The sequence below is a fragment of the Rhopalosiphum padi genome, chromosome 2 (genome assembly GCF_020882245.1).
Source record: "Rhopalosiphum padi isolate XX-2018 chromosome 2, ASM2088224v1, whole genome shotgun sequence".
NCBI lineage: Eukaryota > Metazoa > Arthropoda > Insecta > Hemiptera > Aphididae > Rhopalosiphum > Rhopalosiphum padi.
In genome coordinates this window covers 27706718-27767665 of record NC_083598.1, presented here as the reverse complement: position 1 = coordinate 27767665, position 60948 = coordinate 27706718, and the positions used below count along the sequence as shown (strand labels likewise).

General features: G+C 25.8%; 1 protein-coding gene across 2 annotated transcripts; it reads right to left on the bottom strand.

Annotated features, from left to right (window-relative positions):
• Nucleotides 1-295: 295 nt before the first annotated feature.
• On the bottom strand, nt 296-17175 carry LOC132922112 (ABC transporter G family member 23-like). Of its 2 annotated transcripts, XM_060985452.1 has the most exons (15): nt 16845-17175; nt 12565-12697; nt 12351-12505; nt 9730-9837; nt 9576-9669; nt 6788-6922; nt 5911-6038; nt 5607-5832; nt 5214-5379; nt 5010-5122; nt 3746-3816; nt 2118-2206; nt 1875-2057; nt 872-958; nt 296-799 (listed from the first exon to the last, which is right to left on the bottom strand). In XM_060985452.1, exons 1-15 carry the CDS (start codon nt 16952-16954, stop codon nt 567-569), a joined length of 2031 nt encoding a protein of 676 aa, XP_060841435.1. In that variant the 5' UTR covers nt 16955-17175; the 3' UTR covers nt 296-566. The 2 variants fall into 2 exon arrangements, with proteins under 2 accessions (XP_060841435.1, XP_060841436.1); XM_060985453.1 differs by lacking the exon at nt 16845-17175 and having other exon boundaries at nt 12351-12489.
• Between the last annotated feature and the right edge of the window lie 43773 nt (nt 17176-60948).

Here is a 60948-nt window from a genome sequence, read left to right as displayed (position 1 = left end):
AATTAAGTAAATAATCGTAATGTGTGTGTTAAATTTGAATTAACTTATTAATAAATATAATTATATTACTACTACTATAGTAATTTATTTTACAATTAGTAATACAATTAAGTTGATTTTATTACTAGAAAGAAAATAACATAGGTAGGTATGATTTATGTATAGATATTATCAGGGATATTTGGTTTTTTTATAGTTGGAATCGAGAAAGACGATGATATCTATACATGTCAAGGCAGTAGCATTTTTAATAAAAATACCTTTAAATGCTGTTGGGAAAAAATAACTAAACATGTTGGCGTACATGATACGTGTATTATCAATACAAATAATAAAAAAAAAAAATATTTTAACAGCTGATTAAAACACACACACCGAATATTGTCTTGTTTTCTAACACAATCGTCTCGGCTATCTCATGGAAACTTAACGAATTAATATAACACGTATCGTTCTATTCATTTTTGAAATAATTTGTTATTATCTAACAACTTAATGAAAAAAGTAACTTAATGATAAATACCTTAAGAATAAATATAATACATATTTTCCGAAGTCTGAAGCTCTTATTTGTGAATAACCCACATGTTTTTTTTAACTTTACTTAAACCAATTAAAACTAATAATAATAATATGGCATGAACAAATGTCGCTGAGGTACCCTTTATGACCGATGGATGATCTAACGTCCAACCTTTCAATGTTATGTCGTTCATCGTTTTCCCGGCTAATCGCATAGGCAGTAACTCAGATACTGTTCTCAATAAGCGTGACTGTCCATCAATTGGCCACACTCCGCCTATGTACACAGTAGAAATAATATTATTTACATTTTTATTATTTCAAAACGGCAACGAGATTGATTTTTTACCCGATAATAGCATCTGGGATAGAGCCCATCCATTCATAATGTGAACACCACCAGCTTTAGTTGGTGTTATTCCAGCGGCAAGTAAACCTATATATATGTGACCACAAAAATAAATAAATAAAAATTACTTGTTTGTATCATTTTTTTTTTATGAAATTATCACGATATCAATATAAGAGTATAATTTAAAACTATAAGGTACGCTTTATGATATACATAGTGCATTATACATTAAAATATAAATTGTATTTGAAAGAGATAAGTAACATGTCGGTTTTAGTTGTTCAGCTACCTTATTTCAGTAATCAAGTAAAAGTATTCTAAAATAAAAACGTAGATCGCTACTTGATATTTTCTCTAATGTAAGGAAAATATATTAAATAATAGATTTTTTTGAAATTATGATTAAATAAAAATGGTCGGTCAGGTCAATGAGGTGACAATGGTAAGGTAATTATATTATGCACCAGTTACTACTTAAAAACACATACGTATATGTTAATATGATTTTAAACACATTTAAAAAATAGTTTTAATAAATTAGAATAATATATGTTGTTTAGATAAGAACGAATTGTTATCACAAGGGCATTTATTTTATCTGCCACTTGTATTTTTTGATTTTTAATACTTTACCAAATTATGCCTACTGTAAATATTTTTTCAAAAATTTAATATTATAATTTAAATATTCGTAATAAATGCATACAAAAAAAAAAAATATGTTTAATTAAAATTAAATTATTTTGATTTAATTTTATGTTAATAGGTTTTTAAAAATATTTTTATTTAGTTATAAATAGTTTAACGTTGTTGATATGATTAGTACTTGAAAGAAAAATGTAAAATGCTAATATGTCGTTTTAGTAATTGCGATTGGAATATAGTATTACAGTATTGTCATGTGACATATTATATATATTTCATTGACGTGAATAATAATTAAAAGTGTTTAAAACAAAATATCATAAATAAATACATATTTATTTTACATCATACGCACCAAATAAAAATCCTATCCATGACATAATTATTATCAACGCAGCATACATGAAAAGACCACTGGTTAATTGAATGGGATTCGAAAAAATTACGTATGCGATAATAACAGCGGTAACTGAATGAGCCAAAATTAAAAAATTCGAAATACAAAACATTGAAATAAGCAATTCCAATATTGTAACGCCTGAAACAAAATTCATTTGAAAACAAAACTATTTTTGATGTTCAAATGTTATTAAATTACCTGCAAACATCGATCGACTTAGGATTCCATCCATTCTTTCTGAAAGCATAATGCTCACTGAATAAATACTACTGAAATAAAATGCTCCCCTAAAAGGAAAAAAAAAATAAATTGGTATGTATACATATTATTATAACATAAATTGTGCATAAATCTATTTATATCTTTAACTATTTTTGGAATTTAAAAATGGAACTTATATTAAGTAGTTGTATTATTGTAATCTTAAGTTAATTTAAAATCAGAAATTTGCATTCATCTAATACATCAGTATACTATAGATAGTGTAAATAATTTAATTTTAAAAGCTTGATATTGTTTATTTAAACTAAGTATTTGTCTATTAAATATGAACCAAAATTATTAAAAATACATATAACTATTGAGCCCGATTATTCTTAGCTATCCATTTAAATATGCTTTCAGTTCACATAAAAATTGTGGATTTTCTGTTGTTTTTTTCAATTTTCTTAAAAAGTATGGGGTAATTTAAAAACACCACCTTTTAAAGAGGTGCGTGTCACTTTTTTGTAAAATCTAAACGTGTTTTTTATTTCAACTTTTAAAATTAAAGAAATAATTATGGATTATATATATTATATTATGTTGATTAACTCGTAATTTATTTGAATGTTGATAAATCATAAGTTTCATGTAACATACATGTACATAATATGAATACATCTTATTATAAGAATGTCATGTTTGACAGTTATGTCGATGCACTACAAAATTACTCAATCGATTTAAATGAAATTATGATCAATATGTGTGATTTGGTCTATATCATAAGATAAGATAATTTTTTTCTCTATTAATAACCTCAATTTTTTCTTATTATAAATTAAATGTTTATTACTGTGTGATTGTTTTTATTAATCGATTATTTTTAATGAATGATACATAATCAATTAATCGAATAATCGAATAAATCTATTATCCGAATAATCGAAGTATTCAAATATAATCTATATTATCCGAAATCTGAATAATCGAATTTCTAAGTTTTTTTAATCGGTTATTAATTATTACTAAAACAAAAAATAAACTATCTTAAATATAAAAATAGTTGTTTAATTTCGGTATAGACTTAACAACTAATGGATCAATTTCAATAAAATTTAGGTCCTACATTTATTGAGAGTTGAAATTTTGAGATACAGACGCCCAGGGCTTAGGGGGTGTTAAAACTTAAAAAACAAATACTAATCTTAACAATGTTGGATATATATTAGCATTTAAGCATTTTTTGAATAAATCCAAAGTTTCTTGCGTCTACATAAAAAATATGCCAGCATTCCAGCAAATTAAGAAGTGGAAAATCATAAATTATTGTGTTTGTATTATTTATTGAAATTTGCTACTAAGACTTCGTGCAACGAAGTGAACGGGCTATAGCTAATATATGTATATATTATGATTTAATCAAAGAAATATTTTAACATTTAAACAATTTTATATTGTCAAAAAATATTCATACTATAACAAATAAATACTGACTTTTAATGTATATTTTGAGTGGTTAAAAATGTATGTGAATATTATAAATATAAATTTATAATTTTTTATACTTAAATTCAGTTGTATTAAAAGTTATAAATTGAATTAATAATAATAGTTATAGTCACATTGCTAGAAAAATTGCTGCTGTACTGTGACCGTGAACTTTCACTTCTTTTCCGTATAATGGATTGAATTCCTAAAAAAAAAATTATAATCAATTATATACACATTTTGGCAAATACGTATAAAAACGAAATAGTAATAAAACCATAAATTCGTAATGATTCTTCGACATAAAACTAAGATAATATTATCATTATTTTTTATGAAATAAAATAATTATGGGTTATTATGATGCACGCAGCATACTCACTCAAAATATATATTTGAATTTATAATTTTAGATTCTTAATCTTACTAAAATTAACTTTATAAACAAAATTGCCCGTAATTATAACATTAATATATATTTTATATTTTTGTTAAAAGGTGTGCTCCAAAAGTTGCATAATTATTTTTTGAAATTATTAATCATAGTATTTACGAAATTGACTCAAAACCATTCTTTGTTTACAATTATTAATTACGAGTATCATGATACATTGACAACTTAAATGATCATGTATATTAAAAAAAAAAAATCTAATGAGTATCCAGACTGCATGTAAGTATATATTATTTTGTCTAATGGTTACTGACTAATTTACAACGGCAGTAAGTTATTAATATAATAATGAGAAGTTATGAACTAAAATTACAAATATCAATAATTTTCATCTGCTGACATCGTCGAATAACAATAAAACATTAATACAATAATATCAACCGATATTGGTATGATTTATATAATGTATTAGGTACTATAATTAGACGATTTAACCGCTTGGATCGCGTCGGTCACACACCACTTTTCGTGTCCCCGACTATAAATGATACGACGAATAAGAAAATGATGGTTTTTGTTTTTGTTTATTTTTTTTTTTGGTCGGAATGGAGAGTAGAGCCGGTTTTGTTCATGTCGATACGATAACGTTACCGTGTCACAAAAATCAAAATGACCCCATGACACCCATATAAGTACATAATACTTCATATAAATATGTTGATATGAATAATTTTATTTTCATATTATTGTCTTTTATTATATTAATACAATAATAAATTAAATATAAATGATCTTTTTTCATTGTATTTTAAAACGATTTTTTTTTTCTTTTTAACTGAGTAAAACATATTGTTATTAATATTACTTTAGAATATCAATGTTTGTACATTGAGTTTTAATAATTATCAATAAACAATGTGGCTATTGTGGCCGCAAATTAAGCATCATACATCATGTTTAATTGTATAAATATATTTTAAATTCTAAATTAATGGTGGACTTACCATGGGTAATCCAGCGGTTTTTGGATTATTAGAGCAACTAATTAAAGTATCATGTATTAGAGAACGCATTGCATTTGTTACATCCAATATTATTTGATTTTTAAATAATATATCTAAAATTACAAATTATACATACTAACAACAATAAAATAAACTATAATCCAAAATAAATGTATTAAAATTGTATATATTATAAGTACATACTATGTTTGGCAAAATGCATATACGACAGCGATTGCTCATGATATTCATTAGGAGTGTCAATAAATGTGGTTAAGTCTTGTGTAAAGTTCTTAGGAAAATGTATAAATGCTAAAAAATGTTTATCGTTCACAAAAATTTCACCAGCATGACGGTCTTTCACTTCAACCTAAATAATTGTATAATAAATATTAAGATTTGACACCTTAAAATGCCTGCCCAGCTATTTAGTGAAATAGTGAGGCTAAATATGTTTCAAATGAAACACAGTTATGAGTTATGCCCATAACCTTAAGTCTAAAAAATAACCTGTTGATTTAAACGCTGGGAAATCATTGGCTTATTTTAAAAGTTACAGCAAATATCTAACACTTAAATGTTTTGTTTTTTACTTACTAATACATAATCGAGTGAAGTAAGATATTGTATAGCAACGCAACTCATTAATTGAGTTGTACTGTTATTAAAAATGCATTCATTGAAATTGGACATTTTTTTGCAATCATTTAAACCAATTTCATCATTTTGAATTGCTATTTCCATTCTTTTAAAAATTACTCCAACGCTCGAACAAAAAATGCATGTTTGTATGATGGGAAGAATCATTATGGTAAACAATAACCTAGAAAATAATAATATTAAATATACATATGTACTGTAGTATGCATTTCAAATTAAATTATACTTAAATTATGTTTACCAGTAATCACGACATAATACATGAACATTCTTTTTCAGCAAAGCTTTAATTCTTATGAAATCTATTGTTTTACTATTTTTAATTAAATTTTTTGATTGATGCGGGTTTTTAACAGCTTTAGGAAGAATCTAAACAATACAAAGTAACACAGCTATTTTTGAAACAATTTGATTTTTATTAAATGTTAAAAAAAAAAAAATTAAATTCCATACAAGTAGAAAAATAGGAACTTTAATATTTATTAGATTATTGTTAAACTAATAGGTAAGTAGAGTCTTCAAATATTATAATATATAAACGACAATAAATAATATTGTATTCACTTAACAATATATTTTATATTATATATTCTGCTATTCGATTTAGGCAATTTTGATTTGTACATACTGCTCGTAGAAACCAAAAAGTATAAAAACCTTAAGTACATAGAACTTTTTTTTAAATATATGTGTTTTCCGTAGGATACTCCCCCTAATATCATTAATCTGCTTATTTATTTAACGTTACAACTATTGGTTTTATGTCCATTGTAGCTAGTTATTTTTTTCATAGTTCAATAAAAATATTGAACATATAATATTTGAATTTGTCAAAAACTTTATTTTACATTAAAGAATTTATCCGATTTTTTTTTGATAACGTTATTCAAAATTAGAAAAAAATTAATATAGTTGGAAAATTTTAATGTAATCGATTTAAAAAATATAATTTAAATGATCGACAAATCCAAATTAGTTATCAAAAATCTTTTCTAAAAGACATATAACTCTTTAAAAACGGACAATCTGTATACTATGCTTATTCAAAAAATAGTATTTTCACAAAATACATAAAATTGATAAATTATAAAAAAATAATTAATATTTATATCAAATACTTTTGGTGCTTCATTTGAATCTTGATAAGAGCATAGTTTTAAAAAAGCCGATTCCAATGAATCTGCTTCATATTTAAACATAATTTCTTGAGGCGATCCTTCATCTACTAGCACTCCATTTCTCATTAAACCAATCTATAACAGTAATTAAAAATAAATAATAAAAATGAGGTTTTTAAAAATCATTTAATACATTTATATAAGTAAGTAGTGTTTGTAAAATTGTTTTTTTATAATTTGATTCAGTTTTCATCACTCAAATATTACTATAGCCTATTTAATATTAAGTATTCAACTCAGTCATTATTTGTTTGGTTGGTTGATAATGACATTATTCTGTTATTTTAAGCTATAATTTATTAGTTATTATCCTAACCTATTATAGTGCTATTTTTATTAAATGTTTAACTGTAATCCATTGTAAGTTATGATTTAGCTGATAAATTGTGTTATACGATTTAATCTAGTAAGTATTTTTTTCAAATATGACTAAATAACTAATACTTAATGCTAATACTACCTAAATAAGAGTTATTTTTTTTATTATATGTTCTATAGTTAAATATTATTTTATATTATATGATATAATCTCAACTACAAATTGCAATTTTATAGTTACTAATGAGTATATTATAATTATTTTAAAACCCTATCGACCATGGTTAGATTTGTGTTTTTTTAACTATTGCACTACTTTATTATTATGTTGAATAACTGAACGTAAATCCGTATTGTGTAGATTCAAAAATAAAAAGATGCCCTATGTGTTGTCATAATTTTACAAACATGCAACATGACAATTTTTCATGCAACACAACTAATTTGTTGTTGTTAGTATTAATATTAGAATGATCTGAGAATAATCTGTGTTTGTAGTTGGTTATTTTGATTCTAAAGTAAGTTATAAATAATATGTAAAATATAACAATATAAAAATGTTCATCGGTCTCTCAAAAATGAAAATATAGTGATAAACCAATGTACAAATACGTTATATTTTTTAATTTTCTATTGAATACTATGTCATTTCAAGTATTTATATTTAATAATACTATTACACTTACACACAAAATTTTCAGGTTCATGTTTTATTCAAAATTAAAGGTATAAAATGATTTTATGTTATAAAATATTAAAATTAAGTAAAAACGTCAATGGTGCGTTACGAACAAAATTGTCCACTCCACATTAGTTGCTTACATGGTTTTAATATGGGCAATAGTTCGTTTTGAACTAAAAAAAAAAAAAATAATACGTTTTGGATGAAATTTACTGTGTAAAATATAATACGTTATAATACCGATTTTTCTCATGGAATAGAATAATAGATGATTAAAGTTTAATTCTGATGAAGCCAATTGACTTTCCGCATTTTTTTTCAATAAGAATCGATGCATATCTTGATTTTGTATATTTTTGCAATAGTACTTTTTGGAATGTCACCCCTCATATTAGTTCTGCTTAATTAAAATTTACAATATCATACGTTTGTTAAACTTGATAATCAGGATTCGGATTTGAAGCCTTTTTTTTTAATAATAATAATAGAAAAATAATTTTTGTATAAAAATGTGTTTCATTTAATTTCTAAGACGATGAATGTATTTTTTTTGTTGCCTTTTTTACATATAAATGCCTTTTGATTTTTTTGTCTTTTGTATATACCTTGTGTATTATTATCGAAAAATGTAGACATTGTGAATAATATACAAATTAAACTTGAAGAATATAGCGACGAAGTGGCTAAATTGATTTTGGATAAATTCAACAAAGTTATATTGAAAAACAAAGGATGGGAAAATATCAACCAAATATCAATTGAAGAAAAACCAAGCGATGGCGATTTAATAAGTAGTAATATTAATTTAGATAATTATTTATATAAAAGATACGCCCCGATAACTTCGGTGGACGTGGAAATATCATTTTCCATGCACAAAAATATTTTGAGTCCAAACCGTCGTTTTACTTAAGACAACTTATCAAAGTACATGGCAATAAATTTTTTTTTTTTTATACCAACTAGTTAGTAGGTAATTTTGTAGTTTATTTTATAATTGCTTTTTATATAAATAAAATGCCTTTTTTTACATTTTAAATGCTTTTTTTATTGATTATATTGCCTTCAAAGCCGAACCCTATTGATAATACATCACAAAGATACACTGGTGTACTTTTATTTTAAACAAATCATTATATTATTATCTAATTAAATATACACATATATTTTGTTTTAACTGTGGAATGATTTGTTAGAGTCTTAACTATTAAGTATTAGGTAAATTGTAACTATCTTAAAATGTTTATATTAGATTATTGTTATAATAAAACCCATTTTAACAGGAAACATTGTAGTATAAACCAAACGTACGTTTCTGATATTTTGGTGTTTAGACGTTTTGTTCTATACCAAGTCTGATCTAATATATCTTATACTTTAAAATGTTTACTTCCTCATGATGCCCTATCTTAACACCAGTAATTCTACTTATATAATTTATTTTTTTTCTTATAGTTATGTCTCTATCCAATTTTTTTTTTATTATATAAATATTATATACTCATGATGTAAATAATTTGTAAATAATTATGCTTCATCAATTGTAAAACAGCTAAAATGTTAATTAATAATTATCAATAAGTTGGATGACTCTGTCAGGAACACTTTATAATAAACAAAAAAAAAAATAAATAAATAACTTTAAAATTAAATACATAATATAAGACATATTATTTGAACCTTCACAAGTATTTAAATATAAAACAGTAACTAAATATACGGACTTACACAATTAGCTAAATTGGCTTCTTCAATATAATGAGTAGTTATTATAATTGTTTTCTGATGTTTTTCAACCATCGTTGTAAGCCCATTCCAAATTCTAGAATATATTTTAAATTATTAATATTAAATTTAACTTATTTGCCATTCAATGAATTACTCTTGTCTTAATAAAGGATCAATTCCAACTGTAGGTTCATCCAGTATAATAAGCTTAGGATTATGCAGTAAGCAAACACCAAGAGATACTCGTCTACTTTGGCCACCACTAGAAAGAATGAATAAATTAAACAAATTACATTATATTATCTCATCTTATTAGAATAATGATATGATATTATAGGAAATTAAAACCATTTTGGATAAATCAAAATAACTTTTTAAAATTTTAAAATATTCCAATTTAGAAAATGCATTTATTATTGGGTAAACATTTATAAGCAGAACATGTGTGACTATAGTATTTTGTGCAAACGAATAAAAACACGTTACCGTAATGAATGCAAGTTGTTAACGACTAATCTTAGAAACTACTTGAGCAATTTAAATACAATTTATATCAATAGATTTCTTAACATTCAAAGGGTGTTTTGATTTTTTTTTTCAACCACTATTATACTTCTATAGGGTGGCTTACACATGAATTTCATTTTGACTCTTGATTATTTATTTTGTTTATATGATAGAAACCAGAGATTAAAGATTATTTTAAAGATATTTTTATTAAAATTTTTAAAAATATGATTTATTTTTAAATTTTTTTCATACAGAATATTTAACTTGTTTCCTACAAATAGTGGTTATATGTATGTACCTATATACATAAAAAAAAAAACAATAACTCAAGTACTGACTGATTTACAACTTGTTTTTTTTAGATATAACTTACTATTTCTATAACTTACTGCAATGCACTTATTAATGCGTTTTAAAAAATCACAAAAAGTAATTTACAAAATAGGTGTTTCGTCATAGTTTGTTTTTGATTCCTGCAGTTATTTATATTTTTAAATGAAGTGGGTAAATCAGCTTAACACAGTCATATTAAACTCGCATATTGTAAAAATAACTAACTTAAGTAAGTATATATATATAATGACGTGCATGTGGTTTATGGCTGGGGGGGGTTATTCTTTTGTGCGACTCGGAGTGCGTTACCGTGACGTCATGAACGAAACCGGCTTTACTCTCCTCCTAAAAAAAAAAAAAACATCCGAGTACGGATAACCCCTCAGACAGTAGTCTTAACACATAACATATTGTATCAATGTATCTGAATGCAGTTACACGTTAGGTTATTATTTTTATAGTATGCAAATCATCACTCAAGGTTCAACGTACAATATTATGATGTTGTTTTAATATTACAACTATACCCCTCAGTTTTGTACCTGAGAACCTTTATAATAATAATAATAAATCCATTAAAACTTAAATATTAAGATTTAATATTTACTGCAATGATTAAGTATGGTTCTAAATTAAAATTCTTAATAAATTCGAATTTCTATTTTACAGTCTTCTTTATAAGGAAAAAAAATCATACGGAAAAATACGCAGTATGTACCTACGTGCCTATAATATTATGACATTTTAATAATATCAATAAAACCATAAAATAAGTTTTAAGTATGTTGCGTCTATACAGTATACACAATAAAATTCACAAAAATTACTTTTTTTAAAAACAAACATAAACAATGTTGTAAATAACATTATAATAATCATAAGTACCTATGGATATTCCACGGAATGGACCCTGTATCATTCTATGATACCAATAATAGCTTAAATTTATAATATAGAACATTGCAATAAATATGATAAGATAGGTAACGATTTTTGATATCCCAATACTGCAACATACGATTGTCATACAGTATTATGACATAATATTATGGTAGGTAACTAAAACTGTAGTAGCTAGTAGTTTTTGTTGTTTGTTTTTTTATTCAATACTTTTATTTTTTTATACAATTAATTTTTTAAGTTACTTGTTGTTAATTAAAACTATTTTGTTAAATTGTCGATGCTTTTTAATACGCGGGCATGTAGATACTTAGGCAAAACTAATAGTAAAACTATTAAGATATTTACATAATTTGATGCGACTTACTGCTTATACAATAATCTTTATTATTAATCAGGTTTTTAATATTTATTCAGAATTCAGATTATTTTCAAACAAAATCGAGTATTTAACATAAATGTGTTATATTTGACCTTGATTTGACCATTCAAATTGTCATTTTTTTTTCAACAAAGAATATACGTAACTGATAGAACTGGACGCTAATGTCAATTAGTGAATGTCCAAAAAAAGCGCCGTAAATGATTTATATGATTATATAATTGGAAATATTTAAATAATAAGTTATTTAAATAACATATAATATTATTGAGTTATCGAGATTAAATATAATTTTTTTTATATTATATTACTATTGTGGGGTTGTAGGGCTTATGATTTCATGGCTAACTCAATTTTTTTTTTATCCTACTGTATTAAAAATACTGAAACCACCTGTACATAAGAATGTTCATACCAATTAAAACAAAAACTAATTTAATATTTATTTAAACTTTAAATAGTTAATTCTCTAATTACACTTGATCAGATAGTATTAAACTCTAACTCTAACAAAATACAAATAGCATAGTAGTATAACTGATATTATATGTTCATGCTGAATATTATAAACATATTTTAAACAATGTAATGATAAGTGATACGCCAATATTATGATATTAAAGGCGTTCCAAATATGGAGTATATCGTACCTTATATCTTTTATTAAACTATTCAAATTCGGTAACTGTAGGAATGTGTTAAGCTCATCTATTTTGATATCGATGTTCTTTTTATCCATGCTGTAAAGTGTACCATAATATTCAAAGGTTTCTTTAATGGACAGTGTGCCTTCCAAACATAAATTCTTCAAAATCACAAGTTTTAAAAATCAATAAAAATGAATGCTTAAAATTCTATATTTACTTGAGGCATATATCCAACGTCTTTTAAATTTACTGCTTTTAAGTTAATAGATCCTGAATCCAATTTCATTATTCCTATTAAGCATTGAAGAAGTGTCGATTTACCACAACCACTCGGTCCCAAAAGGCCATAGCTGTAAAAAAAAATATATTTATAATATATAATACATTAAAAGTAATAATTTTATAACTATTTCATTTAAACACTAAAAATTGTGAAAGTAGGTGTAGGTAACCATTCTGATGTTCAGTACTTCGTCATTAAGTAAATCACAGTAGCGTATAATGCATAATGATTGATTCAATGATAAGACATTGCGTACGAAAAACGATACTGATCGAATGCAGTCTTTCAGTTTATATTACTAAGTTAATGTTATGATATTCGTATATTTATGTTCCTATCAAAACTATTATTTATTTGCTATTAGTAATGTTAGTGTTTATTTTTTTTTCAAAAACATTGGATGTATTATATTCAGTTATTATAATACTATATATTATTATTATTAACCTTGATTCAATACTGACTTTCTGTGTAATGATATGAATAGGTACGTAGTATAATTATAGACAATAGCATAAAATCATTCACATTTTGTAAATGCCATTGTATATTATACAAAATAAAATATTGTACTCAGAAGATTTAAGTACCAGCAAAAAATATTTTTGAAATATACCAAAATAATAAAATCATTATTCGTTGTTTAGATATCTGCCTGTTCAACATTATGTTTTCACATTTTATATTTTTTGGTTTTAGGATAAATGATGTGGGCATTACGAAAAATTTTCAAAAACAAGTAATAATTAAACAAATTGAACAGTATTATATTTTTAACCACAAAATAATTTATATGATTTTGACTAAGTAAAAAAAAAAAATTAAACTTCAAATGCTCATAAAAAAAAATTGTGACTTTATATTTTTATATTTTTAATATTTTTAAATAGTTATAGTAATAATTATGTTTATAACTTTTTAACGAATATATTTTATCAATATTTATATAAAAAAATAATAAAATGAAAAAATCTAAATGTTAAATGCCTATATCTAAATATAATTTAAAGATATTCGATATTCGAAATATTTTGAAAATTGTACCATTTGTAGACAATAATAGAAAAAATGTCCTGTAAATTTACTGGACTAGGACTTATTTTTTTTTAATAAAAATTTCCATTTGTCTTTTTTTTCCTCAATTATTTAGATATATACTGAGATTATTAATTTTGATCTTCGAAGAACTTGAATTAGATTTTACTCACAAAAAAATAAAAATAAATGCTTTACTCGGGAATCCAAACCTACTTATTGTATTTTATATACCTACAAAGGCAAGGTGTCTGAAATATTTTTCAGAATTTCAATTAACACTGACGGTTAATCTATAGTTGAATGGTATGTATATTACCATTGTTATTATAGAAAGATTAAAAATCATTTAATGTAAACAATTCAAAATCTCGAGGTTACTTCAAGTTTCATCTCAAATACTAATAATTAATATAAAATTCCAAATGTAATAATATGTTCAAGGACAACTGTGTCCGAAGAAATAAGTACGCCGAGATCCTCCTCTTGCTTTTATCGTAAATAAAAATTATTTTATTAAATATCTATAAAAAAGATAATAATATTTCATTCATATTACTATTGGCACTACTTGGCATTGTGTAGATAGCGTGGGAGATCTTTTTCTGGTTGACGGAAGATACAACTTCGAAACATGGTAGGGATATTATTTTTAATTTTGTTCTCTTTCTGTTCATAATACTACACTTAATACTCACATTTAAAATACAAAAATGTAATTTAACATACATGAATTATTGTATAAAAACTCGTAATTGGTTTTTTATTCAATTTTAATCATTTTATTCTTATATTATATTTACAGATTTTTATCAACTATAATTACCAAACAGATTTATAATAAATAACTAAAAACAAATTTAGTTAATAATAACAGTTAAACTATTGATAAGAAGGTGTGCTTCAGCAAAAGTGTAACTTATTGAGGGAAATTATGGAGATTATTATAATTCGTTCAATAACACACTATAATTTTGTAATATTAAGTAGCTACCTGGTATTAAATGCTATCTTAGTTGCACTTGAGTATGAAATAATGAGTTGAATGTCTAAGGCGAAATAGTTTTATATTAATTGTATATACTGAAATTTTGCAATAAATAGGTAGTTATAATATTATAAATATTCATGTAAAAATTTGCATGTGTTAATATATTCATCGATAGAAACAGTTTAGTTTTTAAACAATATTATTTTCTATTTAAACCATCTAATAGAAAATAAAAAAAAAATACCCTTTGATACAACTATTAAATTAAAACATTTTTAGTCAAAAGACGAGTTTTTATTTGTTAGTTAATAATTTTACTAACAATATTTGTATGTCGTAATAATAATTACACAATTAATATTTACATATAAGTTGTACGTTTAATATAGTAACGATGTAATATTTGAGTAACAATTCCATCATTGCAAAATCTATTTTTCTAAGCTTAAAATAAATGTACTAGACATATAAAGCATTTTTTCTTCAAACAAATATTATAGGTACCTAATTGATTCGCTATAGGTATTCAACTATGGATTCATTAGAACCAAATAATTACTATAGTTGTTTATCAGCGTTTACACTTTTTTTTAAACATCATTCTAGTGTACCTATCAAGCCAAAAATGCGAAGAATAAAATACTCGTCAAGAGTTAGTAAGGGGTGAATACTTTAATTTTACTGACATTAATCGATAGGGTATTTTATTTTGTGCACTAGTATTTTAACATATTAGTTTTGAATAAAGTTGTTTTTGTTTTTGTTTTTGGTTTAATTCAAAACGAATAACCACAGATACTTTAAATATTTACCATATGTTTAAATCAAAATTGTATATATATTTCAAAATATTTTGTTCCTTATTGACTATTTATGAGTTTAAGAAATTTTCGATTTAAAAAAAATGTATTTTCAATTATTATTCGCTTGGTAAAAATATATTTCAAACAACATTTTAAATCATTATTAATAATAATAATAATAAAAAATTGGCAAATTGGTATAGCTCAGGCTCTACTATACATTAGGTGATGAACGAGTCACTTTTATGGGTGTGTTAAATTTGATTTCAACGATGTATCACTGTACACGAAAAATAGCTGTGATCATAGATGGTTTGACAGTCTATATTACAAACTATATTTCATGATAATTTGTTTTTTGATATACATACATAGTTATTAAAGTAATTTATTTTACTTTTAATAATACAGTAAGATGATATAATTTTTTCCAAAAATATTGGATTTATTATATTATTTGTATTTAATTCTTATAATGATATTTATATATTATATATTATATCAACTCATATAACTCAAAAGAGAATAACATCATTTTGAAAATACCATAAAACAGTACAAGAAGAAGAAGATGATATCTTAAAATACATCAAAAATTGTATTGCATATACTAAAATTAATTATAATTTTAAATACATAAAAGTATAATTTTCCACGAATAATTATTTTAAACTATAACAAAATAATCAACATTATTATTTATCGTTTACATAAGTAATTTCGTCTTGATTTGAACTTAAATATCTATAAGAAGCATTTTTCTTTATATATTTTTTTAGATTTTATAGTTTCAGTATAAACTACTGAATGAGAAATCGTGTATTCAATTTTCAAAATTCAGATATTAAGAAAAAAGTTTTTATGTATTTCTAACTATAAAAAAGTTAAATATATTGACAAAAATCTTGAAAAAAATTTATGCTATATATTTTTAATATTTAAGATTCACATAACATTTTTAATCGATGAATGAATGTCAGAATATTTTGTAAGTAAATAACATCTATATTATATAAACATTTAATCACAATTTCAAGTATTAAAGGTTATATGTTTTTGAGTTACACCAAAAAAAAATCAGTCATTTTTTTCAAAAATTTAATTTGAGTTAAAATCTCTGATTTTTCGTTTTTTCCGGCTATATATTGACCCCTCTAGTACTAACTAGATCCGTAATAGAATATGTATTTTTGAAAATCGAAGTATTTTTACTGCTCCAAAAAGTGTTTACACGCATATACACAAAAATAGAAACATTGTAAAATCAATACATTTATCGTTTTGCTCAGAATCTAAAAGAATAATACTCAAACATAGATATAATTATACATCTAATATATGAGTTAAAACTAATTCAATAATTATTATTCAAAATAACTACTTACATAGAACCTGACGACACATTCATATTCAAACCATTAAATACATTATGTCTTCCATAACTCTTAAATGCATTTATCACTCTTACATCGTATTGGATTTCTTCGTCAGTCATATTTTATTTTGTTGTTCTTCAGATTATATTTAATTTTTTAAACGTTTACAAATAATAATAAGCAAGATAATGTAAGCCAATATATTCGCAATAATTTTTTAAAAAAGCGAAAAAATTCAAACGCAAATTCTCGGATATTGATAACTTATATTGGCCACAGACTGTTTGTAAATAAACTATACTTCAAACATTGGTGGTTCTTGTAAGAATCTGCTTTGCCGATAATTTGTGGAGAACGTAAAAAGTGGAATCTTTGCGTCTGGAAGATACAGTATCTTGGTGTCCTTGAATAATGGTAGTTACTATATCAACAACCAAGAATTTTTCTTCTGCAGCTGTTACATTTAATCTTATCAAAAAAAAAAAAAAAAAAAAATGTGTTTAAACTATAAACATAGTTGTTTGTACTGCTTTAACATCGACATTTAAAAACTATAAAAATGTTTATATAATCGAATAATATAAAACAACGAAATAATAATAATATTATTTTCTTAATTAATAGCTAACTTTAATGCTATATAAGTAAAATTAATAAATATGTATATTTTAAATTTTTGTATATACATCATTGTTTCTTACCACAGTAAGTAAAATAATTAACCCCGTGTTCTCGGAATTATTGTACAATTTTTTTTACGCAATTATCAATATTTTTGCAAAATTTATTAAAATTATTTTCAAGCATTTTACTTTCAAAATTTTGATATCCATAAACATTGAGTATTAGGTATTAAACCATAATTTTATTATTCACAATAATGAGAGTTCTCCATTCCAGCTCACTTAGAATAGAAAAGCTTATTAGTTTAATATTAAATGTTTCTGCATCAAAATTCAAATTATCTAAAACAATATTATAAAAATGTATTTATTTAAATTATTATTTTTGAAATTTTTAAATATCATCTCTTCTTATAGACCATATTTTAAATAAGTACTTTATTTTTTTGTACATTTAAGGAGTATTCTGTAATGATACAAACATTTTTTCTAATAAAAACTATCCTTTTTTACAATAAACTATTAATCAGATCATTTTTATTTTATTTTGATAGTTTTAAATATTTAAACATCATGTACTATCAAGGATAATAATCTTTACTAATGATTTTACACTAATTTTAAAATAGGTATGTATAATATTGAGTCTAATGTATATTATACAAGGAACATTTTTGGATGTAAAAAAAAAATACAATGTAATAATACTTTACTATAGATATTATATATTATGCCGGTGGGAATATTTTTACTAATGTATAAAAAAATATCACTCAAAAATATAAACGTCTGAAGTATAGTCACAATATATCCGAACTACAAGTTATGGATACTAATTTACAAAATTCGCAGACCCACGCAATACATATTTGACGTAATGATAAATATCAATGCAATTGCAAGGTGATTTAAGCAATAAAATAATATAGATTAGCTTAATAAAAATAAAAAAAAGCTTATTTAAATCGTAAACCTAAATAAAATACAATTTTATAAAAAATAACTTAATAAAAATCAACTGTTTAATCAAAAATTACTAAATGATTTTAAAAATCTGTACATTCAGAAATTGAGTAAGTAGTAAATTTAATTTGTAGAATATAACTTAGCCTTGGGATTTTATGGGTGCGTCCTAAAATTTGAAAACAAGTACATATATATATATTCGAATTATTCACAATACAATAATAATTAAAAGGCAAGTTAAATTTACAATAATTAATTGAATATGTTATAATGAAAACAATAATACAAGTAACCTTGCATGTATAGTTATATCTAAAACTATAAATTCAAATAAGCTTAAGAATATATTATCCATTAGTGAAAAATTGATTCACGTGTTATCGTATATATTATAACGTAAATTCATAAATGCATACATAATAATATTAGGTATGGTACATTGCTGCTATGCAAAAATTATTTTTAAACAAATATATTTTGATAATTTTATTTTTAAGTTATAATTATAATGATGGAATTTGGCAATTCTCCATATCAGATATAAGACATTCATATACAATGCCCCGTGAGGATTTACGCATTGCGATACCTCTTGAAATAATGGATATATCATAATTCTGTTTTTTTTTTTTTTTTATTAAGTTCACAGAGACAAGAACTAAAATATTTCATGTTTTAATTTATTTTAATGTTTTGGTAAAAAAGTTAAAAAATATATTTTTTTATTTAATTATTTTCAAATAGATTAAAAATAGCCATTTTGTAGAGTTAGTTTTTCTGAAAATATTGACGTTTCAACATTTTAATTTCATTTATCTCATGATTTTAAAAAAACTGTGAATTATTTAATACGATAGTATTAATATATTATTTATAAACATGTGGCCCACGCGCTCGTACGGACGTCTAACGCTTGCACTGTGGCTCGCAATGTTCAAAAAAAAATATTAAATATCAAAAGATAAATTAAATTAAAATTTTGAAAAGTCAATATTTTCAAAAAAACGAACTCTACAAAATAGATATCTTTAATTTTTTTTTAAATACTTATTATTTTTACCAAAATAATTAAATTAAATAAAACACGAAATATTTGTAGTTATTATGAATCTTATTAAAAAAACAGAATTATGATATCTCTATTATATTAGAAAATATCGCAATGGGTAAATCCTTACGGGACACTCTGTATAACAACACAAAATATATACATACAATATGTTCTCAAAAAATGGTATTAATAATTTTTATTTTGAAAATGTATAAAAAACAAATATAATTGTAATAAATGTTGAAAAAAATACACATGTCATTAAAATTTATTAAACAAATGATTTTAGAAATCAAATAGCAAAAAAAACGTCAACTTATAGTAGAAAACACGTATGCCATCATTGTAAAACAAAACTTAATTAATTATAAAATAGCTGATTAAAATGGAAACAAAATAATTTAATACTTATAATTAGTTATAACCATGGTAAATATATTAGATATATTGGATTTAGTAAACATTACATAAAATTAATAATTTTGTTTTTATTACTAACTACATTAACGTAACCAGAGATTAATTGACAATTATTGTTAAGTCTGATGTATATAGAATAATTTATTATTAATAATATAAAATTAAGGTTTTGAAGTTAATAACAATATTAACATATTTTTACATGAATTTGTTGAAAATATAAAATAAAATTTCCTAATAAAAATTTAAAATTTAAATATAGCTAAAATATTCTTTTTTCTAATATACAAATTTAGTTAAATGTATTTCTTTTAATCTTAAAAAGTTGGTATATAATTTATACTAATTTTATAAATTTTTAATAACAATAAGAAAACAATTACATAACAGTAAAACTATCACAAAACCTGTACTATATTTAGTTTTTTTTATACCGGAATTGTGTAAATTAACATAATACGACCTTTAACAATCGACTTTAAGAATATTAAATTACAAAAAACTTAATATATAACCGGAGCAGAAAAAAAACTGTTAAAAATATTTATATATTTATACTTGAAGATACCTAACGTAACACTTATTATTTTAATAAAATCTTAATTTTTTTTAAAATAATATATTTATTTGTTAAAAATATAATTTTTCTAAAAAAACTATGTTTTGATATTTTTATCAATATATAACTATTTTACTTTTTTAATGAAATATTGCATTTTTAATTCCTTACGCTAGAGAAAAATATTTTTTTTTTCGATGTATACAATTTTAATTTTTGATGGACAATTTATTTAGAAGTTATAAGTTTTTAATGTTTAAATGAGTAGAGTGATGTTCAACAAGGATACACCACACAATATTGGTACATTACTCCACTCATCACTTACTTTAAACATTTTATATTTATAACTACTCGTCTGAAATTCGATTTTTATAGAATTTAATACTTCAATTAATATTTTGTTTCGGAATATGAATTAAAATACAGGGTACGGGAAAAAACCTTCCTTATTTAGAAATAGCGCTGTGTGAGTTGTGGTGGCGGTACAACAGTGGAGAGGGTATCGATGGATAGTGGTAAACGTTTTATTTTTAGTAGATTTAATGGCGAGGAACAAAATACTAAAAAAAAATAACAAAATAAAAACCAACAAAAAATAACGAAAATAAAACGTGATTTTAAAAAAAATTTTCTAAATTTAAATTTTTAACGTGATCACCCAGTGATTACGTTCTTTGTGGATATTTAAAGGCACAGTGTACAATCATCGCCCCGCATCCCTATAAGCACTTAAGGAGCCGATAACCAGGCATTTGCTCTATTACATCAGCAATGACACGAAGAGTTATGGAAAACTATCTAGAAAGGCTTTGTGAATGTGTTAACAATGGAGAACACCACTTAACCGATATAATGTTTAAAATAAATAATTAAAAATAGCATAAAATTTATTAGTAAAAAATATATGAATTTTTTCTATTTCTTTGTTTGTTTATTTGCAACTGCCTCTTGAAATATGGGAAGTTTTTTTACCAGACCCTGTATGAATAATCTATTTCAAAAGATAAACAATTTAAAAAAAACGACTGAAAAAAATAGTGAAAATATAATTTAAACATTTTGTTCTGTATCAACTTAAAATTAGCCTAGATAAATATTGTCTAAAACGTAGGTATAAACTACCAGGTTTATTTTGATAAATATAAAATATTTTTATTAAATTTAAAAAAAAAATGTATTTAATACATAAATATTAAAAAATATACAAGGTATTTTCATCACTGCATAACTGTTATAATTGATCATCTTGAATTAAATTTTATATGACTTATTGGTATGTTAATTATCATTTTTCTTGCATGTTGAATATTTTAATTTTCGATATATAATACATATAAATAATGTATTTTGACACCTTAGTAAAATTACTTTAAAACCAACTTCAAACTTGAATCTGATTAGCGTCTAATAACCACATATTATATCATCATTATAAACGTTGACAATCAAAGTATTGTGTGAAGGTCAGTGTTATACATTCAAAACATAAGGTATCCTACCTATATCTAAACATTTAGTTATGATCTGAAATAATGGTCAAGGTCATAAATAATTATTTATTAAAGTTAGAATATGTACATATTTAGATTACAATATAATAACTACTACTGTATTATTATGAACCATAAACAAGTATGTATCTGCGATGATAGCGCAATAGTTACAAATTATTCTGTAAATCATATTCGCTTATTACTTTTATAAGTAATACATTTTTCCGCTGGCCTCAAAAGTTGTACAAACATAATTTGTTTACCAGAATAAACTTGAGAACTTATACCTTGATAACCATAATAAGAAGTGTATGATGTCCTAGAACGAAAATCATATTCGTAATAACTTAAGAGTATTTTTCATTGGGTCGAAAAGTTTAAAAATTAAATACAAGATTCTTTCTTAAGCTGTTCGTTTAATAATCATAAAAATACGTGTTTATATATAGTTTTTTTATAAGACGTGTTAATCTTTATTATTATTATTTATCTAGTCACGGAAACGATAGCTATCTATTTTTAAATCACAAATATTGAAATATATTAAATTACTTAAGTTTACATTTATTTATTTATATTTTTAAATGTATTTTACTTACATTAATTTATTTAATTTTGAAAAGTTAATATAAGTGATCAGTTGTTGTGTCATTACTTCTATATGAACGTTTGAAGTTAAAGTGTTTACGTTTTTAATACTGTTTAATAATAAATTCTCCATTACCGTTTTTAATATCTTGTTTTGTTAAAAAGATTAACCGTAGACATTTGAAATTTTCACCAAATTTTTATGATATTATGCTAATTTTCAATACATGATACAATTTTTTAAATATTTTAAGTGTTTTTGCAAGCATTGGAATTTTAATTTTTTTTTAGATTTTTCTCTATAAATTAAAATAAGATAATTTTCGTTGAGCCAAAATGCATGAAAATATATAATAAAATATGTAATAAGTTTTTTATAATTTTTTTAAAAAAAATATTAAAGGTCCATAAAGACTTGATTTTTATTTATGAATAAAAATAAATTATCATAATAATAAAAATGTAGGTATATATTTTAATTTCGTAGTTGAAATGTTTTAAATTATATAAATAATAATATAAATTTACAAATTTTTTTATCTGTTAACATATTTTATGTTCAAATTTGTATGAAATTAGATAATATTTAAACAAAAAACTACAATTTTAGGTACTTAGTTATTTTGCTGTTATTTAAAAATATTATTTGTAAATATTTGAAACTTTTAACGTATGTTATTATATTTTATACACAAAATTACATTTTCAATTGTAATGTTTTTGGCAAAATGTAATTCAACCAACAGCATTGACAATAGTTATATAACTTTCATAGGAATAGTCATAAATATATCACAATATATACTTATTGATTAACAGAATAGTTTTTCATATACAATGATTCAAATTTAAATTAAGCATAATAAATATAATAGACTTAACAGTAATTTATTTCTCAATGACGAGATTCATTCGATCTATTGTACAGGAGAGTGATGATTACCTAATTTCTCTCTTCTTATTATGTCCATAGACATATTGGTTGTTACTGTGTTACGCTGTTACATACTATATGAAATAAATAAATGAATACTCATTAATAATAAAATATGGTAATTTTTCATGATAATATATTCAGTATATAGTTATGATTCAAAAAGTATTCAAGATAAAATGTAATTTGAAACGATTTAATATAATTTGTAGTTATGCTAATAGTACCAATGTGTTTGTGTTCGCAGTCCATTTTCAATTTTTACTGTGACTTACGTCAAAGTGTAAGCGAGAAATGTCATCAGTTTTACCTCGTGTGATTTACAGGGAGTGGATGACTTTCACGATCATGCAAAATTATTTACCTTACACACATTATCATACGTGTACTTTGTGATATACGGATAATGATCCAGCCACAGCTTCGTCAGTAGATGTCCAATTTAAAATTGAAGCATCAGAATATCTCACAAGTGTAACAACTACTTATTGCTTATCGATTAATTATCGTATTGTAAAATATGTATATTTTGAAAGTAAATATCAATAAAAAGTATATATTTTATTCAATTTTTATTTTTCCTTGCCTAAAAAAAAATTTAAATAATAATAATTATCAAAGTGTTTAAGTGTGGCAAACATATCTTATAATTTTGTGCGAGTGTGAAATGTACGATTAAAGTCTATGTAATATCCCTGTAAATTGCATACGGTAAAATTGATGGCCTTTGATGGGACTTTACCCTCGCTTGGACTCGGACGATTACCACGGTGAAAAATGATAATGGACTGTTAACATACGTATACATTCTACTCATGGTCATAAGTTATTTTTAGCATTTAAAACAATTATAAAAGTTTTATGCTAAACATTTTTTTTTATTTTTTTATAAAAGTTTTATGTTTTTTTGGCTAAATATTTTCAAATGTAAACGTATAATTGTATTCATTTTTAGACTTAAATAGAATATACAAGGCGTTGAGCATTCATTAAACAAAAAATTATTATTATTTTTTTGTTGATCATAATACATTTCAATTGCAATGGTTAATGGCTATATACAATATTTTTTTTAACCTATTTTTATATAACATTAATAAGTTTAGTTTTTTTTTAAGGAAAAATAATAGATTTAAATTAGTTTCAGGGTCTAGTGTTTCATTTAAGGTGTTGAGTATTTCAGTTTCTCCGAGTTCCTTTGAGTGTTTGCGGCATTTTGTTGAAATTTATCTTACCATTATTGCGACTCCATAGGGTTTAAATATGGGTAGGACATTTTTGGTCATTATATACCATAACATTAAAATACTTAGCTAACTTATTATTAAACTAAAAAAGGACCCAGTAAGAACTAATATTAGAGAATAAATACATATATAAATACAATTCAAAATAGAGAACTACCCTTAATATGAAATACCTTGAAATTAAGCACTACATTTGATTTATAATGTACATGCAATTAAGCAGCAATACTCCTGTGGTGGCCACGCAATAAGAAACGTATTTGTGCCAGTATATTATGATATTTAGTTGCAACTTTGCAAGTGAGTGGTAAAAAATTACGACTTATAAGTCCGTTATTTATTATTATTAAACAGTTCGTATATTATTATAGGTGAACGAACTACTGCTTTAACCGTCTGGATATTTCATCGTGTATGAATGAGAAAAACGACGGAAAAACATCGACAATAGAAATCACAGCGACGACCAATGGTGTAAAGGCAGACCGGATTATCTCACGGAGAATGATTATTAGGTATTTTTAAAATCTATTTTTCTTTTCACGCTTACATGATAATATTATACTTCAGATTGGAAATCTAATACCCAAGCCCGAAGCAGAACAAGTAGTGTACGTGGGAGTTTCTTGTTAGACTGATAAAGATTTAAGATGTGACAAGATAGGAGTTGTGAGGGACTTATAAATATTTTAGAATTCGAAATTGATAAAAAAATAAAATTAAACTTAAAATGTATATAATGATATGTATAGTAAAAATATAAATTCGCTGTCATAGAAAAAAATGCATAAAAACCATTTATAATAACAGTTTAATAGCAAACAAATGAATCAATACAATTTTTCATTAACAGCACTAATACATAGAAAAATGCATTAATAATTAACTTCAAAGTATTAATAATTTCATAGTTTAATACATTTAAATCAATTTGTAATACTAATGACTTATTGTGTGATAATTAGGTACCTAAACAGTTTATTATTTTAATAAATAATGATTAACAAACATAAAAAAAAAAAATTGAATATTTTGAATATTACGGGTTAAATATAATTGTTTTACATAATATCATTATACATCTTAGTAATATACTAACTGCTAATATGGCTATACTATTTCATTATAGCACAATAATTATTTCTGAACTCAATAAAAAAAAAAAAAATCACAGTGGACTTTTAAATAAGTTTATTTGTAGGTTATACAAATCTGCATCCTAAAAAAATTGCACTTAACATATTTATTATCATTATATAATATATATAAACATACATAAAAAAATCAAAATTTATTAAATAATCTAACTATATATATATATAAATGTGAAATGAAAATCTTTATGTACAGGGTAAACCACTTAACAGATCTTCTTGATTTTTTTTTTGTTTTTAACGAAATAGTATACTACGGAGGAGGTTTCTATCGCAATAGAATTTGCCTAAGTCAAAAAACCTCTGAGTTATCTTCTAATTAGAATAAACGTGTAAATTGTATAAATTGTATACCTTTAGATATAAAAATACACATACATGTTTTCGATGTATTCCGAAAAATTACTCAACCGATTTCGATCAACGCGTGTAATTTTATCTCCATCATAAGATAGGATAGTTTTTATCCCGGTTAATGACCTCAATATACTCGTATTACCTCTTTATTATGTTTAGTGATATGCGATCATTTAATCGATTATTCGAATAATAGATTATTTTTAACGAATGATACATAATCGGTTAATCGATTGATAAAATACAACTCTATGCGGGGACAGTTATGTAAAATTGATACGTCACTGTGTCAAAGATATCATCTATTCATCTAATCAGAATACCAACAATAGTTTTTATCCTTACGCCAAATGTTAGCATTGATAGCAACACATATGGGCAACCAAACTTAACACGGGTGCATTTTTTACAAGCGACGAAATGCACGGGGACAGTTAGTAAAACTATAAAAGTCAATTTTATTGAATGTGTTGTGAAAAATCATCAAAATATACGTAATACAAATTAATGTACCGATATTGCCTATATGGCGCGCCTTGTAAAGCATTGTATTGTGTAACTAAATAACCGGACATGATACAAAGATAGGTGCTGGAAACTGATTTTGCTTTAAAAATAATACTTGTGCCGAATAATGCTATGCTTAAAATTTTTTGTTATAAAAGAAATTTTAATGTCAATTAAAAAATCTATAAATCATTTTTCCCTTTAACAAATGGCTTACTATCAATATTACAAGACGATAAAAATATTATACGATTCTTATGAAAAAATGTTCATCGAGTACAAAAATAAATAGCAATTTGGCTTGAAATAACTTCGACGAAAAGTCGGTAAAATCTCCGGTATCCCTCAGATGCTCTCAGAATTCAACAGTTCCGTGGTATGACTTTATCCCCAACTTTAAAATGTACACATCCGATCTATCAACCTATGGCTTAAACGCTGGAATACCTGATAAAGAAACATATCTCTAGCCCATTTACTACCCTGGTTTCACAAAATTTATCTCTCTTAAAAAACATAGTATCGTCCTCCCGTCACGTATGTGTTTTGACCATTGACCAAATTCTACTTCATTTTTATTCCTTTAAATTTTCTTACCAAAAATATCATTTAAAACCAATAAAAGAATATCTTAATGTTATATTTTTTTTTATCGTACAGGTTTTTTAATTTAGTTTTACATTCATCTTTTTCATTTTGTAAATAACTTCTATTTAATATTGTTCCTTTTATGTTTTTCTCTAATATAAAATTGTCGAAACTAATTGTAATACAAAGTTTAAATGAAAAAAAAATCATCACTTGTCTTGATTCGTAGAAATCTGCAATTTACGGAATTTGGAATTTAATACTCATTATTGAAAATATGTTTTTCATTTTTTTTTTTTAATGAAAGAAAACAATGCTTGATTTGTTATTAGTAGTAAATATAATATCATCAGATCGTCTATAGCTTAGTAGTATCAAATCATATTGTGAGTGGGATATCAATATTTCTTTTATGTTGCTAATGATTGTTATTATAATATACCGATGTAGAATTTATCTATTATAAAAACGTCTACATAATTATAATATCTTGATAAATAAATTATTTTTAATGTTTGGTTTAATTATTAAAATAATAAATTGTCATTATTCTGTAAATAATCAATATAAAATACAATATCTAATAAAAAATATAAAAAGAATTATGATCAAAACTTGTTAAATTAAAAAACGTTTAAGTATTAACTTACTATCAAAAATTTACATATTATAATATGTAATATTATATTATTTACATATTACATTATCTTACTTTAAAAAAAAAATTAAATATAAATACATGTCCAGTATAATAATTGGATCCTAATAAATAACATAGAATAATATTAAAAAATTAAAAAGGTACTTTATATACTATCTTACATACATATTATAAAATACATAACGCTAATATTATTATATTATTTTTACAAATATTTTAAAAAATGAAATGAAATACCTAGTTTAATAGAATAAAATAATTACGAAAAAATAGTGTATCGCGTGGTGTAATATAAATACAATTACGATATATATATATATATATATTATATTATATTATATTACATTAACATTTAATTTACACTTATAGATAACATAATAAACTAATAACATAAATAATTTGTAACTAGTACCATGTACTTGCAACTAATACCAAGTATGTGGTACTAGTACCAACTAATGCCCCTGGGAGTTTTAAACATAGCCAACAAGGTTAGTTTTGTTACTTTTTCGACCTAACTAAATAAATATGATACTTAGTAAAAACATGTATGGACCTTAAATTGTAAAACGTAAAAGTCCTAGTAAAAAAGTATTTTACTTGGTTCGTACTTGGTGCTGATTGCTCGTACTTGGCGTTGATGGCAAGTACTTGTTGTTGATTGCAAGTACTCGGAGTTTATGGCAAGTACTTGGTGTTGATTGCAAGTAAGATATATATTGATTATATGCGAATATATGAGTTTATTTATTTGCCCGTGAAATATCTAATTCCACTAATCGATAAACGATGCAATTAACAGTGTCGGCATTAATTGATAGAACGAGTTATGAGCTAAATGTTCACAAGCAAAAGTTATTAAACATATGATTCCACCCCCGTAGTGGAGGTGTTGGTGGAGAGTTCAGTATTATCTTACGATTGTAGTTAAGCTCGACGAGATTCATAAGATATCAGTTAAGAGCTTATATATATATATATATATCGAATACTTGCGATGATTTGCTATATTAAATGAACAATACCCGATTCTTGAGCATCATGGGCAACGACATCGACGGCTCAGCCATTGCTGTCGTTACCGACGATAATATTATTAGACAATAACGATGATGTTATCGGAATTTGTACGATTGTACGAAGGAGAATGTACTCGTACTATGGCCGTAGTTAGTTAGTTATCGAATCGAGAGATTGCGCTGATTGCAGTGTTATACTAAATATTGCGACGAACTGTCATCACTGCTGTGGCTAGAGTTGTGTATACGCGACTCGTATATTCGTGATTGTAAATAAACCAGATCCGTGATCTTGATGCAAACAAATCAGATGGTGGATCACTTGAATTCAGTGTACGGAGGCAGTCCATGCTCGTATAATATATAACTAAATTATTTATCGATGACATCCGATACGATTTCGTGCTAACTTCGCTGCAAACCGTCGAACTTGGGTATGTTAATGAAATTAAACGGTTATCTTCCGGAAGATTGGCAGACCGATGGTATGCTCATGATTAAAGCGGTTGGTATGCTGAATCACATGATTAATTATTTTTTTTTTATACGATATATTTTCGTTTTCTCATAATGCTTATGCAATTTGCAAGGTTTAACAAATAATATATAGGATGGGCAGAGTGATATATATATCATGTACTAACTAACAACTATATAAATAAAAACAATATTTGATAATAATTGATTGTATTTATTTCACCATTATTAGTATTATTCTAATATTATACGTGATTAAGTATATTACACAATCTATGCTAACAATAAGTTACATAATTAGTTTTATTAATAAGAACCTATTAACATGACATCAGCTAGAGACTTTTTTGAGAAATAAAAATAATAGATAAACAATAATATTTAGAGCGGGTGAGGTAATAGGATTTCAAGGAAATTGTCGATTGGCTTTTTTGTACTATTTAGGTGTATTAAATTTGAATTCAATGATATTATATCATTCCCAATGTTTTTAAATCTATAACAAATTAATTAACATATCATTATTTGTCGTTGAAATAAGTATTTTCATCCAAATATGTCCATTAAAAATTATTGTCTAATGAATTTCGAATGTCGTAAACATTTGAAAAAACATATTATAGCTATAGATTTTCGATATTTTTAACTGGAAAATTAACAACATGACATTATTACATACCATGGTGATCTCAATACAAATACCACTTTACTCGGAAATTAAAAAGAAATCTAGAATAATTTAATTTAAATCAATTAATTAAATCCCAATAATAAATCATGTCACGAAATGGAATCCTCACTTTTACTGGGGTCTATTCAATGTAAAAAAATCAAATAAAAAATATTTATATACTAAATTATATATTTTATAAAATATAATTTTGTATATCTTTACTTAGATAAAAAATCATTATAATATTAACTTTAAAGAAAAAATAATATTAAAAAAATTAAAATAAATAAAATTACCTAATGTTAGTTTAATTTTCATTTAAAACCTAATGTTTTATAATTTCTTAAAAAATAAATATATTTTAATTTTACAAATAAAAGTCAAAGAAATTACCGTTATTTAAATTTAATTAAGTTGACTTAAAAGTTTACTAAATTTAAAAACAAATCACTTTTAATTTTTCTTTTGATGAGAATAAGTACAATCTAATTTAGAAAAACGAATTTTAAAATAGTTTTGTATTTAAACGAGAGAAAGGTGAATAGGATTATAATTAACTTATTGCTATTTCCTTCAAAATAAACTCTCTTATTGCTTTATTGGGGTCTTCGACTTTTTGTCTGAAAATTAGATTGTTGTCCATTGATGTTTTTAGAAATTATTTACACTTTTGAAGTTTTAAATTATTTCTTATTTATACATTATAAAAGTCCATTGATGTTTTTTAGAAATTATATACTTTTGAAGTTTTAAATTATTTCTTATTTTTACCATTATAAAATTAACAATTTACAAACGGTTGGAAACAAGAACATTTTTTTGTATAGCAGCAGTTTGGTTGTTTACCGAAAATATACATATACATTTTTTACATAATTGTCCGTTATTTTATATTTAGTGAGTGATGCTTAATGCTTATATTATATTTATGTATGAAACATAATATAAGTTTAACTTCTGGATAACTTGTACTAGCTGTTCGTATAATATGAAATTGTTTTTTTTTTTTAAGTCAACCTTTTAAGAATGACCCTAAACATTTGTCAGAGTATTTTCGGTTTTATTTTAATGAAACCTTGCTTTTTTCTGCAACGTTCCTTGAACCCATAAAAAAATAATAATTTATTACGAATTATATTATATGACTATGAAAACCATTATGTTATTAAAAGAAAAATTGGCAATAATTTTTTAAAGATCACTAGTCTGATGTTAGATAAAATTTTAAGATATGTTATATTATTAACATTTAAGTTAAGTATTCAACAAAAATTGTATTTAAAATAAGAATACTTTGAACACATAAAAAATAACGTAACAGGTGTGTCACAACATTTTTAAAATATTAAGGATATTATATTATTATGTATAAATATTACTTTTTTTTGAGATCATTCCATGTAAAAATTAGTTTTAATTAGTTGTAATAAATAAATTGGACACATAATAATATAGGGCAATTGTTTCAAAATCATAAGACTATGTCGTTCATATAGCAGACAATTTATTTCCACTATATATCATACGACGCTATCATTATACAATGTATATGTTTTAATAGATAAAACATAATTAATATTATAAATTTATTACCAATGAGTCTGAACCTTTCACCTATTTCATTGGCATGCGTATTTATGGATACAAATACCTTTGTTAATTTTACATAAATCCAATAAATGTGACCTACTCTCCCATAGCCATATTATCTTATAAATTGATTAAAATTCACGCGAATTATGCAACTATTTATATTGACCAAGTTTTCATGAACATTAAATATTCTTTTTTTTCACATTTTTGAATTGTTAATATTTTTTATTAACAAAAACTTGATAATTATTATGTTTAACACTTCAAATTAAACACAACCATTTTATTGAATGTTTTTTTTTTTAGGCTATTAAGGAATTGTATAAAACAATAAGCGTTTCAGTTTATTAGTATAATGCAAACCATCTAAATGTTCTTAAATAATATTATTTGATTAGGCATAAACTGTAATAATATAATGGAATGTCAATATTTGAAATATTAATAAAACGTAGATTACTAACCGAAAAATAACATTTAGTGATTCATTCTAAATAAATCATCAACTCCTCTACAGAACAACGACTATCGCACACCAAATTTAACTTTTGATTAATTATATTATTACAAATAAGCATAACCTAAATAACGTGTAGTTGTAAAACATTTGACTTGTAAGTAGATAGGTACGTATTATTTATTAGTTAGTGTATCTGATCAGTTTAAATATAGATATTCTAATAAATTATTGTCTTTTAGAGGTATGTACTGCTTGTTAAATGCAGTCATTTCGGTTTACCTTTGGGCGGCGACGATTATTATTTATGACCTTTTCCAACAAAATATAATAAATTTATCAATATTCCCAAAGGACATGTACCTTATACACCTAATATGGTTATGATGACATTGACGACCAATAAACGTATCGATGTGTGACGTGTGTACATCATCGTATTATACGGTGTTATGATGTGTTACATAAAGGTTATTACTGAAATATCCGCACAGACTCGGTATGATAACACATAATATATTGTAACGATATTATTTTGTATGCGATTTGTCGAATACGAATTTATATAATATGCATATTTCTGATTGGGTCTCTGTGTAAAGTATACCGACGTGACTAAAAAGTGTATTTCCGGGTTTTCCGCACGAACTTTGAAAACACTCATACCATATCACGCCAGTGTATGAAATCTGATGTGGTCCGCATCAGGAACAAACACAAATAGTACAGCGCACCACTGACAATAGTCTCGTTCCTGTCCACTGCCATTCCGCGGGGCGCAAACGGTGTCGCACCTCGTCCGATCACGGAACAGGTGGTACGGTTGACCGAACTAGCGATGGTTACGAGTTCGTTGCAAAGGTTCTCTCCCACTCTCACTCCCACTCTCTCTCTATCTCTCTTTCACCCGTTTGTATTCTAACACCATCGCGAGATCATATTATTACATCCGACACATCACCACTGTTTTGTGGTGATTTCTAGGGTTCGCTCTCTTTTGCGACACCTTATCCGTTTCTGATATTGTAATATATAGATATTATATGCAGAGCGATGTTGTTTTTGACGGCGAACCGGAAGTGAACGAGTGAACGCACATCGGCACTATTCGTTATAATACAAATATACACATATATATATATATATACGTATATAACGGGTGAATGTCATATCGCGGACGGGCGTGTGTGTGCCGCACGAGTGCAATTATCAGAGTGTATAGGTCTGGCATAGGTGTGCGTAATCCTTTCGCGGCAGAGTGGTGTATATATATATATAGTAGTCTTTTGTGGCGGTCGCGGTTCGTCGCATTTACAGTGCACACACAAAACGGCACGTTTATATGAATTCGACGGCGTACGATTACAGACGCGCGTACGGATGCTGTGCTGTTTGTCTTGCTCGGCGGCTCATACATCCACACACCCACACACGTGCAGTGTTTGAGCAGACGAACGATCACCGGTCCCGGCCGGGCTCTTAATGTTGTTAAATCTGAGCGCATTACACACGCCGTAACGATGCGGGTCCGACGCAGCATCCCGCGTAGGCAAATACCCGCTCGTGTGGGATATTATACATTAGTGCGTATATTTGCACTGATGCGAGTGTATCATAAGTATATGTGTGTGTGTGTGTGTGTGTGTGCGTTTGGGAAAAACGAATAAACAAAAAAGATTTTCCGACGTGTGTGTATACCGTGTACGCGGGCAAACAAATTGCGGTCCAGCGAGCTTATGTTGCTGTTGGCGGTGGGGCGGGTGGGCGGAGGTGCGTACCAGCATCGTTTTCGGTACGATTTATCAAACGAGGTGGCCCGCGCGATGTGTGCGGACACCGCGATACGTACACGACGGTGATCGAACACGGGTGTATACGTAGAATGTGCGTCGTAAAAATGAGAATACTCCGACAGAATAAATCATATATTTCAGACTGCAGTGCAGTTCGTATTCGTTTTATTTTTATTTTTTTATTTTTTTGCGGCGAAAAAGAGTAGATATCCTATTATAATACAATACGAGTATATGATAGTTGACTGTGTATGTGCTCAGAATCACGACCAGCCCCCGCGGCCGTACTGGTTTTAATTTGGTTATTACGTATAGTACATCATAGTGTTATAGGCGTGAGACGATAGAAGCAGAATAGGTAGATGTTAGTACGGGAAATTTTAAAATTTATGTGATGACGTTTTGTTTGGTTATTCCACAATACATTTTGTGTTTGCGTGATTTTTGATTTTTCCATATTAAATATTCATTCCAATTTATTCATAATGCATATTATTATATATTGTAAAGACCTTTTTGTACGTGCATACAATGGACTCCAGACAGAATACGACTTCGTGTACATCCTTTACGAAAAAAATACATGAGAGTACGTCCGTAAATACCTCGAGGATATTAATAATTAAATAATATTATATTTTATATATACCTTTACGCCCTCGTCATTTTCTCTGTCATTATCTCGTGTTACGTTACTGGCGTTCTAAGCAGCTGATATACTATTATTATAATAATTTGATACTACGTTTGCCTACATCTTTCAGCAACAAAACATTATGCTTATAATTACCTAACCTAGCCAGCTTTTTTATTATTATTAGTTTTGTGCTAAACTTCGATACATTTGAGCGTAGAGTGTGCACGGCGTTGACTGGTTTGGATAAAATGTCCTAAATTTTAAGAGCTGTACTGCTGTAGGTCGTTGGAGATTTGAAATACTTTAGTATTTATAGAACTCTCGTTGGCGAAAATCAAACGAAATGAGGTCTGAGCATTTATAAAACAAAACTGGAGTTAAAACATACGAAATCTAAACGTTTGATAAGAAAATTAAAACTTATAAACATTTTACCTGGGAACACTCACTTTGACACGTGTCTGTGGTAGGTAATTACATTTTTGTTTCTCACAGTGGGTCGACTAATAATAATATTATATTCAACTTTATGTATTATATTTAATTTAATTTAACTCTTGACGTGCTTGGAAAAAAATGTCATTCTTATACTACAGGTATAATATTATACTATACCATGTCGTAATATCCACGTAGGCGGCTGTCTCTTATAATTTAAGCCCGTTATATTTACCCACAGAATGGGCTTTAGGTACTACTAATATTATAATATTATATCATTGCGTATTTGAAGCCGGTAAATATTATTCTTTTAATTTAATACCTATAAATGTATTATGTCTATATTCATTAAGTAATCACATTATGTCAAAATGTATTTGTTGCCGACGAACAAGTGCAATCTATTATATTTTCTGAAAGGAAAGTGTATATTATAAAGGCAGTTTCAATTACCACTGTAGATGGTCACTATACCGTCCACACCCAAAAATATAATTTTATTTTAATTACCATCGATTTTCTTACAAAACTATTTTATTAAAATTGAACACATGTTACAAAAAAAAAACAAAAATTGTTAATACCCCACTGAACAGGTGTGGTAAGCGTGGTGGAGAGTTCGCGCCATTATCGTGTTTATTAAAAATATGATATTCCTGTTTCATATTTTCTGTAATAATAATGCAGTAATTATACAGAAAACATCTTTGCGAGACACAGAATTTAAATTTTGAGCAGAGCAATGAATGTATTTTTTTTACACTGGTGTGTGTTCTTTTTTGTGTGTCTGCAACCATCACATTTTTTAACAATAAATAATGCTTTAATTTTAAATTTTGAGAGTTATTTTTGGTAGAAAATTAAATCTATAATTAGTACTTCATGGGTCATAAGCAAAAAAATTTAACCAAATAACGAATAACCACAGATAATTTCATCAAATATTCAAAATATGTTGATTCTTTTTGAAATATTCAAAGGTATTTGAAATTTGAAATTTCTCTTTATTATAATTACTATAAATGAGGTTAATTTTTTTTAGTTAAGTCGAAAATCTTAAAAATGTACTGCGAGATCCAATATCAACTGTTATTGATAGTGTATAAATATTTAAATTAAATCAGTAAAATGTATTATTATAAACATTCGAAGGTAACAGTTAGAGAAACTCTGTCACAATCACAAGAAATTGAAAACAATTTGGCAGTTCAAAAAAATAGCATAAAATGTGTAATTTGTATAGTTAAGATTTGAACATTTAATAAAAAGTTTCTAATTAATAATTCATACTAAAATCAATAAATCCATGAAATGTAATATAATCATATTTTATTTTCTTGTAGACATTTTAAGTTAAATTTTAGACGAAATTGAATACTTGTCTTTATCTTTGAATTAACTAATAAAATAATAATTATAATATAAATAATAAATAAAATAAAATAATAATATAATAATAATTTGTATAACTTATAAAATGTTTAAATCATGTAAGTAAGATAAATAAATGTACCTAATTTATTAGAATTCAAATTTAACACATCCGCCTCAGAGTGACCCTCAATATATATATATATATTTTTACTGCACAGTAGAGTGGTGCCTAGCCACTTTACCGCCTATTTTTATGTTTCAAATATATTTTTATTATGTTCTGACAAATTGCCAACTACCAACGGATAATCCGATAATATATTAATATAATATAATATATTATAAATAACTAATAACAATAATAAAAAGATAATTTCCATAATAATACTGTTTTGTAGTTTGTACAAGTTATAACTACGGATATGAACTAAAAGTCCTAATCGCATTGACAAAAAACTTAGCAATAATTTTCCATCGAAATATTATAATTTAAAATTCTAAAAATATATTGTATTATATTTGTTTATATTTTATACTTACCTTTTAAATACTATATAATAAACTATAAACTAAAATAACATGTCTGGTAAATGATAATGATTTAAAAATGTCCTATAAACATTTTGGCACCAATGGCTAAGTATTGAAATGACGCGCCCATACGCCTATACTTTAATCGTTCCAGCAATTACGCTATAGTATATATGCAAAGTCGTAGGTATTTTTGGTCGTTTTATTATTATTTTCTTCGTCCCTGTTTGCTTATTTATTTGTAGGTATTCTTAATGTTTTACAGCTCCCCTACTAACTTTATTCTTTTAATACTTTATTCTTCTTGAATTTTAAACACCTATACACACACAAACATACAAACACACATATACTATATATATATGTTACACTACGTGTACGTTCTGCATCACAGCTCCATACTTACAAACACTTCTGCTGAAAACGTTCAAATTAACTTTTTTTTATGTTTTTCTTATTCGATTTAATATCAACTGCTTTAAAATGTACTTAAAAATAATGCGATTTCGCCAAGTGTGGTTACAATCTGTTGTAGCTATCTGTGCGTCAAACAACAGTAATAATAATAACTACACCAAACGACAAAGTGACCACGTTCGTCTGTGATTTATAGGACATAATAATCTTTATTGTTTTTTACATTATACACTGATCGTAGGAACTAGAAAGTAATAAACATAAAATGCGCGTAATTATTTCTGATCTGCCTATACGCGTACTACATGTCTACATGTAGTTATGTAAGTATTTAAAAAATACGCAGTTTATTGAAAGGTGTTTCAAGTTTTTTGAAGTTCGAAACCACCAAAATAATAGGATTTTAAAATATACTAAAGTTAGATAATTTTATTTTTGATATTTATCTTTTATGTGTATTTGTGTATTATTTTTTTTCCTGAAAAGTGGCATTTAAATCAACCAATAGAATGGTTTAAGTTTGACTGATGATATTTCTAGAAAATATCTGCACGTTTTATCAAATAATGTATTTACCTATAAAGTTTTCTTTGTACACTATTGTTATGATCAGTAGCGGGTACACGAATCTAAAAAAGTGCTCAAGCACCCATTTCATATTTGAGGTGGGTGGGTTGTAATCGTTGGGTCTTGAATATCCAGACTCCACTCACAAGTCTTATTTTTTTTCTAATAAATTGGTAGGTACTTAAAACTCAGTACGCCGTGCTTAAAAATCACAATGTTGTGTTATGTATTACCTACGTAATATACATTTTGTGTATAATACTATAACAGTAAATAAATATGCACATATTTTTATGAAAAGAGTAAATTTTTGGGTTACCCGAAATTCTGGTTCAATCTTTTAAGATCCATTGATTATGATGAAAAAAAAACAACATCGCAAAAGTCAAAGAATAATAAACAAGAAAAATAATAATTATTGGTTTTTGATTGATGACGTATGCTATTATGTTGAACTTTTTAGATACATCCTTACAACATATTTAAATATTTTTAGATTCTAAGCGAAGCAATGAATGTATTGCTATTAATATTATATATATTTTTTTTTGTCCACAAGAACATAATAAGTAGTCGATAAAATAATGCTTTGATTTTTTAAAAATGGGGGTAGTTATAGATACCAAATTGGATTTATTTTTTACTTTAAAGAAATTCAAAAATCCCCAGTACTTATTTTTATAATCATGAAAAACAAACAAAAAATAAAGAAAAAACGAGAATTTTCACGTAAATACAATATTTGACAAAATCAGTTTTGTTTTTTTTAATGTTACTTGAAAACGAATAACTATAGATATTTAAAATTGTCATCAAATGTTTGTATTATCGTGTTTTATTTATAATAAAATTCTAATTTTTTTTTAAATGTTAATTAATAAGTATTTTTCTGGGTAGAAATTCTTGAAAATGTATTACAAAATACTTTGAATCTACAGTTTCAGTATTTTTTTATATGCGTTTTATGTTCGAATTTTAACAATATTCATAAAAACCGTAAAAATTAGTAAATCTTAAGTCTACACTCTGACCTTCTTCACTCAGATCATGTTTTGTATACAATGATACATCATTGAATTCAAATTTAAAATGCCAATAACAATAACACACTCGACTCCTAATGTACACACTTGCCTACTGTTTTCCGTTTATTATTGTTATATATTGTAGTGTATATACTTTCAGAAATAAGAATATATAAATGTATAATACACAAAAAAGCCGATAAAAATGTATTAGGAAAATGAAATAATTAGTAAGTAATAAGTAGTATAAAATGTGTACGAGTATACGTTTTATAATATGGGTTAATGAAAAACAAATTAAAAAAGTGAAATTTAATTTGCAAAATTTGCAACAGAATCTTTATTCTTCAGATTTATTATTTTCACAGTAATAATATTCTACCAAAAATAAAGTTTCTATTTCAATTGTTTAAAATATTAATTAAATTATATTTAAATTTGAACATAACGAATTGCATATCTTGAATATTTCAACACTCCATATCTGAAAAAAAAATAATTTAGAAGATTTAAAGCGGAACGATGAATATATTGGTTTTACAATATTGTGTAATTCAAAAATGAATAACTGTAGATACTTGAATTCTTCACAAGCTATTCATATAATCATATTAAAATCTTATAAAAACAATATAATTTTCAAAATACTTCAGTTCTCTATTTTAGTCTATTATGTATTCATAGATATTTAGTATTTTTCATTTTTTTATTTTGATAAAATTGTTGATTTTTGGTTAATTAAAAAACTTGAAAATGTAATACACAATTTCTTTAAATGTTAACTTAAATAGTATTTTAAAAATATCAAAATTATATAGTCTTTTTATTTTTTTGTACAACTAATTTAAAATAATGACAAATTTTAAAAATTGAATATTTATACAGAATTGAAGTATTTTTCATTTATCAATTTTATTTGGTATATTGTATTTAAAAATCATATTAAAATTGAGATTCAAAACTTTTCCTTGTTAAATATATTATTTTGTATACATGATAACGTTTTTAAAATATTTAGATTAATTTAAGCTATTTATACAATATCCTATTCACTCCATTCTATATAATATACGTTGGTACTTATACAAATAATATTTAAATTATTAATAATATAATATTATATTCGATGCTTTTACTAAAATCAGTTCAACTTACCTTTTATACTTATAAGAAAACAAATGACTAAACTTATAGAATTATATAGACAATATCTTAAAAATATCTGCACACGTGTGATAGACATCTCTACTCATAATAATTTTTCATTTACAATGATTTATTTTCGTATTCAAATTTAACTCATCTATTGATCTACTCAATGATGATGTACACTCGAAACCTAAAAAGCAGAGCGACTCCCCTGGATTATATAAATGTTTTTCATCCACAATACCACTAATAGTCTTGTATGTGCTATATTGATGGACATTCACAAATCACTATATTATCTGCAATGAATCACAAATGCTTATAAAGAACACACCATAATACTATATATATATATTTAAAAAATGGTATAGGGTTTAAACACAGAACATATTATAGTTATAAATTTACATTAGAGTAATCTCTGAATTTCAATATAATCTAATTAATAACAATGTTATGGAAAAAGCTCTATGATTACCGACGATTAAAACTTTGCAAGGATTATAATACTAATCTATTATTTAAAATTGATAATTTTCAATAAAATATGTCCGTGTATTGTATTATTATTAAAAACCTATTTTAATATTAATTAAAATTGAGCTGAATAAATTAAATCATGGCAAATGATTGAATTTCAGATTACGGAGTACGATTAACTTATCTAATTAGTTTTTTCATAGTCAAATTGTATTTATTTTAACATCAATACGTAGTACATAATTTAATCCTCAGGGCTTGGATTAAAGATTCTGTATTGACACCGCGTGCGTTTATAGAAATTGATTTATTTTAAATAATATGTATACATCATATAATATTAATTACATTAATATATATTATTGTTTATTCGAAGGCCTTTTTTTACCCCCAACACTTTATTTTAATTAAAAAATATTGGTCTCGCTACATAATAATTATCTTGTTTTCTCGTCGCCCGTCGAGACCTACCGTCAACGAACCGCGTTCAATCGTTATGACTGGTAACCGCAGCATGTGCTGCTATATGTAACGTCCTACTTAACCAGTAGACACAGCTCTGTAAAATAACAACTTCTCCTTGACCAGCAATGGACAAAAAATAATATATAATATACCTTATTATTAGTTATTATATTAATATTGCGTTTTATAATTTTAAACACCTTGAACGCACTCCGGCATTTATGAAATAATAAAACTATATATTAAATCGTATATTGTATACAAAAATCATATATTATAATATTATAGAAAATAAACAAACGAAAACGTCGTAAATATATTAATTTACTTTGAATTGTCAAGACGTTACGAATGACGCACATAGGAATATAAAATAATACAGTTACAGGCATACTATTGTAATAATATATGGAGCGGACTCCGCGTCTCCGGTGCGCAGAGGCCACCCCCGGACGGAGTAATAATATTACCGTAATCGCGTGGAAATGTGTGCAATAACAATAAATCTGCAAACAGTAATTCGTAATTATCGCGATGTGCGCATAAAGAATGACTGGAAAACATCGTCGTTATTATAACCGATGAATATTATAGTCGTAGGTATACGCTGTGGTAAATTTCGCCGGCGTGCACCGGAATTCGGAAAGTAAGATTGATCGAGCCGTGCGGGGGAAGTTGACGACGACGCGGTGTCGTAAAACGCGGGTAATAAAACCGAACCCGTTGGCGCAAACGTGACGTGAGGAAACGATCGGCGGAGGAGTGTATCGAAACAATACGACGAGATATTATTATTATACACGAGGGGCGACTCGAGATAAAGCGACGAGTGTGTCTCTGGTTTTTGGTCTCTTTTTTTTATCTCTCTCTCTCTCTCTCGATATTCGAATGGCGCATAGTTGTCACGATAGTCTCCGTCGTCGTCGCAGCGTATCTCCTATATATATATATTATATATACATTAAACACACATATATATGGCTTGTGTATAGCGACGTGTTCTTTGATGATATACCGACCGGACGTGACGACGTTACACGACCGACGACGACGACGAGTAAATAAAACCCGTACATAATACGTATTATATATATATACATACATAACTCGTATGTGGGTGGTGAGGAAATATCGACACACACTCACACGCACGCACACACATACGTGAGGTCACTCGAGAGAAAATATCAATACGCACACACGAGAAGGAAATATTAATACGCACACGAGCCCGCCCGCGCGAGCTAGCGATGAAGCATTATATACACTCGTACAGGGACGTTTGCACACGACTGCTGTGTTCCGGTCGAGCGTTTAACGCGACCGCATTATAGTGGGCCTCTGACTGGTCCAGCGACTATACCTATAATGATCGGCAAAAATCTAACCCCCCTCCCTCGTATCCCCCAGCCACGCACAAACTGGACGCCGATACTTTGGTCGTTGCTACTGTATTATATTATATACCCGAGAGTACGTTTTCAATCGGACGTGCGTGTCCGACCGACGAGGGTCGCTGCCAACTTCCGGTGCAATATCGTAATAAAATACAACACATATTATATATATAAAAAAAACACATGATATATTCATATAGGTAGTAGCAGTGGTAGAGCGATGGGATAATCGAGAGGCGGACACTTCTGATTTTTTATTTGGGTAAGTGGGTGTGTGATGAATTGCCAACGGATAATAATTCACTATTAACTAGTATTATGGGTATTATAATTATTATATGTATGTAAAAATGTGACTTTGAAAGCCTTTTCATTATATTTTATTGTCTTATTGATCAAAGGATTTAGCGGAATATTATAACCAGTGTGTTCAACCGATGGGTCGTGACCCAATTTTGGGTTCCACAAGCTTTAAAAATGGATCGCGGCAGGTCTTTTCTTATAAAAATAAAAATAATAAGATTATAAAACTACGATAAATTATAAATTATAAATAAAAACCTTTCACGCAGCGTTTAATTTTAATATGATATTATTATGCTATAATATTTCCAACAACTTATTTATGTGTAAAGGGATTTTCCACTATATGTCCTATCTTAAAACTCTAAAAAGAAGCTTACTTCATGCCGAACATGATTTACGGATTACACTATGTAAAATCGAACCAAGGTAGAATTTATTAAGTGAAAACAGTCAAATCCAAACATCACATTAATTATTTTTTGTATTACGTACATAATATAACATAATATTATATATCACAGAAAACAAAAACAAAATACTTCCTACATAAATCAAATTTTTTTTTAGTTCGTATTATAATTATATCGGTACATCTACAATGGTATATTAAGCTTTTTTTATCTTCATATTTTTTTCTTTCACAGCTACCCAAGATGACGTCATGATTCGAGAAAAAATTTTTTACAAAAAAAAAGTGAGTGGCTAGTGAAAAAGGTTGAAGACCACTGTTATAGACTATTGTATAGCCTATGTTAAAACGTCAAGCGCCAATGGGCAGGAGTCTACGTCGAACCTGTTTCGAATTACATCGATAATGACTTTCTGACGAGGTTTTTTTTTTTCCAATAAAGTTCAGCTCGATAGTTGTAGTCATGCAATTGCGTTACGACGAATAGACAGGTAGTTATCATAATGAAAAGAGATGGTTTGCACTCGAAAGTGTCACATCATTATAATAGTAATAATAATAATAATAATAACAGACTGGTGTGGAATATTATAATACAATATTATTATTTCCTTCATGCGTCAAGTATCGGGATTGAAAAAAATATCCAGTCCACGTGACATCTACAGGCACAATAATATACTAATATTAACATAAAATATTTTATATGGTTACGTGTGTGCGGGTATTATGTAATATCGTATGACATTACACCAACCCTTATTATTTATATTACCATATGTCAAGACACTTGGAATTACTACCCGCCCATTGTTCAGAAACGAACACCACACCACTTGAGATTCGGGTTAACGAACTAACCTAATCGTTTATTATTACAAATTTACAGCCCATTATTGACGTTACTTCTCATTAAATTTATCAACTCAGTTATTAATGTTTTGCGCGTGGAAAGTTCAATTACTACGCACTTATTTACTTATTCGTACGGCTCAACGAAAAACCAACATTACGGCAAATAACAACAACGAAACGCACTAAAATATTATATTATACATACAGCCATGGAAAAATCTATCCGATTTCAAAAATTCATATTTATTTAAAAAAAATGATGTTACGGGGATGGGATGAAGTAAAAAATATTCTTAAAACAATTAATTTTTGATATAGTGCGCAATGTATAAAAATATTCAATATGACCCTCTCTTGGCCACTGACATTACGACATTAAAAACACACTATTTTTAATATTTCATCTCGAAAGTTGAAATTGAATAACGGCAGTTTGCTAATCACAAACGCTCACATACATGCTTAGTGCTTACCATTAACAAAAAATAAAAGAAATAATAATAATAAAACGAAAATAAACTTGACTAACCTATATCATCAATTGTACATAGGTAGTTAACCTGAAATTTACGGTTGCTGACTTTATCAATTTTCATTCGGGTGAATGCTTTTGAATTACTCTGTATTTTAATGGTGATGATTTCATGATAATATGATTGAATTGATTGGAAATACCTGATATCCCGGAACGTAATAATTATTTTAGTAATATACTAATAACATATATTGTTAAATGTTAACGGATGTCGATCAGTTAGATATTATACTAAATAATAGTATATTGTTAGCAAAAACAATAGTTATCATATTATTATTGTTATTGATTAGAAGAACATCATAAAAAACATATTATTATGTATAGTGCTCAAAAAGGTTAATCTTTTGATTTTAAATTATCTGTTGTTTTGTTGTTTAAAACTATAGGTACATGTAATAATACATATTAATTTCAAAAGAAAAACGAGCGGTGAAAAGTTTTCTCTTTGAGAGTATTTTAATATTTGAGTACGAAAATATAGGAAAATTAAACGCTAAACGGTAAACAACACAGGCATGTACATACACACATACACACACACACACACGCACAAATACACACTGTATATTTACTGTAATATATGTTTTGTGTGCACCGAAAGAAGGAAATTGTTTACACAAATACTTTTTGATCATTTATATTATAATGTTTGTATACGAAATACACAAATTATACGCAAATAGAAACTTTAAAAATAATCCCAAACCGTTGAAAAAAAACGAACGTTAATAATAAGTAAATATTAAATACGACATAATAATTAAATATACTATATGCATCATCGTAGTCCATAGTAAAATAACATGAGTTATTTGCGAAAAACTAATTTATCAGAGACGAATACAATATTATTATAATTTAACTATATGGCCCACTGTGAAACATATATAGCTATAGCCATCAAAACTAAGGTTCGTCAATGAGCGAATAATAAAATACTTATCAAATAAAACCGTACTGTATGGAGAAAACAACTTGTAAATCGTCCAAAAAGCAAAAATTAGTGTAGGTAGGTACCTATATCTATACAAACAATATTTTAACGAGTTTATGGTTAAAGAGTTTTCCGTGTCTTGTATTCATACAGGAATATTTCTCGTTTAACACAAACACAATGCAAACTATAACAAAGACAGAATATACGAACGGAGCATATAACTTTAGCGCATTGAGCGGTATTTACTTATTATAAAAATAAATGGGAAAATCGATGCAATAGAAAAGACAATAGTTGCGGCCAAATAATTTTCAATTTAGATCGTATTACACAATAATAGTCACAACACTATATTATAAGAGCTAAATCATCGATATAGTATCCTTTAATTTTAAAAAATTCTTTTATCTAACCATCATAGATCGTAGTTAAGATTTAACACTGGTGACAAAAAAAAAAAAAAAAAAATGTCAATAGTTTTTTTTTCGAAGACGTATATATGTTACAATTTACAGTAAACCACACATTATCATGATTTATGATGTTATGCGGTTTAATTATACACACCTATACGTATACATATAAACGTATAATCATTTAACTATATTATACGCGAATAATTATGCAATACGCTTTGGCGGTGAACACCTTATATCGCTATGGTTTCACAGCTGCACGTGGTCTTGCTGAACTCTAATGTAATGGTAATATAATGACTGTACGTTACGTTTTATAAGGGATAAAACGGCGTCAGACCATTACCACCATCGCGGTAGATGAAGTTGTACATTAAAGTACAATGTCGTCACCGCCACCGTTATAAGTAATACACTTGCGTGTCGTCGCCGCCAAAACATCTCGTAGCGCCTCGTGATGTCTCCAAGAAAATAAAGTAAATAATATTTTCTGACTATTATGAAAAAAAAAAAAAAAAATATTACGTAATGGTAAAAACGATCGTAAATACCGAAAAACACGGTGGTAAAATACTTGCCGGCCAGCTGGGAACGAAATAGATTACAATAATTGCTACTGAATATTATATATCGTTATTATCATAGTTGTTTAAGACCTCGAAAGCCGAAGCCGGGTTTCACCGTGTCTGGAGCAGAGGGATACATTCGTTAATCGATGACGATTTATTTATCTTTATATTTTAGGTGATAACAGCAATACGATTAATATGGCAGTGGCGTACTAACGGAGGGGGGTTTTGAGGATACCCTCCCCCCCGAAATTTTTGGATTTTAATTTATTATGAGAAAACTAAAATTTCTAGTACCTGTAACCCTTTAAACCCCCCCCCCCCCTTCCCCCAAAGTTCAGGTCTAAGTACGCCACTGTAATTTGGTATCTATTATTGGCTTTGATATGCATGTGATTTGATTTCTTGTACTGTAAATTACTAAATCTCAATAAATGACTATTCCAATATATTTTTAAAGTTAAAGTCCATTATTAATTATATATGGTGTATCTGATTTTATTTATTTTAAAAGTACATTGGATAGTACATTACTATATATAGTATATATATAAAGTATGTTATAAAATAATAACTTACCAAAAACCCTATGTATACTGTCTTATTCGCTCAAACAGACCACATTTCAGGTCAATAATAAAAAAAGAAAAATTGACTATAATGTCCGATTTTGGTTTTTTTTTAATAAAATTAAATATTATATATTATGTTTTTGAAAAAAATGCATTATTATCTAGATATTAAACAAATTATCAAAAAATAAAATTGTAATATGTAAATAATTTTTATAAATTCTTAAATCACAAATAAATCGAATTTTTTCAAATGAAAAATTATTTTTAGAATGCCATTATATAATTATACAAGTATATCTTCGATACTACCCATCCCTGATTTCACAATAATACGGGGTGTGCTTAGCTAACCTTGCTCACTTTGTAGGCCGCTGGTTGTTGACAGTCTGGTTGAAATATGTCATTCAAGGATCCGTCACCTTGATGGATTGGATTCAGTTGACCACTACGAAGATAATTCACCGGTTAGTTTGGCGAGTTGCCGACCGAAATCTAGAGCATTAGTTCGCTGTAAAACAATGGTTTTAAAGGGTCCTACTTGAATTGAGTTGGGTCGTTTTGAAAACAATTAAATTAATCAAGCCTTTGGTCATGTGTGTTCGGTCACCATGTAAACGGCAATTCAGCGGTTCGGCATTGGATAAGTTAACGTTGTCGTTTATTCGACGTAATTTCAATAACATAAACTTTCTGGATATCTATTTTTAAAAGTTCCACATTCTGGAAGTTCACACGTTGTTGATAATTGGATATTACACCAACTATTATCGTTGTTAACCAGCGTAATAGGATAGCTGCGGTTAATGATCCAGGATACACACAACAAGGAAAATAAGTACTACATTGTGAAAAATAACGGACAACTAAAATAATAAGTTCCGCAAGAAAGAAGTAGAAACGGACTAATCAAAAGGGAATCAGAAAATGTGTGATTTTTATTTTTGTTTATTAAACTTATTCAAAGCAGGCCATAAATGGATAAAGTAAACACTCTCTACTCGCGGTCTATTTCATAATATTTAGTAGATGCCTACAAAAAATACATTGTTTACCATGTATAGATAAAAACAAAATATCAGTCAAATATGCACATTATATAGAATAGTAAAGAAGAGCACATTCTATGCACGTGGGATGTTCATGATTTCACTCTCTTTCTAAATAATTTACTAGTCTTTTTTATGAAATAAACCATATTATAGCTTAATAATTCCTACTGAACAACGAGTATGCAACACGTGGACAAATGAACATTAATAAGTAAATATTGGCTATACTAAAATATAAAATATTTTTTACATGCCGAACGATTATCGTGCATTGGACAATATACGGTTTTCATTGTCATAATATGCAACAACAACCTCCATAGTTATAAATCATAAATTAATTGTAAACATTGTAAATTTTTTTTTAAACAAAATAAAAAAATCGTGATAAAAAGTATATTCTGATTCTTACACGATTATTCGACTGGTAAACGGACTATGGTCCGACCGAATGCGCCTGTGTTAGACTTAACTCGTTGTTTTTCTATGTACAACTACAATATTTTATAACAGAAGCAATAGAGTAAGCACCGGGTGGGTTATTTGTTATTGACCGACTATAGGTATAATGTTTGAAACGGAAAACTACGTATACCGAGATCCGATAGGAAACACTATACAAACTGGTATTATATATTTTTATTTATTTTATGTCGGTCAAACACTTTAACCGATTGTGTACACTTTAAAAAATACTTTTTTAAATCAACAAATTTTATAAAAATATAGAATTAAAATATAGATGTAGCAAAGAGACAAAGAAACCTGTCAAACGAATACACGTATATACACACACAAGTAACATAAAACGTGCTTGCTAGGTTTGATATTTTAATTATTTACCTGTACTTAATACAATTAGAGGGATGCAGGAGTTAGTCAAGTTACATTGTGCTGGGCGTCTTTAAATATTATTTGAAAAAAAATGCTTAACAATCCCATTAAAAAAACAATTTTGCAAATTGGTACTTTACAAATTATAATTCTTGCGTTGAAGCTCTAAACTACTTATTACATTAACCGATACCATATAGATTACAATATATTATAATATAATACACCCATAATCTATATTCGCCGTCAAAGATTGAAAATAAATATTACGTTTTATTCCACCAAATACCAACTTTTTGGTGACATAAGTTACGTATCACCGTAACAAATCGATTTTTATTCTTTATATATATAAAAAAAAAAAAAAATGATATGTCGTATATTATAATATAACATGTTCACATTCATATATAATTATTATAATAAAAAGTCGTGGTTGTGAGAGACACCTTAGAACGTACATAATTCAATAACTAACGAAATTACAAAGCAGCCACTCGCTTAAAAGGAATTTTACCTTGGGAGTAATTTTCTCGCGTAATAACGTTACGAAAATGTCACCCGTTGCCACTATTTTCTTCGAGTTCAAAATGCACTCTATAATAAATTATTAGCAGTGAAACTTGAAATCTCGTTGTCGAGTAATAAAAAAAAAAAAAAAATACATGTATATAATACCTCTTAACATATTATCCATTAGAGTTTCGTTCTAAAAACATATTTAGAAAGAGCTATTCTCTTATAGAATCGAACACTGAAGCACCCGCATACCCGCAGTTGTATCTAAACACTCGTGCAATTTGGAAGGAAACACGTGTTTCCTTTCTCGATGATTGCTATTATATCTGTTAGATCCCGTAATCCTAATTCCATAGTATACGGTCCGAATTGGAGTTAAAAACAAAAGCCGTATTTTACCTTCCACGAAGTTAGCAAATGAAAATGAAAAGTTATTCTAGTTATCGAGTTATGGAGCTCGTACAACAATATATTTATTATATACTATATGTACTTAATACTTTCGTAAGGCGAAACAACCTTAATGATATAAACCTGTGATTGTAAATTGTAGACGCCCATACCGATTATAAGTATGTTTAAAATGTACATATATATATATGTATTAGCTCATTAGTAACAACCGATAACTACGTGTAGGTACAATTTAAGATGTAATTGTAAAATATTTAATGTATTGCTTAATGAAGTTTTATTTCTATTGAAGATAATAAACGATTATATTATAATTACGTTCATTGTCGAGGGGGTTTGAAAAAATTCAATAGCGAGAAGAACACAAGTTTTGCAAATAATAAACTTTAAACTTTATATTGTAATTTATATATTGTTATGTTTGGTGGTGAGATATACTTTCTCCTCGTAAGTTATGTGAATAGTGATTCCAACGACAGTCGATGTGATTCAAATTTTGAGTTTTAAAAGTATTTTCTTTTTAGACTTACGCAGTAGCAGGTTTAAAGTATTTGCTTATCCCCTTTTAATATATTATTTATATATATATATAGCTAGGCTAAGTGTATATACTTTTCTACAACTAAATGTCTGCAGGCGCGCAATCTTTGAAGTGATATAGAAAGAACACACAAGGTGTCGTTTTTTGGCGGTAACATTTTAAGTAGAATATTGGATCACTTTTCGTATAGTGGTTCTGGATATATTTCAAAGTTTAGCGAAAAATAGTTTTTTTTTTTCTTATTTATTATTTCTGAAAATTACCAAATAAAATAGTGAATATATTATAATATTAATTTAAATTAGTTTATTGGACATAATACATGACTAAATACATAAATCAACATTTTATCGTTTAAAATAGAAATGGTTAAACACACAGTTTTTCAAGTTCAAATAACGGATGAATAATTTTGCAAATAGCATAAATAGTAAATGATACATATATATATATATATATATATATATATTCCAACAGTTTGATTAATTGATCTTTATTTAAATTACAATTCAGTAGATAGTATAATGTATATTGTATATGCTATGTATATAGGTAGTATATATAGTTACTGGACACGATAAAGTAATACTATTTTATTCTCTGATAAAAAACGAAATTTTCGACAGTTTGTATTATATAAATAAAATATGGTTACACGCAACTTTTTTCCAGAATACTTGTGTACTTGTGCGTGTGTATAAATTATACAATATATATACATGCATACATTTTGTTTTTTTTTTTTTTTACTCAAATACCGCAGTTTTCTAAGATACTGCGTTTTCTAAAAACTTTTTAAATTCTTTAAAAGCTCGTTTTTACAATTTAGAACTATTCAGACAATATATTTTATGGGAAAACTTTATTCACACAAATGTAGTCCGAACGTGTTATAATCCAAAGTATTTATTGATCTAACTATATACACTGTATTTATAATAAATAGTATACGAACGTTTTTTTCCAGTGCCATTCCTACATGGTATTCTATGTATTTTATTGTTAAAATCATCCGCAGTTAAGTGTAAATAATACGTTATCAAGCTTGAGTGTTTTATAAACAAATAAAAACAAAAATCTATTTGGTATCATAATACACAATACTATGATTTAACTAAATTACGCAAACTGATTTTGATAACCACTGATCAAATATTAAATGATAAATACTCACCCCGTGGTATCAAGCAATAATAATGATAAGTCTAAAATATTAATGAATAAAACAGTACAGTTTTACGAGAAAGCAAATAATTTGATGATATAGGTACGCATTGCTTGTCATAAAGTTAAACCAATTAATTCTATTGTTGGTGAATTTTTATGGTTCGGTTATCGAAATTGGATGGTTCTTTTTATTGTTATTGTGGTATTCTCGGCAATAGGGGAAAAAAATAATAAATAAACGTTATTTCCACCAATCGTATAATGATATTACGCCACGCGATAAAGCCGATCGGCGTTATGCGTGTTATCAATAGGTGTACCTATATGATCAAACAGATTTAGCTAAGACCAAAAACCAAAAATTCAGGTTTAAAATGAGCCAAAAACAAATCAAAAACTAAAAACACTTCTCCATTCTATGCAATTAAATTATAAAATATAAATGTATCAAAGTTAATATAAATTAACTCTAATATCAATGCTATCATATTAGTGTGTGTTCAAAATAACTACATCTATCGTTTTAAATAATATAGTAAAACTCATTAAATAATTAAATACAATGTAATTTAATTTAAACTAATTGTTATACAATTCAAGTGTATATTTATCTATACAAGATAAAATATTATATAATAAAATCAAAATAATTTTAATAAGTACAAATAATTTATATTTAAAAAAAAAAAAAACATAATTATTCCATTATCGCATTATTCTTCAAATAAAAAGTTACAAAAAAAATGTTGGCGTATAATAATACATATTATGGCGAAAAAATAGTTGATTTATTAACATAACTTAGCTCCTTAGAATGAAATTAACTATTTGAGTTTAGAGCTTATATTTAAAATGTATATCGTTGTATGAGTAGTTAATTTGAAGACGATTATATATCAATTATCAATATTTTAAAAATATATCTTAAGTTTTTAGCTCGATAGTTATCATTTTATCAAGTCTGTTTATTTACTCACAAATATGAATCTGCTGAAATAGTATTGTCTACACATAAATTCAAAATTATAGGTAACAAATAAATAATACGATATGATGAACAAATAATATTGAATCTTTGTATCAAAATTAAAGGCATTGATTAAAGTTTTTAAATAATATTAGTCAAGGAATAGGTAATATTGCCTTAATTTAAATAAATAGTTATGAGTTCAGTTGTATAAATTAATTATGATTTTGTAAAGTAACAAAGTATAAAATATGTACTCTTACGTTAGTCAATTTGTTCATAATTTTCCAAACACAAATATCGAATACTGATAATTTATATTCCATGTATTTATGATTCTTGTTTTTAAATAATTTTTTTTTTTTTTTTATTTTTAATCTAGAATTTATACAATCTTTACTACAAAAAAAAGTACAATAAGCATAATATATGTTTTTAAATTAAGTGCAATAGCTTGAATGTCTTGAGAGAAGAAACCGTCCAGTAATGAATAGTAATAATACTTCGAATTAAATAAATTAATCTTAATATTAGAACGAGACTTTGTCTTTATAAAATTTATGAAAAAATCATGGGCATAACACATTTATTGTTTTCTTGCTATGTATTATTATAGTACATGTATTTTTGATTGAAAAATTATTTTAATTTTAAATATACTATGATATTTTTTATTTTGATATAATATATAATGTTGTACAATTTTCTGAAATTTTAGATCATTTTTTATTTAATTTTGTTATAAATTCAAAATTTTTATATATTATTTCAATTAATAGAATGTACATATTAATACACGAATACAAATTGTTATTATTTTAATGCGTTCCAAATAAACAATTTTTTTTCATTCTAATTAATCTAATTCATTTCAAGTTATAAATAACCGTATTATAAATAATAAATAAATAAAAATAAGAAAATTAATTTACATTATTGAAATTAACAATATAAGTGTAAAATATTGTAAATTCTTTATTATAATATAGAATATTCAATGATTAAATATTAAAAATATTATTATAATTAATTGATTAAATTCAAATTTACAGTTTTTTGAATGCACAAATATGTTTTCATGTATTTTATTTTCTATAATTAAATAAAAGTATTATATTTTTGGTCTTTATTTAAAAAAACAATTATATATACCTAATTACATTCGTGAAGCTATAACTTCTAAAAGAAAAAAGTTAAGAATTACAAATAAATATAAATAATAATAATAATAATAATAAATAATAAAAAAAAATACTATGTAATATTATGATATTGTATTTCACACAAACATAATAGAGACAACTTTTGATTTATTGGTATATGAATTTTTGTATTTTAAAAAAGCATACCACATCTATACATTTATTAATACATTTTGATCCTTAGTATTAGCTTATTATATTGTAATATACACAGGTAAACAAAAATAACGATAAAAACTAATTAAAAAGGGTAAATTTTGTGAAATTCTGTGTCAATAAGATAATAAAAAAATATATGTGGATTTTTCGTTCGAATTACGTGATATGCGAAATGTTCAAATATATTATATACATGCAAATAACACCTTTTACTTAGAAATTTGTCAAATTGACTCTATCTCCTACGTGTGTTTTTAATAAGCTCTTCCAACGCTATCTGAAATCATCTAAAATGTATGAATGAATTAACAATATAACATTTGAATGAATGACCCGATAAATGTTGGAGATTCAAGGATTTTATATTTTTTTTTATGGTTTTAACAATTCCAATTCCACTGAAGTCGAATAAGTGATCAAAACGCTATTCCCAGAATAAGTTAAATATCGATTTATAAAAACTATATAACTCCACTCGTATGTATTGTGTGTTTTAGGTTTTTAAAACCTACATTGTATTTCGAAATTACTAAAGATATTTTTGGATGATGATGATATCGAAAAATAAAATAAAATAATTGGTTTGATGGATAAAGGGTAAAAGTAGTAATGTATGCTATTGTTCTGTTTCTTATTTATGTTTGATGTACCTACCCCATATATGTGTATTGTGGATGTATTTTTAATCGCTGACGTGAAAATGGATTCAATAAGATCAGCAAAAAAACAATTTAGAATACCACAATAAAATATCAGAAGTATTTCTAACAATAAACTTCATTACTCTGCGTTCTTTTGTTTCTTAATCAAAAGAATATAAGTTGATAGTGGTTCTAGAATCTAGATTATAAAACTTAGTATAATGGAAATAAAATATACTCTAAATGTTTCGTATAAGAACCTTTGTTGTGTGTTGAAAATTAAGTTTATTATGTGACGGTGTTGACAAACAGGTTTATAAAAAAAACTCTATATGAAAAGTAGTAAAATAAATGACAATAATTATAAAATAAATAAATAATATGTAAATCAACTTTAATCTATATGATGCATAAATGTGTGTGAGTAAAAATTACATATAAAATTGTAATTTTTTAGCTACATAATATTATACGTGAGTATTTGATTCTTTGAAAAGTGTATATAAAACAAAAACAAAAATATTATTAATATCGTATTAAACGTATGCAATTACAATATCATTCACTTTTCACATTGCGGACATTATTATTTCCAAGTGTTAAAATATTTATGACTTATAGACATTTATTTGTATGATATATTTTATGTTTTGTATATCCCGAAATAATATATAATGCCTACCATTATCAGTATTAAAATTTAAGTTCATTATCGATAATTAATATTTATATCTATTGTACAGATATTTGTACATGATGAGTTTTAAAAAATAATTAGAAAATAAACTTTTCCTAAAATGTTAATAATACGCTGTGAAAAATACCAATTACTGTTATAGTCCCAAAGTGATCGTGATATAGTATTTAGTTTTTACTCGAATGCGGTTCATTATAGATGATTCTCTTGTAATATATGGTCACTGCAGTGGCCTGAATTAATTATACTGTGTTTTTCGATTCAATTAGAGAACACCGAGGCTGAATATGCAATCACATTTCTTATGTTTTACTAATGATCTTAATAACTTCCTACAAGTACTATACTAGTATTTCAGCGTTATAACTGTATAACCGTATAAGTTTCTTGTTCTAAGTTGCATATATTATGTAATTAAATATCTTGACAAACTAATAAATTAAATCTTTACCACTTAGCTCTCGTTAAAATGTATTAAGTTACTGCATTTATTTTTTACTGCTTAATGTTCACAAATAAAATATCACTAATTGGTATTAATAATTAACTATACAAGTTTATTATTCTATTATATATACTGTGTGTATAGTAATCATATTGTATATCGTATATTTTTTGTATAGTAATATTTTATTAGATATTTAAATAAATGTACGTTGTCGTAAAAACTAATGACGTGTATTTCACAATATATTGTATATACGAATATTTAATATTAATATGTTTTGTATTATGATTGATATGAAAATAAAAATAGGAAAAAACATAATAATATTAATACTGTTATCAATTACGTACATCACTGTGAAGTATTGCACAAACATTTAAAAATATCTTTAGAACTTGATTTTATTTTAAGGAAACTATTAATCATATTGCATACAGTGGAAACCGGTGAGAGAGTTGATATCAGATACAAATACTTGCAAATATAATAATTGTTTCAAGTTTGCTACATCTCTACGATGGTATTATACATTGTACAGGTAAGTATATTATTTTAATGTTAAACACACGTGGTTCCATACGTTACGCTGCAGTAGTTTTAGACTTGTACCATAGGTCTTAAGATATCACAACAAATTTCATTTATCAGAGGTGTATAATATGTAAAAATCGAAAGAAAAAAATATCAGAAACTGCAGAATCCCAACTTTTGTCGTTCAGTGAAATTTTACATAATTTATTTTATTAATCAATGAAGAACAAGTGTAATAAGTTTTCAATGTTTTTATTTCTCATGTTGATTCACTAAATGTGTTTACCTTATTTTATCCTTTAATCGCGCATTTATTTAAATTCTTGTTTTTGGAATTTTTATATAACTATTTTAAACAATAACTTATGATGTTTTTTTCAAATGAAAACCATCGTTGTTTAATATTGACTTTAAGGGATATACTATTTTATTTTTTATTTTTCATAAAATGCCTAAAATCAAATTACTAACGGTAGTTTTTGTGTTATTAAATTTAATGAACTAAGAATAATAATAGTCCATTATTATAATAGCACGAAGATATAAAAGCTGTATTTTTACTTACGTAAAATATAAGATTGATGTAGTATTCTACTAAGACAAATTGTACAAATTATAATTTAACGCTTAATTGATTAATATTTATAAATAGTATATAATACTAGCATCCCCGTGCACTTCGTTGCCCGTACAAAATACATCCGTATTAAATCTGGTTGCCTAATGTTAACATATTTTGATGTAACGCGTGTGAATAAACAATATTTTTGGTTTTCTGATTTGGTGTATAGAATATAGATGATATTTCCGACATATTAACTTAACATAGCTGTCCTGCCCAGTGCTGCTCGTGCCAACAGCAGCGTTTTTTTTAAATTATTATTATTATTTATTTTTTTGTTGAACGAACCAAATTTTATTTCCATTTTATTTCTGGACCAAATGCTGACAACTAATAAAGTTTCAATAATGTAAATCAAAAACAACAAAAAAGTTTTATACAATTATACTACATCAACTATTCACAAAAATACTAATTTCTAATAATAAATCTAACATGGATGAAAAAAAATGTCTTTATGTGAGTATTAGCTAATTATTTAAAAAAAATAATAACTTGATTTTTCTTTTACTAATAGAATAAGAAATAAGCTTAATCCTTTGCCACGATGTACTCTTTCATTTTTTTTTAAAAAATCAAGATAAACCGATGATTAATTTTAGATAACACGCGTAACAAAGATTTAAATTTTTCACATTAATATAATACATATGTAATGTATACATAAAAAATGTCGTGAACTATTATAATGTTTCTATAAAGATTTATAAAACACTGGTTCATACTTGGATTTAAATACATTTAAATCTATAGAAATATTTATTACGGTTTAAACTAAATAATGGGGTTCTTGTTTGAAAATATAAATACATTTTTATTACTATTTGTTTGTATTTATACTAAACTTATCTAATGATAATATTATGTTCCTTAAGTATACTTAAAATTACCAAAAATCAGAATCTCATTAATGACATGATTAAAGGATAGCATGATGGTTGAATAACTCATGCGAGTTATGTTGTTTCTTGATGAATATCCACCTGAAATAATAAATAATTTTTACTCAAAAATGGTTAACCAGAACTTACAGTGATTAATGAGTAATGACTGAACGCCGAAAACTGAACTTCTTTATTGACTGTGCATTTTAAATTATGATACAAAATATTCTTATTCAAGTGCGGTATGAAACAACCGTCGAGGTATCTATGTATAATGTACGAAAATATAATATATATATATAAATATTACAAAGTATTCGATAAAACTTAGTTGTCACGCGTATTCCATACAGTCCCCAGGGCCGTATTTATTGGGACAACGACGAATTACTCGGTGCTCTATATATATATATATACATATATTTATATTAAACAGGACGATTCCCGAAAAGTTTTGTATTTGGAAATATGCTTTTTACATAACTTTAAGTAATTAAAAAACAACGTATTTATTAAAAAATAAAAATCATTAATTTTAACTATTTTTATTGATATTTTTTTAAGAGTTGGCAAACATAATATGTTTGATACAAATGTCAATCTATAAAAATTGAATTTTAAATGAGTACCTACTCAATTAGTTATGACATTAAATAATTAATTTAAATTTTATAACAGTTTTAATAATAACTATAATTTATAAAAAAATATTAAATTCAAAATATTGGTAATTAAGCTGTCATTTAAAAAAAAAGTAAAAATGTTTAGCAAATGTAACAATCGTAACAGTTAAAATATAATATTTTTTATTTTTATAATTACTTGGAATTATTCAAGAAAAAATATTTAAAAAAATCGTTTTTTAAGAAAATAAGCGTTCAACTATAAAAGAATCACTCGGTATACAAATATATGTGCACTGTTGAGCCTCCGGCTACGCGCACTTTATTTTACGAAAGGTGGGTGAAATCGGGCACCAGAGGGACGTCGCATAATAGGTACATACAGAAAGTAATGAGTACAACAATAAGCTGCAGCGAGTAAAGTAAACGGTGTTTTTTATGCACCGTTTTGTGCGTTATGAGGACGACGACGACGACGACGGTGGCGACGGTGGCAAGGAGGTGCGGGCAATTTACAGTAGGTAGTCCAGAAATGAGAAATTTCTATAAATACGACACGCCCTAATGATTCCCGATTATTCAACAACAGTTGTTGTGAATGTAAACGTAAAAGTAACGGCGTATTTCTATTTAAATATTAGCTATGTAGAACTACTGTAATTATTATTATTATTATTATTATTATTATTATTATTATTATTATTATTATTATGATTATTCTTAAACGATATTTTTCATTCCTTGTTCTTCTTATTATTATTGTTGCTTTTGATCAGGTTTTTTTTTCTTACAAATCAAGCCTATGGTATATACGAAATCAGTTTTTGTAAATATTTATTACTCTGGTTTAAATTATAATTACTCTGTATTACATTTTAGGTTTTATTTGGTATACTTGGTGATTCGTATTCACTATTTCTAATATTCTGAATTTATTTCTAGATATCCTTATTTACAAAATATATTAAATTGTTAAGCTTGTAGTTTATTACAGTGTATCTATTATACGTATATAATATTATAGTTACTTAAATATTATAGAAATGGTTTAATGAGTTAAAATAGTTTTCTCGTCATCCCAAACGTCTATGAAATGTTTGAACTATTATTAATATGATAAATTAATGAAGAACTATTTATCTGAATAATATATTGTATACTGTGTGATGTGCATAAACATTAAAAAAAAAAAATGAATTTGAAAATAAAATAAATATGATTGACTATTTGGAATAATGAATTTATCGAAAAAAAAATACAAAACAAACAAAAAAATTCACAACAAATATGAATATTCAATTTTATATGGTAAAATAATCACTGTGCACAAATATTATTATAATATTATGAGATAGATTTAAATTTCCTAGTTTTTAGTCCTTGAGTCAATCAATTATCTACATGGTATATCGTTTTTTTTTTTTTTTTTTACATTAATATATATTTATATTTTAAAAACAATTTTTTTGGGTAGTAAAAACTAAAAATGTGTATATATTTCATATTCCCTTATTGATAGTTTGAAAATTGAATTTTGTATAGCTTTTAAATTCATAGTTATAAATAACAATTTATCACTAACTTGACCAATGCGAAAAAACCATACCAAAAGATAATTTGACAAATATTTATGTCACTGATTATGCGTGTATTTTTAATTATAATAATATACTCGTGTATTTTATTTGAAATCAATATTAACCATTCAAATAAATTTATGTTATTATATTATTATTAATAAGATATTACAAATCGTTTAAATTAAAAATTATGTAGATGCCTACATGTTCCTATTATAGTTTGACAAGTCATATTATTATCCTAGTATGTCTGAAATGGTGGATTCAAAGAAGAGCTGTGGGGGGGGGTCCGAGTGGCCCACGCCCACTTGACAGTTAAATTATGTATGTAAGACCTAAAATCAAATCCTATATATTGTGTTTAAAAAATTATATAATATGAATAATAATATAAAAAATTTTAACTCCCTCAACTAAGAAAAAAAAATTTGGATTCGCCACTGAATATAATAAGTTATTCAATCAAGTCTATAGCTTCAAGTTTTTTATAATATGATAACTGAGTTACCTGTTTATTTTATTATTTTTCCTTCATTTTAATTTTATACATACCTTATATATAATATAACGATACCATATTTAGTCTTCCATACAAAAATATTTTGGCGAAATGTATACAATTATTTAGTTTTACAAAAAAACATAGAATAAAACACATTAACTCTCATAAACATGACCTGTTATCATGTTTTTGGTTTGAGTAGAAATTTGTAATTTTATAATATGGTAATTATATTTTACGTGTTGAGTCAGTAGTCGATTTACATATACTAATAATCGAAATGTTGTCTGTTATGTTTGTTATTAATCACATTTAATAATTTGATAGTATCTATAAAATATAACATATGTGCAAATTAATCAAATTTCCATGAAATAACAAATTTAGTTATTAGATATTTACCTCAAATACTGTATTTCATCGTATTGATGGTTTTATTTTGATAATATCGATACACGTCTTCGTGGAATAGTCGACTGGAG

What these genes read in the sequence shown, in the direction of transcription:
- LOC132922112 (XM_060985452.1), bottom strand. Translation starts at nt 16,954, where the DNA reads ATGACTGACGAAGAAATCCAATACGATGTAAGAGTGATAAATGCATTT. An exon ending in AAACCGCTGGATTACCCATG is followed by an intron (nt 3,817 to 5,009) that starts GTAAGTCCACCA and finishes TTTTTTTTTTAG; the next exon opens with GAATTCAATCCATTATACGG. An exon ending in AAGTCGATCGATGTTTGCAG is followed by an intron (nt 2,058 to 2,117) that starts GTAATTTAATAA and finishes ATTTTGTTTCAG; the next exon opens with GCGTTACAATATTGGAATTG.